The following is a 71,038-nucleotide window of genomic DNA, read 5'->3' as shown; positions in this document are numbered from 1 at the left end:
CCACAAGATTTAGTGTGGAGCAGGAGGGGAGGTAATAAATGTGGTACTCTTCTTGCCTCCAATTAATGCTGCTGGGGGTGGGGGCAGGTGCGGAAGAAGGGGCCGCCTCTGGGTGTGAAGCCCCCAGGAGGAGGGAAACGCTAAAACCACAGAGGTGGGGGAAATACCCCGAGGTGGGGGCGATGGTTGCTTTTGGCTTTTATCCCCTCCCTGGGCCCCTTTCCTGGTGACCCGGAGAAAAAGAATCAGTCCGAACTGTGCTAATCAAGCCAGAAAACAGAAATCAGAATTTACATTCTCCCTGGTCTCGCTTTACAAACAACTCCAGAACTCTCCCCTCCCCCAAACTCCACCCATATTTCCTGGGACGAAGATTCCCCACCCACCAAACAGATCTTTATTTAATTTTATTTTATTTCATGCTCTGTTGGTGCAAGGCAGTTTTCCCTCCTCTCCCCACCCTCCCTCTTTCCTTCCTCTATTTATTTTTTCTGCGCCCCCCCAACCCCGCCCAATCTCTAATATCATTTTCATCCACCCACAGCGACGCTGCGTGTTTGTAATTTTCTTCTGACCCTAATGGCTCCGGTTTCCCCTCAGTATTTAAGCGGAACAAGACAGAGGTAAGTGGCAAATAAACAGCGGTTCCTATTTACGCTGCCAATTTCGGTTGATGGTGGAGAGGCTGCCTTGAAATTAACTCTGCTGTCTGCTGCGGAAGAATGTCTACCAGGCTCCCAGAGAGCCGGCTCCCTGCCGCTCATTACAGCCCCTCCCGGTTATCCGCTAGGGTTACACGGGAGGGGTGGGTAGCTGCGGAGGGCTGGTGCCCAAAATCTTTCTTTCTTTCCTTTTTTTTTTTTTTTTTTTAAACAGAACCCTCCCCTCTTCTTGGCCTTGGCCTTTCACCTCTGTAGACCAATCGTTCTCCCAGTGTGGTCCCCTAGCCAGCAGCATCAGCATCAACAGGGTACTTGGTGGAAACTCACATTCTCCAGCCATCCCAGGCCTATGAATCAGAAACTCTGGGGGTAGGATGCAGCAAAATGTGTGATTTTTTTTTTTTTTTTGGCATCTGAGCTAACAATGTTGCCAATCTTTTTTTTTTTTCTGCTTTTTCTCCCCAAATCCCCCCAGTATATGGTTGTATGTTTTATTTAGTTGTGAGTCCTTCTAGTTGTGGCATGTGGGACACCACCTCAATGTGGACTGATGAGTGGTGGCTTGTCTGTGGCCAGGATCCGAACCCGTGAAACCCTGGGCCCCCGAAGCCGAGCACAGGAACTTAACCACTCAGCCATGGGGCTGGCCCCAAAAAATGTGTTTTTAAAAAACAACTTTATTGAGGTATAATTCATATACCATAAAATTCACCCTTTTAAAATACACTATTCAATGAGCTTTTGGTAAATTTATTGAGTTGTGCAACCATCACCACAACCCAGTTATAGAACATTTCTATCATCCCAATAAGATCCCTAGTATCTGTTTACAGATAATCCTCTCCCCACCCCCCAGCTCTAGGCCACCTCGAATCTACTTTCTGTCTCTATACATTTGCCTATTCTGGATGATCTTTTGAGTCTGGCTTCTTTTACTTAGCATAATGTTTTGTTAACAGCTTTATTGAGGTATAATTCATGTACCATACAATTCATCCATATGAAGTGTACAAGTCAATGGCTTTTATTTACAGAGTTGTGCAACCATCACTACAATCAATTTTAGAACATCTTCATTACCCCCAGAAGAAATCCCTCACCCCTTAGTTGTTACCGCCAAATTCCCCTATGCCCCCAACCCAAGGCAAGCACCAATCTACTTTCTGTCTCTAACAGATTTCCCTATTCTGGACATTTCATATAAATGGAATCATATCATATGTGGTCCTTTTGTGACTGGCTTCTTTCACTTAGATGATGTTTTCAAGGTTCGTCCATGTTGAAGCAGGTGTCAGTACTTCATTCCTTTTTATTGCTCAGTAATATTCCACTGTATAGATATGCCACCTTTGCTTACCCATTCACCATTTGGTAGACATTTGGGTTGTTTCCACTTTTTGGCTATCGTGAATAATGCTATAAAAATTCTGTACATAAAATTCTGTATGAATGAACATAAGAAATCTGTATTTTAATCTGATTTTACTAAAGTTGAAAAACTGCCCTAGGCCTCATCCCCCATCTTCCTTCTAGATCTTTCCTTCACTCTCCCATCTTCCCACATCAAGTGCCCTCCATCCAGTCTCTCTTCTTTTCATCCCTTGAAACAAACCTTAATGCAGCACTTACTGTGTGCAGCAGGTCCAGGTGAGGTGGGCACCCAAGCTAACTAGAGATCAGAGTATTGTGCTGCTCACCCTCACTCCCATCCTCCTGAAGAGCAGGCCTCAGACGCTCCTGGCAGTCCCTTGGTGAGAAGCCGCTCCTGGGCCCCAGCTGCATTCAGCCACCCAGACTCCCTGGGGATCTACCCCTTTCATAGCACCCCAGATAAACCGAGCAGGCCTGCAGGCCCACGCACTTTGGAGTCTCACACATCCAGGCTAACCTACTTGCTGGAGCGTGACTGTGGACATCTTAACCTCAGTTTTCTCAGCTGGCAAAGTGGGTGCAATCTTGTGACCTTCAGGGATGCCTGGAGCATCACTGGATGGCCCACAGATTCCACCGGCTCTGCCCTCCACCCCTCCGACTTTTCCACTGAAGTAGTTTCTGGCACCCAGTAGTTCTCTCGGTCGACTTAACTCCCCCCCTTTTCTACATCCTGTCTTGTCACCTGACCCCTGTCCTTGGCCCCAGCCTGCCTTCCTTCCCTGGACCCCATTGCCATCTCCTCCCCTCTGCAGCCTGCCTCCTACACCACCCTGTCCCGGGCCAGCGCCCCAGAGCACCCCTGGCTTTCCTTCTCACCCTTCCCAGGGGTAGGGCCAGGCCTGGGGCGTCCTTGGCTGTGGGTTATCCGCAAAAATCTTTGAAAATGCAAGGTCTTTTGGAGCCACGGGTCCAACCGGGCTGGGTCCGGGGCGTATCCACGCCGACAGCATCCCAACCTGAGGTGGGGCCTGTGTACCCCGGCTCACCGGTGTTTCAGGAGCTCCTGCTCCATGTCCAGCCCCTCTCCCCGAACTTGAGTGTCCCGTTCTTTCTGCCAGCGTGAAACCAGCCCTCGTATCCCCCTGCCGGTCACGAGGTCCCTTGAGGGGCCCCCTAGACACCCTCCATCAACGCCCTCCGCTGCCGGGGAGTCTCGGCCCTCGAGCCTCGCCCCTTGGTCTCCTTTGCTTCCCCTCTCCCTCTCCTCTTGCCCCCTCTCTAGGATCGCTCCTTTTCCTCCCCAGCCCCACTTCCTCTCCCTCCCGGGCCGCCAGAGTAGCGCTCCGGCCCGCCCCACCCGCGCCGCCCGCCCCGCATTAAAGCTGCTCATTAGCGTGTTTGTTTTTATTGGACTCACAATAACCGTAATGGGCGCCGGGCGAGCTCTCTAATTACAGCTATGAATATTCATAGCGCGGGGGTGGCTCTCGGCTGGGGGACGCCCGGGGGAAGACGCTCCCGGGGGAGTGGGCGTCGGGGGAGGCATGGGGGAGACTGGGTGCGCCGGTCTCGGGCGACCCCGGCCACCTCGCTGGCTTTCGAGGAGGGCCGAGCCGGGAGGATGGGTGAGATCGCAGCCCCCTACCCACCCCGAACGGAGCCCACCAACCAAAACAGCAGCTACAAACTTCCCTCCTGTGCTGTTTCTTTCTTCCTTTTCATCTCCTTTCACCTTGGCTGCTTCGCAAAGTATCTAGTGGGTGATTTGGGTCTAGAGACGGCGCGACCGCACAGTGCGGACGCCGCAGCGCTTCCTACCTTCCAGGCCTCCACCCAGGTCTTCCTGGCCACCTCCCTCGGTTCTCTCTCTCTCTCCATCATTTTGGTCTCTTTCTTTGTCTCCCCACTCACCGTTCCCTGCCACGGAAAGTTCCTGTTACGCAAACTCCTGGCAGGGAAGACGGGGTTGGGCACTGTAAAGGGAGCGTGTGCCTTGTGAATTAAGAGATTTAGTCACTTGTGGAATGACTTTATTTTATAGCGACTTCCTCCCCGACTGAGTGATGTTGCGTGCATTGGTTGTATTTATAACTTAATAGCTTTTCTCAATTTTATTATACTTTTTATGATACTTGTGGCTTTATGGGACTTCATAATTTTTCTCAGATTCATTAAATCCAGCTGAGGGTGGAGCTAATGACAAGAGCAGGTACCAGATTCCAAGATGGCAGGTGAGCAGGTAGGGTGCCACCCTCCCCATCTCCTGCCCCCCTCAGGCACTGGGGCTTTTACTGCCAGTGGCGGTGGTCTTGATGGGTCTGTAGGGTCATCTTGGCTGAGTTTTGGGGCCTAGGATTTCCAAAGAGAACCTGCCTGAGAGACTCCTGGCTATTTCCCAGCAGGACCCCATCCAAACTCATCCCACCCTTGGTCGTGGACTGTGTCTGAACTGGATTTGTCCTGGGCCCTCTCTCATTCTTTCCAACACTAATTCCTAGAACCAGAGACTCTTCCAGCCCAGATGTCCAACCTCCTCATTGTACAGATGGGGACACTGAGGCTCAAAGAGAGGCCATTACAGAATTAGGGATAGGCAGATCCCAGTCTCCCTCCTCCCAGTCCAGGCCTCTTGCAATTGCTCTCTGCTGACTCCCAGCATCAGCTTCCTACTCTTTAGCTTTGTCCCCAATTTCCCCCCGTCCCCAAAGTTTATGTCCTGTAGAGCCTCAGAGGGAGAGCATAATCATAATAGTTAACATTTACAGAACACATGCATTATGTGCTTTATCTTCACAACAGCCCTGCTAGGGTAGCTACTACTATTTAGCTCCATTTCACAGGTGAAGCAACAGAGGCACCATGAGACTAAACCATTTGCTCAGGGTGGTACAGTGAGTGGCCGTGCTGGGGTAGAGAGACTCAAGTCTCCTGAACTTTGCAATGACGGCATCTATGCAGTCAGAGCTGAGTGGATTACTTGCACGTTCTCCCTGGGCCTTCTCTCTCCAGGGATTCTGTTTTTGTTGGGAGGCTGTGGTAGGAAGAGCAAGTATTCTGGAGACTATATCAATCAGAGCAGGGGCTCTTAATTCCAGAGCTATGATCTTGGTTGAGGGAGGAGGTGAGAAGGCAGAGGAAGAGGTGGGTCAGCTGTGAGTGGAGAGGATGGTGGGTGCCAATGCCCTCCCCCCAGTGTCTCTGTCACCCCTGGAACCTCTGGCATCCAGGAGGGTAGCGGCTACTGTTAGATGGATGCCTTTAATCGAGGGCTGTTCCTTTGCCCTGCTCAGACTCTGCCAGGGACCCGAAGGCCTCTTCTGTTTCTGAGGCTCCAATACATTTAAAAATGAAGAAATGCCAAATAGAGTTGCAGAAGTGTCATCTGATTTACATTCCACAAGTTAAAACTTTTAACTCATAAAAGACTGCCTATAATTGTGCGGCTCGCAAACTCATTTCAAGACTGAGAACCTTATGAATTAAGATAAGCTCCTTGACAGCAGGCTTTCTCATCCCGTTTTGTTCTTCGCTGTAGCCCCAGCATCTCGAGCAGTGCTTGGCACCCAGAGGACTTCCTCTGTCTTCGCTGCTCCTCTGATGAGTGAGGGGTGCACTCCAGGCAGTACGGCCAGGTGAGACTCCAGTTTAAACCTGTAGGAGAAGCACCTTCTCCTTTCAACCCTGTTGGAGTGTCCCTGTGGCTGTCAACATAATGCCATTTGGAGATCATGACAAAAGCGTAAATTGGGGACTTTGGTGGCATTGGGGCCAGAGTACTGTAGTCATTCTGCTCTCCTCCCTCCCAACTCTTTCCCCACACGCACCTTGGTGCTGCCACACTGCTTCCCTTCCCAGCCCTTCCCAGGATCCACTTCCCTCAGGGAGTCTTCCTGGGCTGACCTTGCCAACCCATAACCAACCTCCTGACCCTTCTGCTCAAAGGCCCCATCTCAGTTAGAGGCTCCTGGACTCTTGGCCTGTGGACCCTGGTCAGGGAAGGAGCCCTGGAGTTCTTGCGAGGGGGTCTCCTGATCCCCAGGTGTGGCAGTTGACCATTGTCCCAACAGAGGCTCTGTCTTGTTTTCGTCTGCGTTTTAATTTTTTTCCCAAGAATATGTTGATGAGTAAAATTAAAATTCCTTTAAAAGTGTGCCTGGATTTATTGTAGCTTTGGGTCATTAGGCACTTTCTCAATTTATAGATATTTAAAAGTAGGACCACTAGTGTGCTTGTGAGTGCGTGTCAGGTGGGGTGTCAGGTAACTTTGGATGCTAAAAAAGGTCTTTGAAATCTGTAGAGTTGGACACTCCCACTTCAGAGGATGCTGTCTCGGTTTGTTCACAGCCTATCAGATTCGCCATGCATCAGGCATGGCGGCGATGTGATGTGTATGTGTCAGAAAGTGTGTTCATTTTCTCAGATGAGACTGGCAGAAGTAAGCCTCTTGAGGGCCGTGGTGGAGTCAGGGGGGACCGGGTTCGAATCCTTGCTCTACTTGTTAACCAGCGAGTCATCTTGAGCCAAATCACAGCCTTTCCAAGGCTCAATTTCCTCACCTGTAAAATGAGGGGAGTAAAACCCAGCTCCCTCAAGGGGTGGTGATGACCAGGAAAATCCTCATAAAGTACCAAATCAGTTGTTATGGTGGTAACCATCACCCTTTGAATCCTTTACGGGCATGCAGCGGGCACTCTGAAAGTCTATTGAATGAAATAGGAGACACAGAGTGACCAGCCAAATGGAAAAGAAAATGGTCCTCTGGCTCCCACCTTGAGGCTGCCCTGGCTTGAGTGAGGGCTGTGCTCCAGGCTCACCCTACTTGGTGCCTCCATTACAGACCTCGGGTACAGGGCCCTCAAGATGCATTTGTAATTTTTATTGTTATATCTTTTAATTTTATTTTGCTCTCTCTGCTGTCTTGAGCAGAGGAGATAGGGAGCTGGTATTTATGGCTGCTCCTGCGACCTACCTCTTGGAATGTATGTATCAGTTAATTTAATCTCCCCTGGTTTTATTTAAACTGTTTTTCCTGATCCACTCTCTTCATTCTCCATCTCCATCCCCCCCTCCTCTCTTGTCCCTTTCTCTTTTCTGTGTCCGTTTCTGGGCTCTGTCCCTTTTCTCCTTCTCCCGCTTCCTCTTCCTCCTGCTCCTCCCCTCCCCTGTCTTTCTCCCCCACCTCCATCCTTCTCTTCCCCTCCTGCCTTGCCTCTGGCCTGGGCCTTCCCATTCCTGGGTTCTGGGAGGATGAAGAGGCCTCTTACACTAAGATTGCTACAGTATTTTCCTGGTTTCTCTCTCTCTCTGCCCGGTTGCCTGATTGACATTTACAAATTACCCAGCTGAAAGTGTTCAATCCTTGACCCGCCTATTTCTGTTCAGCAATGAGTGAGATTTGCAAGCATTTTGTCATATAATTACTGCAAATCCCTTGAAAATTTCCACAACAAGGCCAGATGAATGGTAATTTGGGGGCCTCCAGCCCCTAGTCGCCTCACCAGTCCACGATGTCTGAGGCCAGAAATGCAAACCAGCCCCCACGTCCTTCGTATTTATTTATTTATTGGGGGGAGCGGGGGTTGGAGGGGCTCACTGGTCGTTTTGTTTGTTTCCCCTAGAGATTTCTGGGAAAAACTTGAACGGCGCAGACACACACATTTCTCCACCTTCCTCCTTGTGGTGCGCCTGCTGTAAAATATTTGGATTGGGAGATTTATTTGCTTTACACGGGTGTATTTGTGCTGATTTTATTGTATTGACTGGGCGCATTTTTTCTGCACTCCACTACAGTTTTATTGTGTGCCAGTCTCGGGCATACATCACCTGCATTGTTTTCTGCAAAAATTACACCCCGTTTCATTGTGCCTTGATAGGACTTACTACATTAATACCTAAGTGGGTAGATTTGCTGCTGCCATCGCTGCCCAGCTGCCTGGGCTGGAGACATGGGCACCTGGGTTTCTGGGGCCACCCTGTGGCCCCTAGACCTGGGGACGGGGATGGGTGATGGAGGAGGCAATTGGAGTTGGCCATGGGGTAAAGGTCAGTGCTCATGGGGTTGAGAGTGGAAGAGGCCACAGCTGAGTGCTAGGTTGAGAAGGGGATGGGGTCCCCAAAGAGGGATGCCCTGTTAAGTTGTCTGCTTCCTGCCAGCATTTGCTGGATTCATCCCTGAGGAGCGTTCATGAGCCTTTCAGGGTCTCCCCTGGGGACTAACAAACATGGTCGAGACCATGAGTTCCATACTTACCATGGGCAGAGGGTTTGGCTGATATCTTATGGCATAGTTGTTCTCTCCATTTACAGATGGGGAAATAGTGGCATAGAGAGATGTGATCACTTGCCCTGGGTCACATACTTAGCAAGTGTTGGGTGACAATTGGAGCCCATGACTGCTTGATGCCAGGGTGTGCTTCTTACCCCTCGGGAAAGCCCAGGACGGAGGAGGCATGTACTGGGGATGCTGGAAAGGGTCTTAGACACCATCTACTTCACTTCCCTGAAAGATGGGGAAACTGAGGCCTGGGAAGGTCAGCAACTTGCCCAAAGCCGAACAGTCTGTTGATGGTCAAGTGGAGGAGCCTTATTTTCATTCTTCTACTGGGACCATTTATAGGGTGGGGGGTTCTGACTTTTGGGTATCTGTCTGGCCTGCCTGGCCACTCCATGGTGTGTGTGTGCGAGGTGAATGTGTGTGTGTGAGTGTGCATCTATACGTATGTGTGCATGTCAGGCAGAGGGCAGTAGGAGTGTGCCTGAGTCGGTGTGTGAGACGGGTCTCCAGAGGGAGGCCTGGGTCCCCGCTGTCCCCAAGGTGGTGGTGGACTTGGACTGTGGCCTCCCCTCCGGTTTTCCTGCCCAGTGCTTCCCAAAGCCACCTCCTCTGTGACAGTGTTTTATGGGGGACTTGAGGATAGATTTGGGTCTGACCTGTTCCCAGGACTTGCACAGTTGCCTTTTTGTTTGCACCCATGCGCTGGGGGTCAGGGAATACACAGGAAATGCAAAGGATTGCTTTCACTGTCTCAGCACCCCCAACTCCATACTACTTTTTTTGCAAAACACCCAAAGATTATATAATTAAATTAAAAGAAAATGTGTCTTCTAATAAACTGTATTTCCTCATGGTAAAGTCCCATTTTTGAGGCGAGGTTGTACCATCGTATCTAGAAATGTTTTCCTTTGGGTATTAGCCATCTCTTCCAGTTAATTGTTTCTACCATCATATCAGGAGCTTGTCAGAGCAGCACCACCTCCAGAGGGTCCTCTGGATGGAAGCTGCTGAATGGTAGAGGCTGGGGCGTGTTTGAGGGTGGGGGTCAGCCAGCAGGTTCAGCTGGTTCCTGGGGACACCCCGAGAGATGTCCCCAGCTGGACACAGGGACCCCTGCAGGTGGGGCCAGGGAGGCATTTGCTCCTCAACCCACAGGCAGTGGCATGTGACCCGCCCGCCTGCACGCATGTGCCTACACATGTGACCCAACCCCATGTGCACAGATGTGCTCACACCCACAAACATGTTGGCAGACAAATGGCCACATTCAGACACTGACTCAATTGTGTGAACAAATGCACGCAGGCTCTTGTACATGGTGGGAACTGCTTGCACTCACGGGTGTGCAAACTGTATCTGTATATAACTCTTCCTATCAAACTGAAGTCACCTTGTGGCTTCAGAGTCAACAGACCAGATTCCAGCCTTCTCCTCCCAGCTGTGACTCTGTGTGGCCTTAGGCAACTCCTTTCCCTCTCTGGGCCCAGTTCTCTCCCAGTAGAGGATTTACCAGCCCCAGCTCTCTGTGAGTCCTACCTTCTCTCATTGTAGTTGTTTTCTTCTCTCTCACTCAAGGTTTCTCAGGAGGCACAAGAGTTCTCTCCCCCTTCCTCACCTCCAGCTCCTCTCTGTCTCATGGCACTCAAGGTCCCTAACTTCCTCTGGCCACCCTTAGTCCCAGAGGCCCTTCCTGCCAATGCCTGGAGCCCTGTGGTATCCAGAGGAGAGCCCAGGGAGGCCACAGCATGGGAAAGTAGGCAGTGGGTGAACTGACCATGGCTCTTCTCTCTTCTCGACAGCTGCTGAGGCCGTGACCAGACAAGCCTGAAATTTGGGTTTGGCTGGGAAGCTTTAAGGGGTCTCCTGGGTGCCCCACCCCAATCCTGAGCCTCCTTTCCCTATACAGTGTAATGATCTCCATACAGTGTAATGGCAAAGACGGCTCATCCCAGTCAACTTGGAGCAACAATGGTGCAGGACCAGCGGAGGCTGGAGGGCTGCGGAAGGAGAGAAGGAGGAAGGGGGAGTGAGGCTGCCAAGGAGGCAGGGTCGGGAGGGAATGCCAGGGACTCTCAACCCCATGGTCATCTCTTCTTGCCCTGCGATGAGGCTCTTGACTCAGTTTCCCTGACAAAGCCAGAAATGGAAGTATAAAATCAAGTTTTGGGACAGGTGTTTGTATCTGTGTTCTAGATGGATTTACATAGCATCTCCTTTACTCCCCCTAAATTAACACCATCGATGGTGGTGGGGGAGGAAGAGGGGAGAGCAGGGTGGTAACCAGGGGCAACCCACCTCTCCCTCCCTCATCCTGAGTTAATGCCACTGAAGAGCTCTCCAGGGCCAGCGAGTCACCCACATAATTATCCCTGGAGGTAATGGGCTTGGAGAGGCGGCGTGGGGGTGGGCTGGGCTCGGGGGAGAGAGCTCAGGATGAGGGGTTTCTTGAGGCTAGGAGAACAGAGGGGTCTCCTCTTCCATGGGAGGTGGACAGGGACAGGATGTGGGTGCAGGGCAGGTGTAGGTCCCAGCTGCCAACCCACAACTACCTATTCCATGTCTGCTTTTCCCACAAGAATGGGATTTGAGGACCAGGTTTGTCTTCTATGGTCGAGTTTGAAGTCTGCTCTGTGTGTGTGTGTGTGCGTGTGTGTATGATTCAAGGGTTTTCCAGTTTGCGGGGGGGCAGGAGAAATAGAGGAATCGGCCAAAACTAGGTGCAAGCTTTTCAGGTTCTGCTCCTCTTTTTCAAGCTGAAGTTCTGTCCTTGGAGGAAGGTGTGAGCAGGAGGGGTCCACCCCCTCCCTTCCTGGATTTAGGGGGAACACTGTAATCTAGGCCTACAGCTTGCCACCCTCACTCCCATGACACACATTTCTATTTAGAGCTTAGGGGGAGTGTGTGCATGTTTGAGAGAGACAGACAGACAGGCAGATAGACCGACAGACACAAAGAGAGACGGAGAGGTGGTGAGGGGTAAGTTGGACAGGGCTTTCCTGGGAGGTGGGGAGGGGGAGATCTTTGAGGATGGGGCTAACTTCTGGGCGCAGGGTCTCAGATTAAAAGGCGAGATTGGGAAGCAGGGTCCAATGGCTGGTCTGTGTCAGCGTCTGGATGCTTCTCTGCCTCCCGCCAACCCATCCCAGCTCCAGCACAAATTTGCATTTAAATAGAGATTTTTTTTTTTTTAATGAGAAGGACCCAAGGGAGCCCCCAGACTATTAAGTTTTCTTCTGGGGGTTGTGCGGAGCCTTCTTCATTTGCCCCTCCACCCTAGCCTCCCACCCCTCCTCCCCCAACCGTCATATTATTCTGCAGCCATATATTCTGAGGGCCAGATGAGGCCTGGCTCTGACAATCTGAGGGCACTTGTGGGGACAATGGGGACGGTGCTCCTGGGAAGATAGAGGAGGCAGAGTGCTCAACCCCCAATCGTCCTTCCTCTTTGTCTGCTGAGGCCTGAGCACCCCACCCTCGACTCTTTAATCTCTCTCTGCTGGTCCTGGGGAGTGAAGGAGCCTGGACTGGGACTCCTGCTGCCAGAATCCGTGTTATCATCATATTGGGCAAAGGGTGTTAATTGAGAGGCAGGAGACTCGGTTTGAGTCCTGGCTCTGCCTTTCCCATGCTGTGTAACCTTGGGCAAGTCGCTCAACTTCTCTGAGCCTCAATTTCCTCATCTGTTGAATGGGGATAATAATAGAATCCTCATGGTTGGATGAGATAAGGTGGTGACTTGTTTAGCACAGTGCCTGGCACACGGTATACCCTCAGTTATCCAATTGGGAGGCATGGGTTGAGTGAGACTTCCAGAAAAGAGCCTGAGGCTGTAGTGGAAAGAGCAAGATTTGAAGTCAAGAGACTGGGGTTTCTTTTCCTGCAACCCTAGCTATAAACTGTGAGGCTTTCCTGTCTATGGCTGGAGATTTCTTCATCTGTAAATTGGAGATTCTGAGTTAAAACTCACTTCAAAGGGTTCTTGTGAGCATCCAGTGATATGGCCAGGGCTCCAGGTCCCTGGCACGCAGTAGGTACTCATTAAAGGTTAGCTCTCTTCCACTTTCCCTTCCATGGGGTGGGCAAGCCAGAAGGGTGTTCCAGGGGTTTGGAGAATGTTTGGGAGGACTGGGGTCAGGGAGCCCTCGGGGATCTGAAACTCAAGGGGAGAGGCCGTGGGTGGGCTTTGGGGACGCTGTCTCGGGGAGCTTGGGGGTTGAAAGCCCTCGATAAGAAAGGAGGCCCACTCTGCCCTTGCTCCGCTCCTCCCAGGGACAGCCCCTGCTGGATGGGGACACATCTTGGTGTGTGTTGGGGGATCATGGAAGATGAGGGTATCAGCACACCTGTGGTTGATGGCTGAGGAGCTTGGAGGGGAAATTGAAGCAGAAAAGGTCAGCTCAGGTGCCGCCCCCCTGCCTCTCCCCCAACTCCCATGACTCCTGGGAGAAGGATGTGAGATCTGACAGGTCCCTGGCCTCTTGGGATGGGCTGAGAAAGGAGACACGGTGGGCGTGGGAGGTGCGTGGGAGTGTGTGTGTGTATCAGAGAGAGAGGGAGAATGTGTCACCTGTTAATCTCGATTCACCCCCACCCCCTGCCCCGGATGCTGGCGGGTGCAGGTCAGTCCTGGCATCTCGACTAGCAGAGTGACAGTGACGAGTTCTTTGATTAGAAAAGCCTCTGTGGTTTGATGCCCTCCCCCGCCAACTCCTCCTCTCCCTCTTCCTCCCCTTGTTCGTTCTCTTTCCTTCTCTTTCTTTCTCTTCCTCTTCTTCCTTCTCCTCTGTCTCAATTTCTATTTCCTTTCCTCTCTTTCTTTTCTTTTCTTGTTTTTAAGGAAACAATGTCTCACAGACATAGCTGAAGAGCTCCTAAGGCGCCTCTGTAAGAAGTAGGAAAAGCTGACCCCTTTGGGGGGACCTGGCCCTGTGGGTGCAGGGCACGGCTGGTTGAGGGTGCTTTCCGTGGACAATAAAAGGCAGGCTTGGGGCTGGCCCCGAGGCTGAGTGGTTAAGTTCGCACGCTCCGCTGCAGGCGGCCCAGTGTTTTGTTGGTTTGAATCCTGGGCGCGGACATGGCACTGCTCATCAAACCACGCTGAGGCGACGTCCCACATGCCACAACTAGAAGGACCCACAAAAAAGAATATACAACTATGTACCGGGGGGCTTTGGGGAGAAAAAGGAAAAAAAATAAAATCTTAAAAAAATAAAATAAAATAAAATAAAAGGCATCCTTCCTCCTGGTGGACACAGCCTTGTACAAGGGCATGGCTTGGCTAGTCGAGTGAAGGCTGGACTTTAGCCCTTCCTTGCCTCCTTGGGCAGTGAACAACCTGCACACCCATATGGGGCTGTCCTCCACCCCTAGCGCCACCCCTCCTTTCCACCTGGGGACAACCTCTATCCTGAGCAGTTGTGTGTCCTCCACATCCATTTTTTTAAAATATTTCTTTCCTTTTCTTAGTTCCTTCAATTCCTATCTCTTCTTTCTCCTCCTTCTCCTTCTCTTCCCACAACAAGTCTCACAAACAATTTTTTTTTTGCATGTCTGCATGTGTCTTTGTGTAGCAAAGTGTAGTATGTGTGTACATCATTATGTCTTCATGGGATGTGTGCCTTTGTGTCTTCCTCTTAGGGCCTGGCACATAGTAGGTGCTCAAAATTGTGTGACCAGGTTGTGTGTGTCCATGTATGTCTCTCGATGAGTCTCTGCCCTTTGGAGCCCCTCAGCCATTCCCTCACCTGAGCTTAGAAGGAGAGGGAATTGGAAGGGAAACCCCACAAGGTTGGGGTGCTCTTCCTGCCAGTCCCCTCTCAGCCCCTTCCTGGCCCATCGCCTCTTCCCCCATGATACCCAGTCTTCCACAGAGCACCCGAGAAGGGCAAACTGAGGGCCACTCTTTCCCTGTCTGCACTGGCCTCGAGGGGTCCCCCCTCTACGGCCCTCCCCAGGCCTTCAAGACCAGAGCTGGTAGGGCAGGGGCGGGGGAGGGAGTCAACAGGGGGAGGCGAGGGAGGCGAGGGAGCCGAGGAAGCTGGGCAGGGGCTGGCGGCCCCGGGGACCCCTTTCCACAAGGACAGAGGCGGCACCAGCTGCTCCACAGAAGAAATATTCCCCAAAGTCAGAGTGGTCGTCTCGTATTTTAAGTGGCCCTTATTTATCACCGTCCTCCTGGGCTCCCTTTTGTGGCAAATGATGATAAAAGACAGCAGTGAGGGGGGCGCGGGGGCTGTTCCCGGCTGGCCCTGCAGCTGTCGGAGGTGGCAGCACCAGGGGAGGCACAGACACACAGCAACACATGGGCACAGCGACACGCACACACAGACACACCAACACACATGCACAATGATGTGCACACACAGACATAGACACAGACACACGGTACCAGACATGCCAACAGCTTCACTCACACAATCACTCACAGTGACGTATACACACAGATTCAGCAACAACAATGACCTCCCCACAAAGGCTGAACACACACATGTGCTCAGTGACACCCACAGCTATGAATATACGCACAGTCTGATACATGCCCAGGAACACACATATACCAACTCACGCGTACAGTGATGGACACAGACACGTGCCAGCACATACTCTTGTGACACACACATGCACACTCACCAAAACAAGCATGCATTGTATGTCTGTGCTGGGTACTCACCCACTTCTCATGCCCACTATGCACACGTATCCTCGACCTTCTACATGTGTCTGCCTTAGACGGCTTCTGCACGTGTGCCCCCAGATTTCTCTGCGTGGCTGCCAGCGCATGTGTGTGTACGCCTCTCCACGCACATGTATTCACACACGTGGGTGTGCACGTGCACTCATAGGCCAACTGAACAAAAATGAACATCAACCCTTACCTCACACCATACAGAGAAGTTAACTCAAAATGGATCAGAGACCTAAATGCAAGATGTAAAACAGTAAACACGAGAGACCTTTGCGACCTTGAGGCAGGCAGAGATTTCTCAGGTGGAACACAGTCATAGGCTGGAGTTGCAGAGCTTTAAGCACAGGCTTTGAAATCAGAAGACCTCTCTGATTCCTATTTTATTACTTATCTGGCTGCATTGACCTTGGGTAAGTTATTTGCTTTCCCTGAGTCACATGTCTATTGTACACTGAAAGTATAGTACTACCTACCTCTCTGGATGCCATGAAGTCCAGAGAACGAACGCATGTGAAACACCCTTTAAAAGCTGGAATGCACCGTACAAAGATCAGCTAAACAGAAAAAAATCAGTTTTGGGTGTTGTAATTATTCACGCACACATACCTGGGCACACCTTCGAAGCAGCAGTCATAACCTGCACACCTCCCTGCCTTCTCACTCAGGGGAGCCCGGGGTCAGGGGGCACACTGCCCTTCCCTTACCCAGGAAAGCCTCCTCCCACCCTAATCCCACACCCTTTTCCACATTAGCTGCCCAGTTGCCAATCAACCTCCCTCCCCAGCCTCAGCCCATTAGTACGGCTCCCTGGGGGAATCTATTTTTTAAAGGTTATTAGCAGATTATTGGTTCTTTATCAACCTCAGGCCCCAATCTCCAATCTCCCGATGAAGCCATTGTCGCCTAATAAGATGCACTTGATAATCTTGGCATGAAGGTAGCAGAGGGCCTGGTGGGGGTGGGGGCAGCTGGAAGGAGGGAAGGGTTAACAGCACCGCCCCAGCCCCCACCCCCTCGGTCCTCAAATAGCTGAACTACTGTATGTTGTAGTTTTCAACTGCAAATCATCTTTAATAGCAGACATCACGGGATGGCTCATTACATTAAGCTATTTTTCATGCTATCTCCTGTAATATCCTCTAATCCAATGCGTTTCAAATCACCTCGGGCTAAAATAAGAGACATAGCGATGTAATAGCCTAGTGTATTAGTGGGTTAATTGCCCTGTTGTACTCTTTCTAGTAGCTATCTCTGGAATGACTTCTATATTAATTGTAAATTGCTTAATACATTTAACTCCTTGCCACCGCCCCATCCCCTAACGAAGGAGGCCACTACCCAGTTGCTTGACGGGAGGGTGTGTGTGTGTTTTGTGGGCACTGCTTTCCAACTCTGGTTCCCCTCTGTCTTCTCAGCCAGAGCTGGCAGAGCATGCTGGAACATTCTTTTCAGACTAACGAGGGGAAAGGAATGAGACAGCAGGTACCGGACACCTGCTATCTGCCAGGCTCCTTCATCACATGCCATCTCCTTGGAGCCTCACAAGACCCTGAGTAGTGGCACTATTCTCCCCAGAGGTCATGTGATTTGGTCAAGGTCACAAAACTAAGACATGATGAAGCTGGATTTGCACCCAGACTTGAGGGCTCCTAGAACCACAGTGCCTGACAGTGGGACAGGACCCCACTAGGGCTTTGAACACTAGGTCAGCTGTGGTCAGAAGGGTCCTGAGGGGAGAGACACAGCCCAGGGCTTGGGGAGTCCTCAGTCCGATGGGGGAGACAGAATCCTCTACTCTGCAGAGCCCCCAGTCTGAAAGCGGGACAGAGCCTCTGCCAAGGGGAAGTTCCCAGGCAAATGGGGGACACAGCCCCTGTTCTGGGGAGCACCCAATCTGACGACAGGGATACAATCTCTGACCTGGGGAGCTCTCCAGTCCAATGAAGAAAACACCATTTCTGTCCTGGGTGAACTCTCAGTAAGATGGGGGGGGGTACACCAATCCCACTGATCCACATGGAAGAAACAGAAATAAGGTACAAATGAATGAGATTCAAGACAGAGTGAATGGACACTGCAAGTAGTGTGCTGGGAGGCTGAAGGCAGAACACAGACCCCTGGCATGCACAGTATCTCATGCCCAGATTGGGGAGGGGGCCTAACCACAGCCGATGGCCGGGGGGGAGGTGTGCGTCTCTAGTCAGTGCCTACTCTGGCTTCCCAGGCGAAGTTCTCTCATTTCCCTCGCAGGTGACCCGTCCAGTGGCTGGCAGGTGGGGGCACGCAGGCTAGGGCAGGGATCAAGACCTCCTCCTCTCCATGGTTCTTGTTCTCTGTGCCAACAGCCCCACTCCGCTCCCCCTTTTCCACAGAGAACCCCAACGTCCTGTGTGATCAGGACCTGGGGTCTCTCCTGGATCCCCCTTCCTTGCTCTCTCTTTCGTCCTCCCTGGACGGATGACAAGTGGAGATCCTCCAGGGAGAGGAAAGAGAAAGATCAGGGAGGGAAAAGGATGTGAAAGAAGGGAACAGGGCTAATGAAGCCACGTCAAAACAGAGTCACAGAGATGGTTAAATGTTTGCCTTACACAGATTAGCACTTTTAACACACGCACACTCTCCATGCATTATGAGTGACATTCACAAGATAGTTACTGGATCAAAAACTGTGAGCATTCAGTGTGCTCCAGGCGTGGAGTTGGGCAGAGGGACCCAAGTTTAAAGCAGCAGTTGCATAATGAATGCCTTCTTCATTCCTGCTCGTTGTCATTATGACCTCATTCTGGGATAGATTCCTCAATTTGAGGCTCTTGCTGAGTTTGAACCGGGGCACTGTGGTCGCCTGGTACCCGAGATAGGTCCTCAGGACAAAAAAACAGAGAGAAAGAAGGAAAAAGGAGGAAGAGGAAGGGAGGGGAGGTGGGAGGAAGGCCGAGAGGCGCAGCAGAGGAGGCCGCAGGACGTCCCTTTGCGGGTCTTCGCGGTGGAGGGGGCTCGGCGGCGCCCCGGGTCCCAGGCGGCGGCGGCGGCTTTGTTGGCGGCCGGCTCGGGAGCAACCTTGAGCGCGGGCGCGGAGACAGTGATTTAGGTGCCGGCAGTGGAGCGTGAAGGTAAATGGCCACATTTCACCGTCAGAAGGTGAGCCGGAGGTGCCTGCCCCTTCCTTCGCCCAAGGCCCCGGAGCGGGTGCTGGCGGGGGCCCTTGCAGACACCTCCCTGGACCCCGGCCCCTGAGTCCCGGAATCCCCAATCCCACGGCTGGGAGGCGGCGCCCTCGGAGCGAGAGCATCCTAGCCGCCCAGCTTTCCCTTTCCCGACCCGGTCCTATTAGGGGAAGCTTAGTGGTGGGGGGGCCGCCCAGGATGGCTCCCGTCGCCCTCACCTCCTTTTAGAGCGGCTTCAGGAGAGAAGTTGAGTGGAAGGCTGACAGCCAGCACTTGAGGGGCCTTTCTGCTTCCCTCAGAAGGGGGTGGGCGGGAGGCACCTCCTGTGTGCTGGTTGATACCCATCTCCTTAGCTCCTCACAAGGCTCCGGAGGCAGGGCCTACCTTATACCTGTGGTGCAGATGGGGAAACTGAGGCTCAGGAGGTTAAGTGACCTGCTGAAGGCCACATACTGGGCAGGGGTGAGGAGGCTGGGGACACAGGTCTGTGGGACTCCCTGGCACCTGCTCCCAATACATTGCCTCCAAGAGCTCTGGGATCTGGGTACGGTGGGGGGAGCTGGCGATGCAGGAAATGTCGGCATCTAGCAAACCTCTGCTGCTTTGGTGTGTGGTTATGCAAATAATAAAAATAATACATGCTCTTCATATTTCAAAAGTACAGAAATGTGGGCGTGATTAGATAAGCCGTGATGTTGACCACTCTACCCGGTCCTTCCTTGGGTCAAAACTTCCTTCCTGGAGCCCCCTGCCCTGTCCCCCGCACTGCTGGGACCCTGGGGCCCTCCCAGTGCTGAGTCAAACACATGCTGGTGGAAGGCTGAGATGAGTAACTGGCTTCATTTTATTTTGTTGAGAAAGAGAGGGAGAAAGATAGAGGGCAAGGCTGGGCCGTGTGTGGAGTGTGTGTTGCTTCTCAGGGGCATAACGGGGCAGGAAGGCCCCACCCCATCGCTTTGCAGTGCACTTTGCCCTGGAGAGAGTGGCAGGGGAGGGAGGAGGTGCTGAAAGAGTAAGCCCGGGGTGCAAGGTCCTGGCCCAGAAGCCTCCAGCCCCTGCCTGTCTGCACAGAGGCCTCCGACGGGTGGAAGGGAAACAGCCCTGGCTCCACTCAGGCAGCTTTGGTCATTTTTATTCATAATAGCTGCTTTTTGTGTGTTAGGTATACCTTTAATTATGCCAGCAACCTGTGAAGTATATGTTGTTGTCCCCATTTTATAGATAAGAACACTGAGGCGAGGCCCCTGGTCTGAGACTCTGTTGCTGAGGGGTGGTGGAGCTGGGATTGACCTGAGTTCCGTTGACCCCAAAGAGATTCTTCTCCCTGCACCCACTGCCTCTTTACCCCATTGTCTCTGTCCTGGGGGAGGGGAGCCCGCTCAGAGCTTGATGGGAAGGTTTCCCTGGGCCAGTTCTCCTAAGGAGTCTGGGTGGGACCCCAGGTCAGGGCAGGGAGTAGTCACGAGAGATGAGTGGAGGTCTGCGTTCTCAGCTGCTCTGTGGGCTCCTGGCTGAGGTTTACCTCAACCCTGGGCAGACAGGAGGCAAAGGGAGATGGAAGACGGTCACTGTGTGGGCTGGGACCTTGGAGGGCTGGGGGTTCTGAGGGTCCCAGAGGAGGGTGCCCTGATTGGGGCCTGGGGTGGGAGAGAGATCACTTTTCGTGGTCTGAAGCACTCCTGGAGGGACCAAAGAAACCAAGTAGAGACATTTCAGGGGGTGGGAGGGAGCTCTAGACATCCCATGGAGTCCATCCTCCCCAGGACGGGGCCGGGTGGGGGCCAAACCAGCCCCCAGGTGCACAGCGGGCTGCGGTGGTAGGGGAGGGAAGCCCAATGAGCGGAAAGCCCTAGTTCCTCAGACCCCAGTTACTAGGACAACTTCTAATGGCTGCTGTTTATTGAACACCTACCATGTGCCCCAGTCGGTGTTCAGCCTCCCTTAATCCTGACAGCCACCTATGCAGTAGGCACTATTATCAATCCTGACAGAGGAGTAACAGAGGCCCAGGCTCCCCTCAGCTGAGACTCACTCCCGGGCCTGCTTCCTACCCCCTTGGGGTGGGGCAGGAGGGCACAGAATGTAGAGAGGGGTTTTCAGACCCTTTTAATCTCAGCACAGGGCCTGGCTCTGGGAAGCCTCAGCAGCTCTTGGAATTATCCTCGGCTTTCAGCGGGTGGAGGCATCAGCTGGGGCCACCTTGCTTCTCAGTCCGTTATCTCTGTGCTCAGTTCTGGGAGCCAGGGGTCCTGTCCTCCTACCTGGGGTCTAGGGGACACCTCTCCCTCCCAACATGATAGGGAGTGGGTGGCTTCCGAGATGCCTCTTGTCCTGTGAAGGAGAAGGCCAGGTGGAGTGCGGGGAAGGGTCGGACCCTAGGTCCAGGATTCTCCCAGCCTCCACCAGAGCGAGGAGTGTCAGGACCCCCACCCCCACCCACCGTTTCTGAGCTGGGACACATAGATGGAGGTGGGCTGCATCAGGCTGACCTCTTTTCCCTTCATCTATCTTCACACTGGTGACAAGACCAGGGGTCAGTCCTTTTTCAAGGTCCTCAGCCCTCTGCTGTCCCCACCCTGGTTTTAGAATCGTTGAGTCACCCGGTTCCACACTTGGCAGGGATCCCAGATTCCAGCTCGTCCAACCCCTTCTTTTGACAGATAGAGACAGGGAGGCACAGAGAAGGAGAGTGACTTGCACAAGGTCACACAGCGAGTTAATGGCAGGGCTACCATCTCCGGATGATACTGGGGAAGGCAGCCAGATGAGAATCTCATAGGGGCCCCAGTTTGGAGGGGCCCTGAGAAGCGAGAGGTGCTCCCTCCTTCCTCTTTCCTGGGGTGTTGTCAGCTTGAGCACTGGCCACCCCCTCCCCATCCCTATGCACCAGGTGGAATTGTCTTAATGCAGCAAATTGTTCATACACATGTAAGCAAATATCTCCTCAAATTATCTCTTATCACCAAACAGGCTGCGATGCTCGCCGGCTGGAGGGCTGAGGTTGTCTTTCAATCCACTGATGATGGGGAGGGCGCACGGAGGGGGGTGCCGGCTGACACCAAAAATAAAGCGGCGGAGCGGGGATGGTTGTCGCAAGGGGCAGAGCGAAGTTGTCAGGCGGCGAGAGCGTGTGAGGCGGCAGGACGATAATGTGGCATGACACTTCTGAAATGAGCGGCCCGTTGCCATGGTGAGCAGCCAGGAGGGACCGGCTCTCCCGAGGCTGAAATAAAACACGCTTTAAATGATGTTTGATTAGAATTTAGATCATGTAACCGAATACCTCAGTCCTCCTCTTCCCTGTGCTTTTCTGCTTTTCTTCTCAATTCTCCCTTTCTTCCTTCCACCCACTCCTCTCCCTACCCCAGGGCAGACAGACACACACTCATGCACACACACTCACATAGGCACCCACCCGCAGCAGGTGCATTCTCACACATGGCATGCACACGTACATACACACATATGCCCGCACATACCCTTCTCCTTTCTCCAGTTGTTCCATGCCTTGGTTGGACCTTGTTTCAGGAAATCCAGCTCAGAGAAGATGCTGGGGACCCTTGTGGGGTCACAGCACTGGTCTCGGGCTCACTGGTTTAAGTGTCTGCTCTTCTGCTGTAATGACAATGGTACTAAAACAATGCAAGTGGTCTAAGCCTTTTGTTTGTACAGCCCTTTATCCTTCGCAAAGCTCTTCCAGTTGCAAGCTCGTATTTGTTCTCACTGCAGCCCTTTGCCTGGGTGCCATCATACCCATTTTCTAGATGAGGAAGCTGAGGCTCGAAGAGGCCTAACGTCTAGTCCAAGGTCACGCAGCTGGTGGGACGTGAACCCAGGGCTTCCATAGGCTGTCCTTTGGGCTCTTGGGAGAAGCCCCTTCCGAAGGAAGGGAGTGCAGCCAGCTCTCCATCCTCTGGGCCCTCAGACCTTTACTTGTCTGATGCGTTTTGAACACCTACCTTGCTCTTGGTTCTGGCCTGTGCGAACCATCCAAAGGATGGGCAGAGAGGTTCCGACCCACTTCTAGAGGGCTTGGGGACCCACTTTGTGATTTTCTGGCTACTTTTTTGTTTGGTAATGGATTTATGTTGCGTTTGTGGTGGTTTTCCAGGGCACGCCTCCCAGGTGGGGAAGACAGCTAATCCAGGGATGGAGGGCACTGCCGCTGATTATCTAGAGTGGGGACAGAGGCAGGCTGGCAGGTGTGGACAGGGAAGCAGAGGTGCTCCCGGAGTCTCCATTCCCGTTGGTGCCCTGGACCTTCTTGGAGGACATGGGGTGGAACCATCATCCTATTTCTGTGTCAGAGAGACATGGCTTGACCCCCTGTCCGTCTTCCCTAACAGCCCAGTGTCTCCAGATCGTCTCTCTCATTATCAGCCAATCCATCCATCCATCCATCCATCCATCCATCCATCCATCCATCCAAGCACTTAGCCATCACAAGCTCATTCAGCACCAGCTGTGGGCAGGACTCTTACTACAGAAGCAGGCCTAGTGTCTACCTTCACAAATGTGGGGGTTTGTGGGCCAGGGGCGGGTGACCTGGAGACAGACACCCAAACACACGCACACACATGCACACATAGAATCTTCATCAGGGTAGAGTGTGAAATGCTCTGATGGAGGAGGGAGCAAAGTGCTCTGGGAACATCAAAGATACCAGCCCCATTGTGTCTGGTGGGGATCAAGGAAGGCTTCTCAGAGGAGGTGATGTTTGAAGAAAGAGTAGCAAATCTTCAGGTGGTCAGACCAGAAGGGGCAGCCCAGAGGAGAGACCTCGATGCGCAGAGGCCCACCCTTCCCTTGCAGCTGGAAGCTCCCTGGAGGGGAGTGTATCTCTCCCATTAGACTCTAAGCTTTTGAAAGGCAGAGACTGGCCCTGCCCCGTGCATCTCCCCACAGACTGGGGGTTCCCTGAGGGGGTAGTGTCTTCTATTTCTTTTGTCTTTTGCTGGAAGTCAAAGCCATTTATTTCTTTGCACATCCTGTTAGCTCTGTGAAAGCAGGGACCCTGCCTTATATGTATAAGTGTCTGGCACAGGACCTGTTACATAAAAATGAGTCAACATTTGTTGAGTTCTTACTGTGTGCCTGGCATCGTGCTGAATGCTTTACCTGTTATTGACTCCTTCAGTCCTTACAACAGCCCTTTGAGGTCAGTACCACCATCGTCCCCATTTTACAGATGGGGACACTGAGAGTCTGGGAGGTTAATTAACTTGTCCATGGTCACACAACTGGTAGGTGGCAGAGTCAGGATCCAGACGTAGGCAGTCTGACTCCAAAGCTCATGCTCCACCCTTGAATGTTGCAAACAGACTTTATTTACCTGTGAGTTCAGGGAGCTCGGCATCCCTGTGTGAGCTGGAGGGGCAGCACCTGACCAGCAGCAACAACTCCTGGTGTTTCAAGGGCAGGAAAGAGCAGGTGGGGTATTGGTGAGGAGACAAGCCACAGACTGGTGTGGGGTCCCCAAAGGGAAGGATGGAGGTGGGAGGAACACATAAGTCTAGATGATTTAGCCAGTCCAGGCTGGGCAAGGGCAGAGGAAGTAGGACCACTGACATTGACTGGGGTGGGCGTGGGCAGGGGCAGGGAGAGACGCGGGCTGGGAGGCAGCTGTCACCTCGGACCAGGCCCCTCTTGTCCTCCTTTGACCCTATCTGGTCACTGCCAACACTTGCAGCCACCCCTGGACCTCTGTAGCCTTTCTCAGCTCCCCACCCCAGGCTCTCCTTCCCTCTCCTTCCTTCCCTGGCCACCAGTTAGCTTCCTATAACTTAGATTTGATTGCTTCTTTCCTGTGCTCCAAAACCTCCCGTGACTCCGCATGACTGAGGGGCCCAAGCCCAGAGCTCCCACACTGCTCTCAAGCCCCAGCATGATCAGGTCACAGCCTGCCTTCCTGGCCTTGCCTCTCGCACCTTCTCCTCTTGCACATTGGCCAGTTCTTGGTGCCCTTTCCCACTTGTGCTCACTCATAGTGCCCTCTCCAGGAATGCCCTTGCACATCCCTCCTCAAAGGCTTATTCTTTCTTTCTCTCGTGGGCTCAGCTGAAGTCTTTCCTACTCTGGAACACTTTCCTTGACCACTCCTTCCAGAAGGTGTGTATCTTAGTCAGCTCAAGCTACTGGAACAAAATACCATAGACTGGGCGGCTTAAACAACAGGAATTGATTTCTCACAGTTCTGGGAAGTCCAAGGTCAAGGCACTGGCTGATTCTGTTCCCTGGGGAGGTCCCAATTCCTGACTTGCAGGTGGCTGCCTTCTCTCTGTGTCCTCACATGGTGGAGAGAGGGGAGAGAGTTCCAGTCTTTCTTCTTACAAGGCGCTGATCCCATCGTGGGGGCCTCACCCTCATGACCTCATTTAACCTAATTCCCTCCCAAAGGCCCCACCTCCGAATACCATCACACTGGGGTTAGGGCTTCAGCAGAGGAACTGGGTGGGGGGCGGGGGGGGCGGGGCACAAACATTCAGTCCCTAACAGCACGTCTGGCATATGCAGTTCAGAGTCTCCTGCTGTCTAACTGTTTCAGGTTGTTTCCTCAGTTTGACTATAAGCTCCTCGAGTCCTCGAGGAGCAAATTGTGGATGGCAATAATTGTGTGCTGATGTACCTGATAATAACAACTACCTATTACAGGACCAAAAACATTTACACCCAGGGATCCCTAGCCTTTACCCTTCCTCCACCCCCAAGGAAGTTTCTAGAAGTTTCTGTGTTTGGCCCTCTTTGAGTCCCAGTTGCTCTGAGGGGGTTGGTGTGTCAGAGGAAAATTGAAAGAAGACCAGAAATCTCGGATTAATTTCCTTTGGAAAAAGCAGAGCCTGGTGAAAGGCTAGAAGAGGATAAAGGCCGAAGGGTGAGCCGGGCACCTGCAGGGGCTGGTTATGAGGATCGAGGGGAGCCCCAGGCACTGGCCGAGCTGAGGGAGGGAGCAGGAGATGGACAAAGAGGAAGCTAGGAAGTGTTTACTTTGTCTTAGGAATGTAAATGCCCTCTGAGATGCTTGGTAAGAACTGGAACAGAATTTTTCTGTGGTTTAGGGTGGACTGACGTTTTCTCGGAATGCAGCCCCACAGGGTGGCACAGATTAGGTGGGTTGTGCTGTCATTTGGGGACCACTGGCTCTGGGGCCAGCAGCTACCTTTACCTGTATTGTTTTGAGTCTCAGTAACACAGCAGGGTCGGTGCTAGGAATGGTTTTACTAAGCTTTAGAGAATTCAGGAACAGTGAGGGGAGAGGAGGAGAGGGAAAGGGGTGAATCTGGCCCTCACTCAGGCCTTTAACCCTTGACCTCTAACCCCAGAGTTCTATATTAGGATGGGGCCACCATGGCCATTAAGCTCCGAGTTATCGGAGATGTAGGAGGCTCATTAGGCTAGAAAATGATGATATCAGCTCAGCTCTACCCACGGGGCCAGAGGTGGAGCAGGCCCAGGCCTCTGCTGCCATCAGAGCCCAGAGGAAGATGTGATTCGTTAGCGGGAAAGTCCTCCTGTGAAGCCCGAAATGGGAGGGAATGGTGGGGAGGGGGTGTTCTGGGAGATGGGCATAGGCAGGGCCCAGGCAACTGGATTACTGATCATAAGGCCTGAGGCCAAGGACAGTCTTGATTGCGTGGCTCACCAGCGTGTCAGTGGGCTTCACCTGTTAGTACATGGGGCCTCTTGAGTCAGGGTACAACCTTACAACTAAGAGTACCTTTATTTGGGGGTGACAGGTAGGGCTTGCTCCAGCACCATACAGGAAGAACAGCCAGGGCTTGGAGGTCAGGAAATCTAGGTTCTAGGCCCCCAAATTTGGCTTTAGGGGAGTCCATTAATTTTGCTGCGTGCCTCACTTTCTTCACTGATAAGTTGTGGATGCAAGAGCCCATGTTGATCATCTCAGAGGGTGCCATAAAAGTGACGGTGGGGGCCGGCCCAGTGGCGCAGCAGTTAAGTGCGCACGTTCCGCTTTGGCGGCCCGGGGTTTACTGGTTTGGATCTCGGCTGTGGACATGGCACCACTTGGCACACCATGCTGTGGCAGATGTCCCACATATAAAGTAGGGGAAGGTGGGCACGGATGTTAGCTCAGGGCCAGTCTTCCTCAACAAAAAGAGGAGGATTGGCAGCAGTTAGCTCAAGGCTAATCATCCTCAAAAAAAAAATAAAGTGACAGTGATTTGAGAGGTCAAGTCCACTATTTCTGTGTGAGCTGGGGGTGAGGGTGGGGTCACCATAACTCTTTTAGTGAGCAGAAGCCTGAGGACCGGCCCATCACAGGCTCACCCCTGGCATCGGCAGCCCCATCAGGGTGGGTACCATTAGTGAGATCTCTGCAGGGACAGGAGGGGGCCCAGGCCTGGCTGGAATCTGCAGAAAGACAGAGCTGAAAGAGGGGGTCCTGGCAGACAGGAACTGTCATCCCTGCTTTTTAGGGCCCCTTGGGAGAGATAATTCTTTGTCCTCTCCCCTTACCCTCCATTCTGCCAACTGACTTGGAGCCCAGCAATGAACAGTCATAGTAGTAAAAACAATAGCTCACATGCTAACACTCAGGAGAAGTCCCCTGCTCCCCCAAACAAAGACCTAGACTTGGGCACCCCCACAGTGGCTGCTCACTGCTTATGTGTTCTTGAGCAAGTTAGTTCATCTGTAAAATGGGCAAACATTTATTGAGCATCTATTATGTGCCACATTTAATTTAAACCTCACCACAACCTTTTGAAATTGGCATTATTTTCTCTGATTAACAGCTGGGGAAGCTGAGGCACAGAGGGGTTAAGCAAATTACCCAAGCCAAATGAAACAGGCTGAAACTGAACTTAGCCTGTCTCAGTCTGGAATTTATGCTCTTTCTATTTCTCCTCATTCCTCAGAGCATAATCCACAAAGCCTCAATTCCCTCAGTGTTAATAAGTGTTGTGTGGAAAAAAAAAAAAAGGGTTCTGTGGTCAGGTCTGTTTAGGGAAGGCTATTTTTCCAAAAGCTAAATAAGTTTTTTGCTGCAGGACTTCTCAGAGCCTTTATTATGCTGGTGAATTGGGTAGTTCTGAGAGAAGAGCAGAGTTAGTATTAATTTCTTTGCTGTGATAAGTTTGTTGAGGGGAATCTTGTGGGGGACGCATTCCTTGGAACTCGCTTTGGGAAAAGCTGTGCTTCACCCTGCTACTTCCCTGATTAACAACAATAGTGATGGCAACAGCAGTAATGGTAACACCGTGAAAGGGATCATCACTATCATGTTAGCTTTGTCTCGATTGCAATGATATTTTTTGGAGCTTTTTCAGAAAATCACCCTTTCCATCCTCCGCTGATCTAAGCATCCTAATCTCTTTCTTGAGCTCAGGGCAGTTCCAGCCTGTAGCACTCACAGTTCCTTCTGCCTGGAGCTTCTCTCTTCTCCCCTCCAAGCCTTTGCTTGGGCTGTGCCCCTCCGATTGTCCCCCTCTTCCTCTCCGCCCCCTCCCCTTGCTCCTGAGGAGGAAGGGACGTGGCCAGGGTGTGTGGTGGGATGTCACCCTGAGTCTCCTCCCCATCCCCCAGCTCACCTCCACAGGACACCGTCCCAGGAAATTCATTGCAGGGCCACCCACAGGCCACTCTGGGGCTCTCTCAGTCCTATGGCACCTCGTTTACGTTATACACTGCGCAAGGCGAGTGTACCGTATTTATTTTTTTAAAAATAGTTTCATTGAGGTATAATTTTATATACCCTAAAATTCACCCATTATAATATTCATTTTAAAATTGTTTATTATATTAATTTTTTCCATAAGGAAAAGAGCACAAATCAGTACATAGAGTGTTGAATTTTTACAAAGTGAAAAGCTCTGTGTGCTCAGTAGCCACATGAGAAGCAGCCACTCTCCAGCGCCGCAGAGCCTCCCGGGGCGTCCTCCCAGGCACCCCCATGGTTAAACGAGCTCCTGACTCCTAACCCCACAGAGGGCTGTTTGAAAGTATACTCGCCAGCCTTTTGCTTTCCTTTTTTTCTTTGTTTTCCTCTTCCTTCCCGCCTTCTTTCCCTCCCTCCCTCCCTCCTCTCGGTCTCTCTCTCTCTCCCTCCCTCTGTCTCTCCCTTTCCTCCCTCTCTCCCCGCTGCCTCTCCCTCTCCTCTCTCTCCCCCGCTCTCTCCTTCCTCTACCCCCTCACTCCCTCCTTCCTTTCCTACTGCCTCTGCTTCCAAATAGTTTCTTTGAGGGTCTAGTAAGAGGCCCAGCAAGAGAGGATGGAAAGCCTTCAGCACAGTGCTCCGGGAGGCAGTGCGAGGTGGGGGTCAGGAGCTGCAAGACCTGGATCCCAGACTGGCCACTGCTGGCTGTGAGGCCTGGGGCTTCTGACTGAACCTCTCGGTGCCTCAGTTTCCTCATCTGTGAAATGGGAATAACAACATGACTGACTGCAGAGGGTGTCGGGAAGACTGAATAAGGTATTTTCACCTTATGCCTGCAAAGTGTTCACCACGCACCTGTGCTGGGAAGCCTCCGGAAAGGTCGCCAGATAACGGTTTGTTATAAGACGAGACTTGGGGACGTGAGATGAGAATCGCTGCCGTTTTTGAGCACTGACTCCGTGTTAGGGCTTTACCTCTCCTCCACACGGTGATCCTGCAAGGAGAGATTGTCATCTCCACCTTACAGCAGAGGAAATGAGGCCCCCAGAGGCAAGGCCTGAAGACATAGGTTGGTAAGTGCTGGAGCTGGAGCTTGAACCCAAGGGGTCTGGCCCGAGCGCCCACGATCCTGACCACTAGGCTCGCCTTATATTAATATGTCCTGGGCCACGGCCTTTCCAGGCCCCATAGGGTCTGGCTGTAGCTGTGAGCTGAGCACTGTCCTCTGCGGTGGACGCCCTTTGCCATGGTCCCGTCCTCCCAGTGACAGGACGAGTCACAGGGCTGCCCCCCTTGATGGGCTCAGGATGTCCTCCTGGGGGTTGGGTTCTGGGAGGGGATGAGTTGCCCACGGCAGAGCATGGAGGGAACTGCCTGGCGGTAGAGGGTTCAGACCGCCCTGGCTATGCGCAGTGCCTGGGCCTCCTGGAAGCACAACCTTCAGCCCAGAGAAGAGCCGAGCCCTAGCCAGGGGTGGCTACAGGTCAGCACTCAGGGTGTCGGAGAGGAGCAGCCACACCCTGCAGTTCTCCTTGTGGGGCCCAGTCCTGCCAGGCGGGCCTCATGGCATGGGGGGGTGCAGAGCAGGGCCAGGCAGGTCAGGCAGAGGGTGCTGGTGGCTTCTCTAGCTGGGATGGGGCCGAGGTGGTGTGATTTGTCCCCCACCCCTGCTGAGCGCTCAGTAAACACTGGGTCATAGACTGCCAAGTCATCTCCAACGGAGGGAGGGGTCACAAGGCAGGGGCTGTGTCCTCTCCATCAGACTAGCTCCCTAGACTAGTCTGGGGCCCTGAGGCCTCCTTTCTGCCCGGCTTCCAGAACTAATGGCTCTTGGTGTGGCCTCAGGGTGGAGGGCGATGAGGGCATCCCCACCTGGTGCCTCAGCCAACCCCTCACTTCTCGGTGGGCTTGGCAGGAGCGCTGACTCCACCTGCCCTCTTGCTGGCCTCAGCTGTCCCTGCCCTGACCTCTGGGTTCCCTGGGGCCAGCCCGGACATCTGTATCCATCTTGCCCCAAACTCTGGAGATTCTGACAAATTTCCTTTCATTGCTTCCAGCCATGTTATTTAAAGTAATTAACCTTAATTTATAAATTTTTATATCAAACTGCCTTTTAACTTTTAGAACTGGCAGGAGCAGCCTTATCCCTGGGCTCCTAATAGTTCTCCATTTAATCAAAATTCATCCATCAGGTTCCAGTGTTAAATCATCTTTTAATTGGGAGTTACATTCTGGTTAATAGTTTTATAATTCGCCTCCTCTAATAGTTTTTACCACAGGGATCTCTACTCCATTTTTCCTCACTCTATTATTGCCGAGTGGGGTTCTGCGGGGACAGACGGCTTAGGTGGGCCCCGCCTCTCTGGCCTCTGCCGGTCGCCTCTTTTGTTCTTGGTGGTCTCATTAATTCCGAGAAGAGTTCTCTTCCCTCCTTGTTACTAGGGCAGACCTACTCTCCTCGTGAGGGACAGCTGTCTCGTTTCCACAGCCTTCAGAGCTGTGGCCAGGGCATGACTCCCTCCAAGAGAAAGCAGAGAAACAGAAAGAGAGAGAGAGAAGGACACAGAAAGAGAGAGAGAGATGGAGAGGAAGGAAGCTTCTGGAGGCCGGCAGGTCAGGCCACCGCTGTGGGGCAGTTACTGGGGAGAGAGAAGCAGAGGAGTTTGGAAACGGACATGGCCCCAGCCTTGGGTCTTTCCTGGCTCCTGCCTGCCACCCCTCGGCCACAGCCCCTCCCACCTGGGAGTCGATGATGTAGGAAGGAGAATGGACCTGAGACCCCAGAGCGGCTGGGCATGGGGAAATCCTGGAGGTCGGCAGGGAAGTCCAGGACCACTCCTCATTCACTCTGGGCTGCTTCTGCGCTTGCTGCTCCATCAGAATATTCACAGAGGAGTCACTGGCGGCGAGACGGAGAGGGCAGAGAGGGTGTGGAGACCACAGGATCAGGAAGCGGGGAGGAAGAGAAAGAGGTGAGAGAAAGGGAATGGAAGGAAGGCAGACAGACGGAGGACGGGTGCGGAGGAGACACTCTAGGGTCCTTCTGTCCGAGAGCCCTGGACTGCGAGCAGACAAGCCTTGTGGGCACATGCACATCCACGTGTGCACACACGTGCGCTTGTGAATCCACACACTTGCACAGGCCTGAAACCAGACCTACGAGTAGCTAGCATAGGGGTGATGCTGGATTGGGGGCCAGGCCTGGAGCCTGCGGGTAGGGTCTCTGAGAAGGCCTCAGGGAGGTGGGCTGGAAGGGGTGAGGGAGGGGCCAGGGAGGGATGGAAGCTGGGTCCCCAGGGCCTGGGCTGAGGCCACAGATGTGGACGTCCCTGGGGCAGGGGGACTTGGGGGCTGGCCTCAGCCCCCTCCAGCTGGTGACTTTCCATCCCAGTGGGTCTCAGCCCTGACTGCGTGTTGGAGTCAACTGGGGAGTGTTTAAAGGCCCAGTGCCCTGGCCCTCCTTCACACACTGCAGTGGTTTTAAAGTATATCCATACATTCTTTGACACCTCTCCCTTCTAAAGGTGGAATCAAATTTCCTTCCCCTGGAATGTGGGCTCCTTCTAACAAATAAACAAAAACAGGCAGAAGTGACAGTGTGAGGTTTAGGAGGTTAGGGCATAAAAGGCACTGCGGCTCCCACTTTGCACTCTTGGATCACTCACTCGGGGGGAAGCCAAGTCACAAGGACACTTAAGCAGCCCTATGGGGAGGCCCATGTGGCAAGAAATTGAAGCCTCCCACTGACAGCCAGCAAGCAGTAGAGACTTCCTGCCGATAGCCATGTGATGAGTCATCTCGGAAATCAAGCCCCAGTCTAGCCTTCAGATGACTGCAGCCCTGGCAGCCATCTAACTACAACCTCACCAGAGATCCTGAGTCAGGACCACCTGGCTAGCTGCTCCTGGATCCCTGACCATCAGAAACCAGGTGAGGGAAGAAATGTTATGTTTTGGGGGGTAATTTGTTATGCAGATAACTAAGACGCATTCATTCCGTCAGCATCCCTGGGGTGGGGCTGGACACAGGTATGTTTAAAAGCTCCCTAGGTGACACCGGTGTGCATCCAGTGTTGAGAACCACTGCCCTTAGGCCTGTGTGTGCTCATGAGTGTGTGTGCATGTGTACTGGGGTGTGTGCACCTGCCATGTCCATGCATATAGGGGGAGGCACGTGTCACATGCCTTTGCCAGGAAGCATAAGTAGGAGCACCCCCTCGTGTGAGTCCTGAGTGAGTCAGAGCATTCGCCCCAGGTACCTGTGTCAGGGCCTGGCTCAGGAAGGTCTGGGGTGTGGAAAGAGTCTTGCAGGTTTTGTGGCCAGACCAGCCACAGGCCAGAAAGCAAGCAAATGTGAGGCCGTCTCTGCAGGACCTGACCTGAAGGGGGTCTGTCCTGGGGGACGTCCCCAGGGGGAGGGGAGGACAAGGTCAGTCACGACTGGGTTAGAGTTTGGGATTTAAGGTCAGTAGTCTTGACCTAAATGCCGGCTGGTTCAGATTGGCAGGACGAGGAGTTGGTCATCACAAGCTAGAGAGTGAGGATGTCCCTTCTGAACCAGGAAGCAGAACAGTTGACTTCCTTTTAGCTGAGGTAGGCTGGTGGTTCCAGCTGACTGTAGATTCCTCCCCCCTGCATGTCCTTGGCTGAGCCTCTTAGCCTTGCTAGACATCAGTTTCTTCATCTATGAAGTGGAGGAACAAATGATCTCCCACCTCATACATGTGACATACCACGTCTCCCCACCAGAGCCCCCGGCAGGCTGCTGGGGTAGACTGGGAGGTTGGGGGAGGGGGGATTCTGGGCTCGGGAAGTCCCCCTGAGTCTCCAACAACCTGCAGACAGAACTGATTCCTCACCCTGGCTCTTACTTGCTGTGTGACCTTAGGCATGCCACTGCCCCTCTCTGGGTCTTGGTCATCATCTGTAGGTAATAATGCCTGCCTCATGGGGGTGTGGAGAAGATGGAATAAGATGCTGCATGGGGCATGCCCTGCAAAGTGCCTGGCGTCCAATAAAGGACAAACTCGCTTGTCGCAAGCCCCAGCCAAACTTCTTCATGGGTAATTGGAAAACACCTAGATGTTTCGTTTTCTGCGGAAAATGGTTTCTTATTTCCATGGGCAGGGGGAGGAGGGAGGAGGAGGAAGAGGAAAAGCAGTGTTTGTTGTGAGCCTGCCATATGTCCCAGGAGCACTACGCTCAGACTTCCAGCCAGGTGGCATCTAAACCTTACGACAATAAGGATGATTGACCCCATTTTACAGATGAGGAAACTAAGGCTCAGCAAGGTTAAAGAACTTCTTCGCTCAGTGTCACATGGCTAAAGGGTGCATAACCAGGCTGGGACCCAGGTCCCAAGACTGCAAAGCCTGGGCTTTTCTGTGGGCACTTGAGGGCTGGGAGAGGTCCAGGCCATGAGCCCCTCCTGTCCCCAGTGGGGCCGTTGACCTCATTTCTTGCTCCCTTCAGAGGCTATCACCAGGTTAGGGGCAGGTGGGTGGAAATGATGGTGGAAAGGTCAGCGAGAGGTGCCCAGGACTAGAAGGATTTAGGTAAGATTGTGGGCAGGGTCCTGATGCCCAGTGGCGGATGCAGGGAGCCCGTGGGGACTTCTTCCCTGGGATGCTCAGGGACTGTGAGGAGCTCAGGCTCCCCCCACATGCCGTCAGCCTGAAGTTGGGAAGAGGGCAAGGGTTGGTCCTTTGGGGAGGCAGGGGCTTGTCAGGTTGACCTTGGCAGGGACCCACTAGCCTGTATTTGGATGGACAGGTCACCTATGATTTTGCTGTCGCAACTAGTTGGTTTGGTATCAGAGCTTATATTCTGACCCCCTCCTGTGAGCACAGTGACCTTGGACAAGCCACCGAGCTCCCTGTACCTCAGTTTCCTTGTCTGTAAAATGGAGAGCAGAAGAAAACCTGTCATAGATGCTGCGAGCATTAAATGAGATAAACGCTCCATAGTGTTTAGTCAGGTGCTTGGCACATGGAGATCCCCCAGGACGTGGTAATGACACTAGGAATTGTCTGAGAAGGCAGGAGGAGGCAGCATCCTCCCTGAGTCGAGAGTCCTGCCTCTCCCTTTCTGTGATATCTTGAAAACATCCACCAAACCTCTCTGGGCTCTTTCTTTAATTGGCAGGTGTGACCCAAGTCCCCACCCTCCTCTGGGGACAGAGAGACATCAATGGCTAGAAATGTGTTGTAGATGCTCTGGGCATGAGCAGACAGAGCCCACCCCTCACCCTGTTCACATAGGGTCCCGCATGGAGTCCCCCATAATAATCTTTGTCTTTACTCCCTCATAATAAATTGAAAAAACATCTATTGAACCCCTCTCTTGTGCCAGGCTCTGTGCCCATGCCACAGAAGTTACCAGCAGCGGTTTTTGGGTGCCAGGTCTGTGTTCTAAATGCACCAACCATCTGTAATCTGCACACCCCTTGAGGGAGGGGGATGGTCACCCCACGGTTCAGACAAGGATGGTGCAGCTTTGAGCTCTTAGGTCACACAGGAAGACAGTCATCCAGCTGCGATTCGAACCCACCTCTTTCTGCTCCAAACCCCATCTCTCACTCCCTCCATCCTATCGCTTCCTGTTGACTCCTGGGAGCTCAGGATTATTGTCATTTCCACAAGTGAGCAACTGAGATTCCCAGAGGTTAATTGCTTTGTCCAATGCCCTTCCCCTGGCAGGTGGCCAATCCACCTCCCAGCTCAGGTTCCTCTGACCTGGGATCCCTGCTCCCTCCTGCCCCAGTGACCCCTCACCCCCATGGGACAGAGATGCCTTTGGTCCTAGTCTCTGTTTTCCTGTTTTTGTGACCTTCTGTGTCCTTGAGTCAGCCTCTGATCTCCAGTGACTCTGCCAGCTGGAGAGCTGTGTAACTTGTAGGGTCACTGTGGGAAGAGTCCTTACTTGGGCCGCAGTCCTGGGGACTGAGCTCTGTGCGATGGTATCTGAGGATTGTTAAAGGAGGAGCCACAGCCCTCACGGCACATTATCCAAGGCTGGCCCTTACCTCTGACAGGAAAACTCTCATTGAGCCCATTTCACGGATGAGACGGCTGATGCTCAGAGAGCCTGAGTTGGATCCTGTCGTCAAGGAGTTGGAGCCGCTGAGACTTGGCTGACTCAGCCCAACGGACCTGGCTGGCTCTGGTCTCTGGCAGAAGGAGAGGTGAGTGAGGGGACAGAGAAAGAGGGAGGGGAGGGAGGGGAGGAAGCAAAGCTCAATGCAGAGCTGGCCCCTTGGGGCTGAGGAGCCCGTGTTTGTTTGCGGGGGTCTGAAGAGGGGGTCGGAGAGATTGACTGGCACTTCTAGTGCCCTCAGTTGCTGGAGCCAGGCTGACGTTCACCTGCAATGCCAGCAGGTGGATGTCCAGCTCTGGGTGGGCCGCTGATCAGCCTCCTGCCTCACTTTGCTACCTTCACAATAGGACTGTCACTGAGCCTAGGGGTGATGGAACAGCTGAGGGGACCAAGGGGGGGACCTGGCAGCAGAAAGGGGAGCAGGGGAGAGGGTTTGTTCCCTTGAAATCTCAGGGCTTTTAGCGCTGCCAGTCGGGGTGGGGAGGCGTCAGAACCCCTCCAGCCTTGTAGAATGAAGTGTTTCTTTTCCCCAGTGGGTGAAGCGGGTGGTGGGGGGAAGGAATAGAAGAGTGGTGGAGGATAGGAAATGCACTGGAGAAGCAGTGAGAGAAGAAGGAAAGAGACAGGGAGACCCAGCGGCAGCCTGAGCCGCAGCTGCAGATCCTGACCCCATAGGAGAGGCCAAGCTTGCATCTTTGGAGTGGTGGCAAGGCTCCAGGATCTCCGTTTCCATGGGGAAGAATTTGGACTCTGCTGCGTGGGGAGAAGGCCCAGCTTCCTCTGGAGTCCCTTTTGGGCATGCAAGGGGCCAGCAGGGCTTCTCCAGGCCAGGGTTCCTCCCCCTCAGCTTAGATTTGCATGGATGAGGCTGGGCTCACCTCCTTCAGCCACAGTTCACAGTAGTGGCACAGCCCAGGGTCCACTGATGCCCAAGTCCTGCCTGGGTTTTGGCTTCCTGATTATCCTGGGAGGAGGGGTACCTAACCAGGCCCCTTTTTCACCCCCACCACCACATGGCTGGCTTTCTGGAGGGAAGTGAGTGAGGCTGAGAGGCGATGGGGTTGGAGGAAGGGCAGGAAGCATTTCTCGGGAGCCTCCCGGGGAGGGGCATTTTATGTACCTGCCCTTTTGACTCAGCACCATCTGTGGGGCAGAAATTATTACTCCCATTTTACATGTGAGGAAAGCCAGACTCAGAAAGGTTAATTAAATTGCCCAAGGTCACCCAGCCAGGTAGTGGTAGAAACCTGGATTTGAATCCAGGTCTGGCCCCAGAGTCTGGGCTCCTTCCATGCTGCTGCGTGCATGGGATTAGGAGTAGAAATGGAGGGAGAGCAGCTGCTGTCCAGTTAGGCCAGGAATGGAGGGACCGCCGGAGTGCAGTGGGGCAGGGTGAGCAGGCTGCCTGTGTCCTCAGACTCGGAGAATCGCAGGTAGAATCCTGGCTTTGCCACTCTCCACCTGAGTGAGGTTTGGCCAGGCCTCTCTCCTCTCTGAGCCACGTATGGATGGAGGGGCTGTGAGGGTCTCCTGGATGTTTATGAGTGATGGATGAGAAAGCAAGTGAAGATGTGAGGAGGAAGCCCACCTATTCTAACTCGCTGGAGTGCCAACTTGGACTTGGGTCAGAGTCCCTGCGGGGACCCAGTTGCTGAATCTCTGCCCTTCTACGCCCACCTAAATGAGGTCCCCCAGCCTTCCCCACACACCACGTGGATGCCAAGAGAACCAGCTGATAGGCGGTGTTGGGGGGGGTGCACATACTGGTGGCCCTGATTCTGGTAGCTGCCTGTCGCACGATGGCATCCCCTCCCCTGTGAGGTCACCCTGAGATCTCTCTTTCCAGGTTGGGTTAGTTGCTGTTAATTAAACCAATTGTTGGACTTAATGCTCATCCCATTAACATGTCTCCTAGACCTATTAATCACAGACAGTAAAGGAAGGAGACGGGAGGTTTGAGGGGTTTGGGGGGTGTGTGGAGGGTCCTGAAAACCAAGCCAAGCTGCCTCATGAAGAAGAGAAGGGGCCTGAGACACCTGAGCCTACCCCTTGGGAGTCTCGGAAACTTCCATTCCAGCCTCAGAATTCCGGGAAGCCCACTGCACCTGCATCCCCTGAGGTCCAGCTGAGGCCTTTTGGCTGCCGTGAGCTTTGGGACTTCTTTCCCACTCAGCTTCCCTGGAGCCTCTGGAGCAGAACCAGCGAGAGAGTAGAGGTGACGGCATGGGTTTGAGCTGGGGGTCAAGAGCTCATCCGTGAGGTCAGAGAGGAAGGTGAGGAGGTTCAGTAGGAAGGAGTGAGGGTTCCAGTAGGAGAGCCAGGGTTACCCCTGCTCCACCTATGCACCCCTGTCCCAGTGCTGTTTCCTCTACAGCTCCTTGGGGCCAGGTGGGACTCCCCAAATACCCCACTTCTCTGCTCAGGCCTTCGTGGGGGCGGGTGGACCCAGAGGCATATGTTGGGCTCAGGCAGGGGTGCTCAGACATCCGTGGGCCTCCCCCTCGGGCCTTCTTCCTCCCTCCTTCTCTCCCTGCTGGACCCAGCCCCCTCCCTCCAGTGTCAGGGGCCAGCTGGGGCAGGGAGGGAGCTAAGGTGGGGCCAGCAGAAGGTGCATAAATCATTATCGGCGAAGACCTCAGCCCTGAGCCGCTGGGTGGAGGCTGCTGCTCATGGTTCAGGCCAGGGCATAAATCATAATTCCCCTACAATAGATCCTTTTGCAGCCGCCATCAGGAAAACTGTGTTGGTTTTATCGATTTTTTGACATGGGGGCCTAGGCAGCGGGCGGCTCCTGAATCATTATGAAATGAAACTGATTAGGAATTCATGGAATACTAAATAAACTTTACGAGCCCGTTGTAAGTTTTTTGATGCATGGGGAGCGGAAAATGAAAACTAATGATATAAAAATTACACAGCGTGCTGAGTATTATTATACCGCTATTGATTTGTTTCAAACTGTACATCAAAATCGAAGAGGGCTGGGGCAGCTCCTGCAGCGATGCTGGGATGTTTGGGCTCACCAGGGCTGGAAGACATTTTTTCCTCCTATTTTTATTTGTTTTCTCTTTCTCTTTCCTTTAGCCTCCCTGCTCTGTAATCGGACTCCTTACTCCCCATCCCCACTCTTCCAGGGGAGGCCCCAGGGGGCCACCTAGCCACCCACCCACAGGGCAGCCTCCTCCTCAGCTTGGAACCTGGACCCTGGCTCAACTTGAATTCCGGGCCTCCACTGGTCTTTCTCTCAGGAGCTGCATTTTCACTCTGTGAGTTTCTCTCTTCTCTTCTGCTTTCCCCCTGTTTCTCTGAGGAAGGACAGTATGCTTCAGGGAAAAGAGTGAAGATCTGTTTCCTGATTAGCACCTTGCTGTGTGACCTTGGGCACGGCACTGTGCCTCTCTGAATATCAAAAAGATTGGACTTATTAGATCAAGGTTTCTCAAAGTGTGGTCTGTTGACAGCCCATATGTCATCTTCAGAGCTTGTCAAAAAACGAATCTGTGGGCCCCCCCTTGATGAACTGGCTCCAAATCTCAGGAGGGGGATCTGGGAATCTGCATTTCACTAAGTATCCCATGTGACTCCTGTTCATGTTCAATGGAAGCCACTATACCCTTTGATTTGAAGCAACGTGGGGAGCCACTTACCCCATTGGGTTGTCAGAAGTGGCCTTAAAGCTGTGCACGTTGCCCTCTGTAGTAGTTAGCTTTTGCTAACTAATTGTTTGCAGTAACAATCTATCCCCAAATCTCAGTGGCTTACACCAACAAAAGTTGACTTTTTGCTCATGGTACATATCTGCTGTGGGCCGTTGGTGGCTCAGCTCTATAAATCTTCATTCTGGGGTTCAGAGTGAAAAAGCAGGCCTGATCCAAGATATGTTATTCTGGGGGCAGAGGGAAAAGATCAAGAAAGATGGTGGAAACATGTGACACTCCTAAAGTTTTTGCTTGGATGTCACTTCTGTTCCTCTTCCGTTCACCAAAAGGAGCCATATCATCAAGTCCGGTGTCAATGGAGTGGAGAGTACATCCTCCCACAGGGATGGGCACAGGGAGAAGCCCTGTAGGGATGAGTCAGGAGAGAGGGCAGTGATGCTGTAAGAGGCTGTACCATACCCCTTGGGCTTGGGCTTGGGCTTGGGTCTAGGCTGCCCCAGGATTTGGGGTCCAGGGTCTTGTCTGGATGGACCAGGGGGTTTGGTCTGGTGCAATTAAGAATGGAGCGGCTACTTTACACAGATGTACCCACCTTACACAATCATGTGTCTCCTTGACAGTTGCCCACTGACTTCTTCCTCTGCCCACTCTGAGATCCTGGCCTTCCTCTCCGGGGTCCTCAGTGGGCATGGCTTCAGCCCTTTGTCTCCAAGTGTCTTTGTTTTCATCTTTCTGCCTGCCTGCTGGGGAGGCCTGTAAACTCCCACCCTGGCCTCTCAATGTCATTCCCAGAACCAGATAACCTCCCAGCTCTGGGCATGCCAGAGTGGCATTCTTTGGAAGCCCATTTATACTTGATGTCAGGGATCCCTTGAGGACAACCACTGTGTTAACTTGGGCCTGGGAGATGTCAGGGATGTCAGCGGCACAAGCCTGGCCCTTGAGGACCTTAGTGTCTCTCTGAGGACACAGAAACACATCCATGCTATGTACACACACTGCATGCAAACCTTTTCAGAACTAAACAAATGGATCACACGATGGTCCAGAATGGACTCAGGATGAAGTCTTCAGGTTTGAGTTGGAATCTCAGTTCTGCCCCTTACTGGTTCTGTGGCTTTGGATGTTACTTTGTTTTTCTAAATCTGGGATTCAGTTTCCTCCACTGTCAAAGATGGATTTGGATTCAATTCATCTCAGATTCCTTCCAGGGGATTAGAGTGGGCAGCGGTTAACACATTGGCACAATTCCTACAAGATGTTGATGCCTAAATTAGTCCCAACTCTTTTCACTTTGGGGAAAGAGCCAGATAGAAACTTGAACTCAAGCTGGCTTGAGCAGAAGGGAGGTTACTGACTATTGAAGAGGGGAAGGGCGTCTTTAGGGGCAGTGTGATCCGGAAGTTCAGAAAACATTATCAAAGATCCGTCTTCACCTCTCAGCTCTTCTTGGCTTCTTCTAGGCTGGGCTCTTTCTCAGACTTGCTCTCTCCCTGTGATCACAAGACGGCTGCCCAGAGCACTAGGCCCACATCCTACTGGTTCAACAAAGGGAGCATCTCCTTCTCAGTAGTAACAGTAAAATTCTCAAGACTGAGTGTCACTGGCCCAGGTTAGGTCACATGTCCTCCCATGAACCAGTCACTGTGGCCAAGGGGGGGGGGGGGAGGATTTCAGGCCCATAGCCAACCCTGGAGCTTGGGAGTGGGCTCTGCCCCTGAGGGCCACATGGACTCATAGTGGGAGGGGGATGCAGGCACCAAAGGAAATTTGAGGTAGTTTCAAAAGAGATAGATGCCAGGCAGATAAAAGCCACAGGTGTCCCCTGAAGTCCCTGAGGTCGGGGGCAGGAGCAGTGGGCAGGATGAGGGCAGAGCCAGTGAGGATCTTCTGGCCCTAAGTCATGTCTGCAACTTTGGCGACAGCTGGGATAAAGCCCAAGGCTGGAGGTGAGGGGTCCTTCCGCTGTCGGGGGAGTGTCGAGACAGAAACGCAGCGCTGAGGCTGCCTGGGGCAAGGGGACAGAGAGTGCCCGTCTTCATTTCTACATCAGCATGGCTGGTGAGCCCTGAGCAATGCTGATCTATAAAGTTACACACCTGGGGGCGCATCCGGCTTTACCTCCTCCCAGCTGTGTGACCCTGAGCCAGTCCCCTACCCTCTGAGCCGAGTTTCTGAGGACTGAGTGGGAAAATGTATGTGCTGGTCCCACTCTGGCTCCCAGAAGCTGCTCAGGTAGGACTCCTCTGCCCCCTGGCCCTTGCACGTGGAGAATCCATCCTGGGTTCTGAACTGATAGGTCTGCGGAGTCCTCCCCTCTGGTCTTTGATGGAGGGCAGGACCACATCACATTCGGGGTTGTTCCCAGCTTTGGCACCATGCTGGTGCATGGTCTGCAGTCCATGGATGGCTGTGGAAAGGAGTAATTGATCGGGCAATCCTCCACATGCGGGACCTGAATGCAGGTCAGCCTCTGCTCTACCCCCACGCTCACTCTGTAGCACGTATCACATATATATCCAATTCCCAAAGTGTGGGTGGGCAGAGTGGATTTTACTGAAGTTTCCATGGTAAGACAGGGGAACAGATGACATCACACAGCACACTCCAAACTAGTTACACCACTCGCTGGGCTTCTCTCGCTGGGCTTCTCTCTTCTCTTCTTCCAGACAGCACTTATTCCCTCCTCTCCAATCCCAGTTTCTTTAAAAAAAAAAAACAACTCAAAACCTCATTTTGTGTCCATGCAGCAAAATAAAAGCCTGATGGGACACAGACCACCTGGCCTAGGCCCCCACGAGGACCCCATTTGACTTGCTTCATCCCCATCTTTGCACTGCGGCTAACCACTTAATCCCCACGAGCCCTCTGTGCCCCTGGATGCCCAACAACCCCCTCAAACTGCCCCCTATATTGATACCCTGAGGCTCAGAGAGGGGATGTGACTTGCCCCGTGTCACCCAGCCCCAATGCAGGGCTCCTCCCATGGTGCCCTGGCTGTGCTGAGGGGGTCTATGTTTGGCCCCCTCCCCATGTCCATTTGCCCCCGCGGGTGGGAGATGTGGAGTGGGGCAGGATTGCTCCTGGCTGGCTGGCTCCCCTCACGGAGTTTGGGGTGCTACACACGTTGCATTTGAATGTGGCTCTGAGCAAGCCGTTCATCCGTTCTTGACCATATCGACTGCGGAATTGAGTGCTACAAGTAAGAAGGAGTTTAGCTATTATTCTCCTACTGATTTGATTTAATGTTTGATTTATTCCTGTCCCTCTCCCCCCTCCTCATCAGTTTGACATTTGCATAGTGTTTCCCTGCAGTTTTGTCGAACACACGGTTTTTCTGGTAACTCCCTGCTATGGTTTTATTCGGAGGAGGTTTTTTGTTTTGTTTTGTTTTTTTGAGGCAGATTAGCCCTGAGCTAACATCCGCAGCCAATCCTCCTCTTTTTCCTGGGGTAGACTGGCCCTGAGCTAACATCCCTGCCCATCTTCCTCCACTTTATATGTGGGACGCCTACCACAGCGTGGCTTGCCAAGCAGTGTGTAAGTCCGCATCCGGGATCCGAACTGGAGAACCCCGGGTCGCCGAAGCAGAACGTGCAAAATTAACCACTGCGCCACCAGGCTGGCCCCCATTCGGGGCAGTTTTGAGCCCGCTGAGGCATCTTCTTCCTTCCCTACTCTGAACTTTTTCTCCCCAGTTGCTGTGGGGAGGGGCACGTGAAAAACCAGATTTCCCTGTTCTTGCCCCTTTGTGAGCCTGTATGAGTCCTGCTGCCTGGCAGCCTTCAGGTGTTCCTGTGTGTCCTGGGCGCTGGGGGTCTCAGCGTGCTCAGGAATAAGTCTGCCCCCTACCGCTGGGTAACCTCTGCCAACGCCTCAGAACACTTAGGGTGCTGGAGCTGCCCATTGGTGAGGTGGCGTGTTCTGTCCCCTCTGTCTCTTGTGCTGCCTTTTGTCAGAGGGACCCCAACAGGGTGCTCAGGCCTCAGGGTTTACAGAATACCTGGTGGCCTTAGTTTGATGTCGCCCAGAAGCAGACTTCTAAACAAGGATTCAGTGGAAATGGTTTATCTGGGACGTGAAAGAAAGTCTGGGAAGGGATGGGACATAGGACAGGGAGGGGTACCCCCTGGGCTAGTTGAGCTCCATCCCGTCCCAGCTCCCCAGGTTGCCCAATATGCCTGAGCCCCCAGGGTGAGCATGCCAGGGATAGGAGGGGCTCTAGTTGGGAGCCCTCCTCCCCACGAGAAGGCTATCGAGCCCACTGGGAAAGGGTCCAGTCAGGACAGGGAGGCCTTTAGCAGAAATCTGCAGGCTCCTGTCCCAACTCCTGTGTCTGGACCCCTTTCTCCAGCTGGCCCTAGAGCAGAGCTAGAACCAGTGGGATGAGGTCGCAGGAAGGCAGCCAGAATCTCAAAAGGAAGCCGACACGTAGGCAAATGCATCAACAACTCAAGGGTAAAAAGCGATCAAGCAGAGGTTGAGTGATCACCTGCCCAGGGATGCCGTCAGCAGAAGGCAGGGAGTCAGCACATATTAAACACCAACTATGTGCCGGCCCTGGATACGTGGGACTAGGATGCAAGATCATTAAAGGCTGGGGCCCGTGTTTTATTTTCCCTTGGGGCCTAGCACTGTGCTTGGGTCCTGGTAGGTGAAACCTAGAATAACAGGAAATAACAGGAAAAATAGTCATTGACAGTCACCTACTAGGCACTAAGTGCCTTATATTCATTGTAATGAGTCCTTATGACTCATTACATTCATGGTAGGAACTATTATCCTCATTTTATAGATGAGGAAACTGAGGCTCAGTGGGGTTAAATGACTTGACATCTAAGTGACAAAGCCAGGATTTGAACACAGGTCTGTCTGCCTTCTCTAGTCCCTGATTTTCCCCCTCCCTTGTGGCGTGTCCCTGCCCTGCAAGGAAGATTGGACTACAGATGTCCTTGGAAGGCCCTCCAACTTCCAAGGGTCTGTCTTGTTAGCCAGTGCCCCCCCTTCCCCCTGCTGACCGCAAAGAAAAGGAGAAGTCCTTCCTCCTCCTCAGGTGGCTCATGGCGGATTACTTAGCGCTTGACACGGCGTGTCTCTGTGTCTCTGTTCCCAGGCGGAATTAAATCAGGACAGGAAAATATTAATTTGGAGTTGGGGATGAGGCCGCTCCTTTCCAATTACTCTCCACCCCGTCAGGCTTATCCTGGCGCGAACAAGGAAAGAGGCTGGATTAATTGCTTTGGACTCTGCCCCACTCCAGTCCCAATTACTGGGCCGGCTTGGCTCCCAGCATTATGAAGTGCACTGCTGTGCAGGAAATTGTGGGAAATTTTAACGGATTTTCAGACGCAATAATAGAGCACAGGATTCGGGGCCAGCATTTGCCGGGCGGCTGGACCCTCTGTGCCTCAGCTGAGGTTAAGCTGTTTGGGGTTTCTTTGTGTATTAAAGGATCATCTGATTAACTCCAAACCCAGGGCCCCCAGAATGGTCCAGACCCTGACCCTGCAGAGGCAGGGTGGGCTCCTGGAGGTCAAGGAAGCCCATTGCCTTGGTAATAATGACACCATTTTCTGAGCTTCCACACGTGCCAGGTGCTTACCTACTACATCTGGAAGCCCCATCCTTTGAGCTTCTTATTTTTTTTCCATCTTAGAGAGGAAGAAAAGGGGACACAGGTGTTAAGTAATGTGCACGAGGTTACCTGGTTACTTAGTGGGGAAGCCGGGATGGGAACCCAGGTCTGTCTCTAAAACTACCCTCTTTTCTGGCATCGCTCTGCCTCCCCCCTCATCTTCTATTCCTCCTTCTTAAGGAAGCATTATGAATGTGTCTCTCTCACCACACTGGAGCTTCCAGGGTACGAGGTCCTTTCTTGTTCCGTCTCTACATCTTCAGCCACTGTCAGGGCACCTGGCACACAACAGGCACCCACCAGAGGTTTGTTGAGCTGCAGTGAATTTGATGCAGCTCCTGGACTCCAGGATTTACTAATGGAATGAAGGGGATGGGCTAGTGCAGCCCAGAGACATCTCTGGATCCAAGAGAACCAGCCCCACTGGAGCCCGTCTGGAACCCAGAGGAGGAAGGAGAGAGGGGAACCTAGCCCCGCCCTAGTGTGTAACAAGCGCTGCTTAAGTGCGTCCTGTGTAGAGTTTCTGCTCCTCCTCACCATGACTGTCAGAGATAGGTGGCATCACCCACACCTGAGAACAACGGAAATGAGGCTCAGAGAGGTAAGGCCTGGGGTGTGGGTTTCCAGCTCCAGGGTTTCCACATCTCTTAAAGCCGTGGCATCTGTGGTTAAATGGTAACATTCTACCCAGAAGTTTAATATGTCAAGCTGGTAAAGTGGAAAGGCTCCGGTGAAAGAGGGACATTGGGACCCTGTATGGCTGCAGAGGAGTTGGGGGACCAGGACAGAGCTGGCAAGAGTGGTGACTGACTTGGAGAAGGGGACAGTGGTAAGGAGCTTGGGGCAGTAAGTGCTATGTAGTTCACAAACCTCAGACTCTCTTGGGGCCACCTCACGGAGAGACAATGAGGCTCGTGTGGTAGAGATGACGGGGGAGGTGGAGGAATGGGGTGGAGCCTGCGTGATCATCATTAGCTGTCCAATTCTCGCCTGCCCCGTTTAGCAAAAGGAGAATTAATTATGTGCAAGGGATGCCCCCTTAATGGCCATCATTTAGTTTAATTTAAGAAACAGGTCTCTCCGCACACCCTCTTAGCCGGCAGCCCCACCACTGGCAGCCGCCTTGATTAATGGCCTCCTCCTGGGGACAGGAGAGCAGTGGTTCTCAAACTGGAGCATGCCTCAGAATCTCCTGGAGGGCTCATTAAAACATGGTTTGCTCAGCCCCACCCCTGGGTGGTGTCCGATAATTTGCATTTCTTACAAGTTCCCAGGTAATGCTGCTGTTACTGTCTGGGGAACACACTGGAAATCACTGTAGTGGAGACAGGGTTTCATGCAGCGCCATCATAGCACTTGAGAACTCGGTCCCTCATCCCCCAGGGGTCCTCTAATCTAATGGGGCAGAGGCATAGCCATCTCTGCCATTTTACTACCCCGCAAGGGTATGTGTCCCTCCAGTGAAAGATAAGTGCATTTTCTCAGCATCTCAGTGGCCCCTCCCCTGGGCATTTCTGTTCAGAGAGGCCTGGAGGAACGCCAAGGGCCTGGTTCCTTGACCACTCCACTGAGATGCAGCCCCTCCTAAGCTGGGTTCTGGGGACACCCACTTACTTCATCCTCAGCCTCAAAACCCGAGAGGCCCAAGGGAAGCTGCACCCTGTTCTGCAGGCCCTCTGCTCCTATCCATCAGGCGAGAGGTCAGGCAGCCAGCGTCTCTGGAGGCCTGGCAGTGGCAGGAGGACACCTACAATTAGAGGCCTAATTGTGGGCCACAGGCAGCCTCCCACCCCCATGGACTCGGCTCTGCAGGCTTTTGCCAGAACTACCATCCAGAGAGCCTGTTTGCACCTGTGTCAAGGAGAGCTCAGGAAACCTAATTAGCTAGTTTGGTGTTTTATAATTAGATCCTTTAAAATAATTCATAGGTGGTGATAATAAGCCCATTTAGAAATCTATTAAGCTTTGGGGGAAGTTGAAGGGAAACCTTGTAACTATGTGCATGCGTGCTTTCTCTTTCCCCTCAGTGTCTCTTCCCTCCACTTCTCTCTACTTCTCCTCCTGCCCGCTGTCCCCATCCTCATCCTCACTTCCTCTGACTCCTCCACCATGCTAAGTGCTGAGGCCCTTTGATTGCCACTGTTGGTCAGGCAGTGGTGCGCACTGGTTCAGTTAATCCCCCCCACAACCCGGAGTGGGGTACTAGCATTATCCCCGTCTTACAGACCAGGGGACTGGAGTGCAAAGAGGTTAAACATCCCCGCCGAAGCTACACACCCTTAAGTAGCTGAGCCAGAAAAGCTGAGTCTGGATGGTCTAGTTCTTAATTCCTCACTTTCCTCAGCCTGCGTCACCCTGTCCACCCACAGCCCTGGTCCTCCTTGCTCCAGTGCTCCCACCAAGCCGGCTGAGCTGAAATTTTACAAATCACACTCCTATTTTCTCAAAGAATTGGTGCCAGGGCTTCAGCGCTAACTTCAGATGGGTCCGTAATGGACAATGGCTTCGAATACATTTTGCTTCCCCAGCAACTCTTCCCACTTGGATTTCTGCCAAGGTAGTTCGGTAGAAGGAGCAGGTTGAACGCTTCCCTCCCTCCCTCCTTCCTCTCTTTCTTCCATCCTTCTTTCCTTCCTTCCCTCACTCCTTTCCTTCCTTTCTCCTTTCTTCCCTCTCTCCCCTCACCTCCTCCTTTCCCTGTGCTGGGGCTGAGGAGCCAGAGATGGAGTCAGCCAGTTTCTAGCTGAGGAGCCCAAGGGGTCCCCTAATGCCTCCCTATCTTCATTAGACACCCCACCTCTCTCTTACCACCCTATGTGTTTCCCTCACGGCACCTATCATCACACGACATTCCCTCGAAGATCTGCTCGCTTATTCATTTACTCGTTTATTGCCTATCTCTCCCCATTGGAACGCAAACATCTAGAGGGGCAAAGACGGGTCTGTGTGTCTCTGATTTCCTGGGGCCTGCATTGCTTCCTAGCACAGAGCATGATTCAATAAATAGTGTTGAATGAGTGAGTGTGTCGAACCTGATCTTCAGTTTCCTTATCTACAAAATGGGGAAAAATTTCTCCTCTGCAGGGTAGTAAAGTGCCTGGTCCACAGCAGGCGATCCATGAATGTTGGTGCCCTTCCTCCACGCTCCCGTCCCGTCTGCCGTGCCCAGGGAAGTTCTGGTACTTTAAAAACCCTGTGATGACTGCTCTTTTTTATAGTGCAAGGACTTTTTTTGCAAAGCAAATGAGCCCTCCCAGATTTATCTACTTTGGAAACTGGGTGTTTTTGTTTGTATTGGACTTTCTTAAAGTGAGCCAACTGAGTGTGTATAACTATAGAAATGTATAAATGTATATTTTAATACCTTGTTGCAATAGTTCATGATTATGCAGATTCCGAGAGAGTAGGTTCAAATTACGCCTCCTTGAAGCATACCTACGACTGCAGAGACACAAACTTCAGAGGCAGGGCTGCCGCAGCTCAGCATGGCTGGCGGAGAGCTTGCCCTGGTCACGGCTGGGTTTGCATCAAGGAGCCTCCACTTACCAGTTGCTTGACCAGTGGGCAAGCTACTGACCCTCTCTAGGACTAAGTTTTCTCTTCTGTAAAAGGTGGGGGGAGGGCCGGTTAATATTTGTATCCATCTTGTAGCATAACGATCCTGTTAAATGACGCCATGCACTCATTCATTCCATGAAAGCTTATTGAACACTTCCTATGTGTCAAGCACTGTTCTGAGCTCTGGTGATTCAGCAGTAAGACATACACTGCCTCATGGGGCTTACATTCTAGTGGGGAGAGAATGTACATGGAGCTCTTGAAACAGTGCTCAATGAGTGCTGGCCAGGAGGACGACTGTGTGTACAGGGTGGCTCTACAGTGACATCGTTTATGGATATAGGTCCGTGTCTCCGTAGCTTCTTCTCTGGGAGAAGATGTACATGTGGCTGGACATATCTCCATGGAACTGACCTATGACAGGAGTTGGAACTGCTCCTTTTTTTCATAAGCCTGGGATTCTTTGTGTGTGTGTGTGGGGGGGGGGTATTTTGGGACTGGTGGGTGTGGGAGGATGTGTAGCATTCTGTGGACAGGTCTCAATTTCATCTTTCCTTGCCCCCCTTCGTGTACGACTTATTGCCTTCTCTCACATGCACACTCCTCCTTCCACACTCTGCTTTGGCTCACCCTGTTCCCTGCTCCTGAACTGCTTGCTTCCTGTCCCTGCAAACACCACCTGTCCTTCCAGGTCCTCCTTCATGAAGCTGTCCCTGCCCGCTCAGCTGGAAGAAATCCCTCCCTTGACTCTCCGTCTTCCTCCTCTCTCACGGCTTGTGTCCCTTTCCTTCCCAGTGTCCCTTGGCCTGTTTCTGTTCCCCTGCTGGGCCATGAACTCCTTCAGGGATAGACTCTGTTCTATTCATCTCTGTGTCCTCTGCACCACCTTGTTTTACTTGAAATAGATTCCCAACAAACATTTCTTAGGCAATTACACAAATGTATGGCTTAGCAGATTTATTTAGAATCATCAGACTTTATACTTTTTCTGGGTGTGGGAGATCCGAAGCAGGCGCCTTGTGTGGAGCAATAATGGCCTTTTTTGCCTGTGTGCAGAAGCTCCTGCGTGGATGCTGCAACCCAGGCCTGTGTACTTTCACACGCATCCGCGAGGCCCTGGCGGTTGTCTTGGGTGTGTACGTGGGGGGATATGGTGGCAGCCCAGTGCCCAGTGATGGATGAGGGGGGTGGAGGTGACTTTCCCAAGGGAAGATTAGCGCCTGGCAGCTATGATTTGTCTCGTGCCCTCCTGTCCTTTTGCTGGGCCCCACTGCAGAGCCATTCATTACAGAGGCTGCTGTCACAGGGCTGGGGGCAGGGACTGAGCAATGTGTGTTGGGGAGGTGGTGGGCTGGACCCCTTCCTCGGAGAGACTCTCGTGCTAGAGACCAGAGCCCACTCTGCGGCCATGTAGCATCCTCCAGAGTTGTGAAGAAGAGGACCGAGTTGCAATTCACCTTCTAGGACATACCCCCGTGCTCAGGGGAGGGGTGTCCATTCCTCCATTCACTCACTTGACAAACAATTTCCCTAAGTGCCCACCAGACCTGTTCTCTTGCTTCAAGGAACTCACCCTCACTGGAGGAAGGTGGGCATGTAATCAGACAGTGCAAGGAGGGTGGCAGGCTCGTGAGTCAGGCGCCCTCCAGCCTGGGGCACCTGAGGGCAAGCAAGAAGCCACAGAGGATGGTGGAAAGAGCACTGAACTTGGAGGCTGAAAACTTAGGCTAGAGTCTTGGTTTTATTACTTACTAGTGTTGTGGCTGTGGACAAATCACTTCAGACCTGCTTAGCTAAGCCTTAGTGCTTTTTCAATTGGAAGGTGCTGTACAGGTGTGTGGGATCATTGCTTCCTCCATTCTGCTGCAGGGAGGGGTGTGGGCGCAGGGAAGCTAGATGAAATTCCAAGAAAAAAATAATACCCCCCCCCTTGTATTTATACAGCCATCTACAGTTTACAACACAGTTTTACGCTCTTTATATTTCTTGATCCTTACAGCAACGTTGCAAGCTAGGTCAAGGCAGGCATTATTAACTCCCATTTTGCGGGGCAGGAAGAAGCTCAAAGAGGACAAATGTCTTGCCCAAGGTCACTCAGTTAGTAGGTGGATGAGCTAGGACCGGAATCTCGTTCTTTCTGATACTCAGGCCTGTGTACTCTTTTCCTATTTTCTACACACCGGAGTTCCTCCTCTTTGATAAGACCCTCCATTCATCTCTGCTCCAGACTGGATGATATTACCCCCACCCCTTGAGACCCCCATCTCATGAATGGACGCAGTACTTTCCCCATTCCAACCTTCACTGTGCCAACTCATGGCCACTTTTGGACACAATGGTGTCAGGGGGTGGGGGATGAGCAAAGAGGGATCTTAGAGGGAGAAAAGAGGGCAAGCGGAGATTTTCCAAAAGCCCTCACCCAAATCTGGCATGCCAACTGTTAAGTTAGGGGAGAACGAGAAGAAAATGCAAGAAAGAAAGAAAAAGAGAGAGAAATGTCAATTGGGATGGAGAGTGTGAAGAGGGAATGGGGAAGAGGAAATACAAGTGAATGGGGGATGAGACAGGAACAAATCTGGGAGAAGTGAGGAAAGAAGGAGAGAAAGGGGGAATGAGGGAGGCATAAGAGGCTGGGGAGGGCATTAGGGGAGGACTCTGGCAAGGGGTGGGAGATTGAAGGCTGAATCGCAGCAGGCTGTGGAGGAGAGGAATAAGTCATAAACGCTGTGGGAGCAAAGGTCAAATATAGACTGATGGCTCCATTGTTTCCCAGCCTGTGAAGAGGACCCTGTTGGGGGTTGCTGAGATGCTTAACCCTTCCCTGCCCAGGTTTTTGATGGTGAGGCCGGCATGGGGATGCAGAGTGAGAAAAGCTCCTGTGTGTCGGGGGTGAGGATTGGGAGGTTGGGATTAGGGTTGAACAGGAACCCCACAGGCTTAGGACTGAGTCTTGGGTGAAGGGACTCAAGGATCCTCTCCACTTCAATTCATAAGAGGTAAATAAAATAAAAGCAAACCACCTCTGTCTTTTTTTTTTTTTACTGGTTGTAGTCCTCTTTTGCATCCTTGTGGGGAGAGATTTCCTAGGGGAGAAGGAAGTTTCTGGGAAATTGTTCTTGAGTAACACCTACAAAAACAACAACAATAAATAATAGTAGAACTATAAAATAAATATTTATTAAATAATAAAAACAAAATTAGTATCAATTAATGTTTATCATGAACACATTAATATATTATTATATGTGGAGTGTTTATGGTTTGTAAATAACTTTAACAAACGTAACATCATTTAAATCTGACAACCCTGTGTGATTGGCATTATCAGCACCATTTTCCACTGAAGAAACTGATGCTCAGACTTATTCCAGATTGTGCCATTTAGCAGCTTTTCTAGTCCTAATCCACAGATCTTTCTGCTACTCCACAACTTTCCTTGGGCAGTATCATACCCACTATAGAGGGAAAAAATAGGGATTTTCAGGAAATATTTGGTTATGAAATGACTCTTGCCAGTTGAGAAAGCCAACTATCATTGGTTAGTTAAGGGGAGAGAGGATAATGTCCGTCTCTGGGACAGGATTTCAGCACCACGGACAGTCCCCGGACTCCAGCACCCTCGTCCCTCTTGCTGGTCAGCTCTGCATAACCCGCCGTCTCGCAGGGAGGGGTCCGTCACAAGACCTCTAGGGCCCTCCCCAGAAGGAAGCTAGGGGCCTGGATGTCGACTCCTCAAGCGCTGTAACCACCCTTTCATCCCCCCACCCCCGCACCAATGATGTATAGACTGACAAAAGACTTAATGCTGTGAATACATAAAGCGGCCGAGGCCTGGGCGGTGGAGGGTGACAGCTGCCCTTTAATGCTTGGCTTTTTAAAGATCATGGTAGAGTTCAGAAAGTATAGTCATGAGGTTTAATGATTTAATGGGGACGACTGGGGAGCAAAAATAGTTACTGCGCCCTGGGGAAAAGTGACTCCTCATACATATTACTTTAGCCTAATGGCCTATAACGCCCTCCCCCCGCGCCCATGGGGGGAGTCACGCTACATAGCCGCTGTAATACCGAATGGCCTGATTAAATGCATATTAAACAATACTAAATTGGGGGAAAAAAAGGTGGAGGCAGTGCTAAATGTATTTATTCAGTTCTGTAGGGGGAAGATGTGACTCTGACGTTGGGTGGAAGAGCTCCTCCTTCCTAAGCTGCTCCCCAAAAGATGTGGTACCCCAATGGGATCTGGAGGGAGTCGGAACCTCAGTTCTCTGGTAGGAGTTTACGGAGGGAAGCATCTTCAAAAAATGAGGGGAGATACTAGGCATTAGGGTCTGGAATGCCAGGAGAAAGAAGAGTGAGCCAGATCCACTGTCCCAAGAGACCCCATGTGGTTACCAGCTTGGAGACTTGTCCATAGACACGTGGTTTCATTCTCATCAGTCACTTTTGAGAGGCTGCCTTTATGTAAGTTCTGGGGCTACTCTGGAACTCTTGGGTCCACTGGCATGGTCTTTCTACCCGTAAATCACTTCCCCACAACCCTACAACCATGGCCCTTGTCACCAGTTTCTAAGATCTCTGATTAGGCTAGCATGAGAGTGCAGCCTCCATTCTTCAATGCACCTGGGTTCTATAGACCATAAGGCACATTAGAATCACCAGGGGAGGTTTTTAAACTGCCAATATCATGTGGTTGTATCTCAAGAGACTCTGATTCAATTGGCCTGAGGTGTGGCCCAAGTGTTGGTATTTTTAAAAAGTTACCCAGGTGATTTGAATGTGCATCCAAAGTTGAGAATCACTTCAGTGGAGTGTCATAACTGGGAGAAATTTTGGAAAGCACCTGGTTTAAGTTCTTCATTTCACACATGAGGAATTGAGGTTCAGAGAGGTCATGATTTCTCCAAATTCCATAGGGATGGACCAGGCTCTTGACTCCCAACTCACTGCTCTTCCCATTGCATCCCTTCGTTTTTCACGGTAGCATGAACAGGGCCATCTGAGGACCAGTGACAACGAAGAGTCAGTATCTTGGCTCTGCAACTCTCTGTCCCAGACAGGCTAAAGCCAAACATGGACCCAGGGGACCTAAGACAGCATCTCCTTCCCTGGACTTGGGGAAAGGAATTCTTTGTTTGGTCACGTGGCCCTGTCTGAGATGCTAACACGTGGGTTTTCTGATCCCAAGAACTTTCCAGACTACTTTCCTGGCCCCAAGTCACCTAGGCCCGGGCTAACTTATTGGCATTAAGAGCATGGACTCTGGAGACTAGCCGCTTGGATTTAAATCCTGGACCTGCCACTTATTACAGGTGTACCTTTGGACAAGCTAACCTCTTTGTGCTTCAGTTTTCTCATCTACAAAATGAGGATAGTAGCAGTACTAACCTCATAAGGCTGATGTAAGGATTAAATGAACTAATATATGTGAAAGTACTTAGAACAGTATCTGGCATATAGTAATTGTTATGTAAGTGATAGCTCTTGTTGATTTGACATTTTAAATGTGCCTCCCTCGAGGCCCCTATCATAGACTGCAATGCATCAAGTTGTTTGTGTATTTATATCTGCTATTCAAGTTCCTTAAGGATAGATTCTGAATGGGTCTGAATGGCCTTAGGTCCTACTCAGGATCCAGGTAAGTTCAGATATTGCCTTCCACAAAGAGAAGGAGAAAAAAAGCCTTCTGAAGCTTGGATGAGGATGGAGTAAGGAGAACAGGAACATAGGCATGTAGAAACCCAGTTCCAGGCAGGATGCTAGGATGAAGGCTCTGCCTGTCCCCTTGGGATGTTTGAAACACTTGAGAGTACCTAAGTAGGTGGTGATGGGTGCTGGACTCAAAAAAGCCCACTGGCAAGCAAATATTAGATAGAGCCCTGCTCTGGTTTCCTGGTGGGAATAGTGGGTGTGCACGAGTGAACATTCATCTTTTTCTTGCCTAGAGCCTAACTTTGTTGAGGTACAATCTTCTTTCCAACCAGGCTACTGGTTTGCCTAGCCACTGACTGGGATGCAGTGGTATGGGACCAGAAACCATCCAGGGTATGGACTGCAGTCCACAGTGCTCTCCCCCTTCTCCCTGCGAGTCCCTGCCCTTGTGTGTTGGGGAGAATGCAGTAGGAATATGGACCGCAGGAATGGTACCATCTTCTCAGACTAGCTTCAGTACTTTTGGATGCCTGACATTCAGGACTCTTTGAGAGTGGCCTTCCCAACCTCATTGCTAATGACGACCCTTTCCAGGCCTCCTGTCCTGGACAACAGCCTACTGTCCCTCATTCCTGTTTCCCTTAGATACCTCTAGTCTTGGTTTATCCTGCTCCCTTCATCTGAATTGCCTTTCTCCATTATTTCATGTCCATGTTGTGCCCACCCTTCGAAGCCTAAGTTAAATGCCACCACCTCTAGCAAATGTCCTCTAATGGAATGGAGTCTGTCTTGAACACTCTACAGCTTTCATATTTCCCTCCCTCATTGCCCTTATTACAAACTGCATTGTGCTACAGTTACCTGGGCTCCTCCTGGCTCAACCAATAGACTGTAAGTTCTAGAGGGTATGAGGCCTTGACTAACCAATCAGTGTGTGCCCTGCTCTCTAAAATCTAGCCCAAATCTATGGTTTATCCCAGAATTGGCATGTATTGTTGAAATAGGTGGATGGAGCATTGAGTGAATGAGTAAGTGTTCTTATCTACCAAACCTCACATTAAGTAAGAATGCATGAGTTACCTTTACCTAGACCTGGTCAGAAAGACTTGGAAGGGGGTGAAAATCATCCCACTGGGGGAGTAAGTGGCAGAAAGCCCTCAGCTCCGACCCTAGTACATCCCCTTGGGGGAGGAAAGGGGGAAGGAAAACTGGGATTGATTCTTCCTTCCTGTTCCACGAGACTCTCCTCCATACACTCACACACAGACTTTACTACCTGCCCTCCTACACTCCTCCTCCCTCAACTGCATTTTAAATAAATGCCCATTAAAAAAAATCCTCCTCTTCCCATCGCTACACGGGCCAGATCCTCCACCCCCAGGTCCCTGACGCTCTTAGATTTTCCTGCTGCCACGTTCCACCCTGAGCCATGTCTTCTAGTATTTTGCTTTCAAATTGTGTCTCCTGCCATTTGTGCCACATTTAAAATGCTAACAGTACAGAATGTCATTTACAGAACCGGGGCGTTTGCTCCGGAAAATTAATTTGACTTATTCCTTCTGCCTGTTCCTATCTCCAGGCCAATATTATGCTACTCATTCTACAAGAGTAATACTTAATGAATAGGACTATTAATAATGTCAAGGTCCGCGGGGGCCTGGCGGCTAACGGATAGGCGTAGACGGAAGGAACCCATCACCTGACTCCTGGTTTAATGTCCCATGAAAATATCAGGCACTGCAGTGTAATTATGGAGCAGGGAGAGGCGAGTGGATGACGACCCAGAGTTTCTTAAATATTTTTCAAATTAGTTGATGCTTTTCCTTTTGGGGAGGAGGATGCTTTATCCCCCCTCCTTTCTATTTTTAGTTCTGGTCTAGAACAAGAGCTGGACTGTTTTTATGACACACACACATGCGCACACACAGACTCTCACACACACAGAAAACAATGTATAATACAGAGATACTAATAGCTGCTGTCACTCCAACATCTTGAGACACTGTTGAGTATGAGAAAGAGGAGGAGGGCTTAGGTTTTCATTTAGGAAAAAAGAGGAAAAGTGGAATCAGAATATCTGATTTACAAAGAGTACCCCAGTGGCCCTCCTTTCCTCCATTCACCTCCCCCTTTCCCAGTGCATGTAGAATTACAGAGCTAACAGGGGCTTCTAGAGAGAATATGAGTCCTCTGGTTACTTGTAGGCCCGGCCCCCCCCCCCACCCCCTCACTGCCCAGAGTCCTGAATACTCAAGGAGAGGGAAGAATGTCCCTTAATGTACAGCTTCTTTTTTGCTTGAAGCCTGATTTCTTTCAAGCCATGAGATTATGGCCCTGAGTTGGTCCACATGGCTGCTTTTATAGGAATAGATCAGCAGGGTTTGGCAGGAGCATGGAAGAGGGGAGGGAAGGAGGAGGCCAGTACTGGGGGTGAGGGAGTTGGTTCTGGACTCCTGGGTGTCATTCTCATCTCATGTGTGGAAAGGGGATAAGGATATCTGCCATGCAGGATGGTGGTGAGGCCATGAGATAATGGGTGCGAAGGGCCTGGGGCCATGGCTGGCACATGGAGGGGGCTGATAATGTTAGTCTCTTTTGTCCAGTTCACAGATGGTGCAGTCAGTCTCAACCATAGCAGGAACCATAGTATCCTTGGTGCAGGGTTGAACAAAGGATACACACCTCTGGCCCTGGGGAAGTCTGATGTGTGGAAGCTTCCAGTGTAATGGGGGAACTTCTGCCCTTGAGGGGCCCCCGGTCTTAGGGAAGAATTACAGCGCCTTTTGTGGGGGCTCCCCAGTCTTATGAGAGTTCCAGCCCCTGATCCGGGAAGTAGTCCAGTCCAGTGGGAAAAACCCAGCTTCTGGTCAGGATGGAGGGCTTCTAATCTGGTTGGGGAAACTGAGCCCCTACCCTTGAGGAAACCCTAGTCTGGTAGAGGAGACACAGCCTCTATGCTGGTGGGGGGGCGGGGGCGGTGCTCCTAGTGTGATGGTGGAGACAATTCTTGCTCCAGGGAAGCTCTAAATTTGGTGAGAGATGTATAACCCTGGCATAGTAAAATCCCGGTCGAATGGGGTAGACAAAGGATGTACTGGAGGGATTTCAGCCTGGTGAGAGTAACAGCCTAAAGAAGGCGCCTCTGATGGGAGATACCAGAAACTGTCCTCAGGGAGCCCCCCAGACTGCTGGGGGAGGCAGACCCTTTGGCCTCGTGGAGTGACAGTATGATCTGGGGAGGCCTTTTCTGTAGTGACAGATCCCCCAGTCTTATTGAAGAGACATAGTACCCATTCTGAGGCAGCTTCGACCCTGACAGGGATGGCAGGGCGAATAAAGGCAGGCAAACTGCAGAAACCCCAAAGAAAGGGAGACACACACTGTTCAGTCTTGCTGGGGAGAAATCAACCCAAGCCCATCAAAGTGGCAGATGCCCGGAGAGGCTGGGCGTGCTACGCTAGATGTGTAAGGTCAGTTTGGAAGGCCGGCCGGCCCCTTTTCCTCAGTTCCCGGAAATCTCCCTTTTCAGCACCACGGTCAGCGGCCACACAGCGGGCGCGCGCCGCCCGGCCCTTCTGCGTGTCTCTCCGTCCACAGGGACTGCGGGTTTGAGGGACAGACGGCCAGGGTGTGTGAAAGGCGATGGGCCGCCTCCCTCGCGCGTCTCTGAGCGAGTATCTGTCTCCCCCATGCGTCCGCAGCTCCTCGCAGAGGCGTCGGGAGTGCGCATCAGCATCTCCATCCTGTGCTGCCGCTGGGCCCGCGCCTGATCCCGCGAAAAAGGGGGACGCTTCCTCTATGTCCTCTTCCACTCCAGAGTTAGGAAGGGGGTCAAGCCTTCCTCCTGGGGTCAGCAGGAGTGGGACAAGTCTCTCTGAAAGCCTAGGGGTGTGCGTGGGGGGGGGGTTGTTGCTGCAAAGAGGTCAACTTACTATTGATGTCTTGGGACACTGGAGGGCTGACTAGGAGACGAACAGCCTCTTTCTGAGCTCTGGCTGCCCTGCTCACAGTGTCAGGGTCAGCTTTGGGTCTGTATCTGATCTCAAATGCTCCCCTCCCCCAGTCTGGAACTGCCTGCATCAGTCTTATGAGAGTCTTGTGCAGGAACACCTGGTTTCTGCCAGGGACCCTGAGGGGTTCATCCCATTCCAACTTCAGGTCAGGAGATCGGGACACGACAGTTACTCTGTGCCAGCTCTTCCTCTTTCCTCTCTCTCCACTGCCTGGTTCGGGCTCTTAACATCTCCCACAAAAGACATGTTCACGGCCCCTGCTTCTTTCTGAACCTGAACCTTAACAGATTGACATGGTCCAACAAGCTCCCCATCATTTCACTCCTCATACCCAAACTCCTCAGAGGACAAATAAAGAGGTTGAGGGATGCGGACCCAGAGAGATACCCCATCTCCATACCTGCCTCCATCCTCATTAAAGGCAAATATGGAATCAGCAAAAAGAAAAAAAAAAACAAATAAAAAGTGCTAAAGTCATCCAATTAATAATTATTCTGACGGACTCATCAGAATTCACAGCCAGGCCAAGGAAAGGGTGGAAGAAGGGGGTCAGAGAGGACAAATGTGGGGGGCGCCTTCTTGTCCCTCACCCTCAGGTGAGAGGAAAAGAGCCTCCTGCCAAGTTCTCGTTTTCTCGCTTGCTCCTTTTTTTTTTTTATGGGGCATCCTGAGTGTAAAAAATATGACTTGCCTTTATGGTGCTCCAACAGGAATGAAGCTATAAAATTATGAACAGTTTTTATGACGGCTATTCGGGGGATGCTTTTATATTGATGGTATACAGCCTGAATCTGTCTTTTTTGCATCCCACCCCCTTTCCCTGGGTGGGGAGGGGAAGTCTGTGTAACTATTTTTCATGCATTTAATATATTAATTATCCGGTAAATGCTCCCCAGGCTGTGCTCGGGACATTGGAGAGTGACAGGTTCTCAGCGAGCCTCCAAAGGCAGCGCATCAGCCTGCAGTGTATTATGTCGGCGAGGTCAGGGTGGGGTTAATGTAACTTTTTATTTGCTGATTTTTCATAGGCGGGAGCAAAGCTAGGAGGGAGGGAGGGAGAGAGGGAGAGTGGGAGAGGGAAGGATAGAGGGAGGAGGGGAGGGAGGAGAAGGTGCCACGAGAGCAGAGATAATGGTGAGGCACATCTCTCCACCCCCAATTCACCTCTGTCAATGCCAGGAGGTTTGATTAGGTGGGAAAGGAGCATGTGGCCTCTCCTGGCTTGCTTGGTTGCCCAACAGCACACACGTGTGGTGACTCTTCTGAGCTCTCTTTTGCTGCATCTTGCACACTTGAATGTGGGCACAGTTTCACCATTTGACTCCTTCTCACTCTCTGAAACCAAAACCCAGAATCTCAGGCCTGGAAAAACCTGTAAGGTTACGTGAGGAATGGCTGGCCAGCTTTACTTTGCAGCTGTCAGATGAGCGCTTGTACACAGACACTTGCACACTGCCATGTGGCCTTGTGCACACATGTGGGCTGGCTTTGTCACCTGGTTCCACATTGTCCCTCCTGCTCTCACATATCAAATGCTCACGTAGAGCCCTTGCCCAATCACAAAGCATAGCTTCTGGCGATTAAATAAGGGGAGTGAGGAATGGGTCCCTCTGGCCACGGTTTCTCATCTCTGTCATGATACCAACTGTCCTCATGTCTAGAGCTGAGACCCTGTCCATCCTGAAAGAAAGGAAAAACATCAGACAACCAGACAGCCCATCACTGCCTGGGTGATGTGTGGTCCAGGTTGCCCAATGCCAAGATGCTCCTTGGACCTTTTTGTGCTCCAGGTCTTAAGATGGTGAAGGTTGCTGCTTAGCCCTTTCTGTCCCTGGCCTTCTGCCCTTGCCCCGCCATCTGCCGGCCCCAAGAGGGCAGCACAGCTGGGTCTTCTCTGCTTTTACTAATTGTGATCCTGAACACCTGACTCCCGGCTCCCCAAGCCTCTGGAGCTTTTATTTACTTATTTATTTTGGTGGGTTTTTTTTTTTTTTACTGTAAAAATGTTTAATCATTCAGAAAAGTATAGACATTATTATTATTACTATATTTTATTATTGATGTAGGCACTTTTGTGTGTTTGAGGCAGAATAAGGACTACTCCTTTTGAACTAGGAGCCCAGACGCTGGGGTTCAGGGCCTCAGCTCTGCCTAGCTGTGCTGTTCAATGCCCCTTTTCCTCCACCAAAGAAGACAAAGAGAGGGTGAATACTTCTGAGACTAGGCAGATGCACCCGTCCTTGTCCACAGGTGGCACTGAAGCCAGAGTGTGAGAGTGTGTGTGCATGTATGTGTGTGCACGCACAAACACGCCCTATCTACCTCCAAGGGGACAAGTTAAGAGTTGGAATCCTAGTAACAGAGGGGCCTGGGTTCAGGTCCTTGCTTTGCCGCTTCCTGCTCTGTGACCTTGGGAGAGTTTCTTCACCACTTTCAGACTCAGTTTCTGCATCTGTGAATTGAAGGTAATTATATTGGGAGTGAAACCTTCTAGGAATGTTGTAAAGAATAAAGAAGTTAATACCTGTAAGGTGCTTAGCTCAGTGCCCAGTACTATTGCTATTGTTATCATTATTAATTATTTAGATTCCACCCACTCCCACCCATCCATGTTTGTACAACTAATCTCTACGAAGTTACTACCCCTCCACAGGTTTGCAAATTCTGCATTCCAGGTGGCTGTTTCCTCTTAGGCACTTGGTCTGAGTTGCGGCACACTGTGAATAGGTGTGCAGTAGTGTCTAATTATGGCCCAAACACCCGAGCAGACTTAGCATGCATTTGCCTTTGTCGTCCCTATGAAGCCAGCATAGGGAGTAGCATTAAAGAGTCAATGTTACTGGGCTCCTCTTGAGGGCTGTGGGTGTCCTATGCATTCCCTGCTTTATTTTTCTCAATGGCCTTATGAGGTATACACTATTATTAAACCATCTCACTGGGGAGGAGCCTGAGGGTCAGGGAGACACAGTCAATGACAGGCCAGCCTGAGGTCACCAGGCAAGAACCAGGATTGGGATTCAAGGCCACCCTGCTCTGAAGCTGGTGTTCCTCCCATTCCCTCAGGCTGCCTCTCACTCTGTTTTTAAAATGATACATCAGACTAAAGCCGTGATGATAGCAATCTTGCCGAAATGTAAGTGCCTACTCTCTATCAGGCACTGGGGAGGGTCTCACAAGGATGAGATGTCGTTGCTGCCCTGGAGGAGTCTGGAGGCTGCATGGGGGAGATCAGACATAGAGAAACAGTAGCAGTTGAGGTACCAGCACTACTCCTGAGCTTCTAACAATACTGTCAGTAACAACCACCAGGAGAGTTAATGCTTACTCTGTGTCAGACACTTTTCCAAGAACATTATCCCAAATAAACTTGTTTTATCCTCATAAGACAGGTACTGTTATTACCCAATGGTCCACAGGTAAGAAACTGAGGGGCAGAGAGTTGAAGGTGCAGAGGACTTGCACACCCTGCAAGTGGAAGCTTCTGGATTGGAACCAGGATGGGCTGACTCGAGAGGTGAAGCTCATAACCTGCTGTGTGCCAGCTGCCTGCATTCCCACAGCTCCCTCGCCAGTTTGGATCCTCAGTCTCCTTTAGGTGTGTATAAATTTGTTGGCCATATTAAAATTTTTATCTTTGCCAAGTATTTAACGAAAGTATCATCAGTGCCATGTTTCTCATCATAATGGTTCTAAGAATGGTAGCTCTCATTTGAGACCCTACTACATGCCAGGCACGAGGTAAGTACTTTATCTACATCACCACATTTCGTTTTCTCAACAACCTCGTGAGTGGATACCATGATGGTCCCCACTTTACAGATGAGGAAACTGAGGTTTTGAGGAGGTTAAGTAACTTGCCCAAAGTCACACAATAAGTGGTGGGACCAGCATGTAAGCCCAGGCAGCATGTCTCCAGAGCTTGAGCTGTTAACCCAAAACTCAATAATGGGAGAGGAGCCTGTGGAATCAAAGGGAGAAGCCCCCTGTTGCCTCCCTCCATCCCAGTCACACACCCTCTCACCCTCTTCCTCTCTGCCCCTCACAGAGCTGCAACGTAGAATTTCCCCAGAACCATATATATGTACATATCTGTATGGATTTTTTCCATGAATGTGATCATTCTCTTGTATTTTCTGTAGCTTGCTTTTCTTTCTCATTTGTTGTCAGTATATGGAGATCTATTTCATTCTTTTAACCTCTACCTAATATTGCACAGAATGGATTCACCATAATGCTCCCAATGATGGACATGTGGGTTGTTTCCAATTTTTTGATACTGATGCAATGAGCAATGCTTCCCTGAACATGCTAATACAGGGCTTTATGCACATGTGCTCAATACTTAGAAGTGAGATTGCTGAATGAAAGAGAATATGCCTTTAAAATGTTACAGCAGTTGCCAAACTGTCCTCCAAAAAGGCTCATGCTCTCCCCGGGCACATGAGAGGACCCCCATTACCCTGTATCCTTGCCATTAATGGCTATTGTACATCTTTTGTCCATTTTTGCTTAGCTGATATATGAAAAAAATATTTTTGTTGTTTTAATTTCCCTGATTACTACTAATATTGGGGACCTTTATATTTCTTTGCTGTCTTTTCTATCTTCTTTGACCGTTTTACATCTTATCTATGTATATGCTTTGCCCCCTTTTTTTTTTTTTGTAAGATTGGCCCTGAGCTAACATCTGTTGCCAATCTTCTTTTTTCTTCTTCTTCTTCTCCCCAAAGCCCCCCAGTACATAGTTATATATTCTAGTTGTGGGTCCTTCTGGCTCTGCTGTGTGGGATGCTGCCTCAGCATGGCCTGATGAGTAGTGCTAGGTCCACACCCGGGATCCAAACTGGGAAATCCCGGGCTGTTGAAGTGGAGCACACGTGCTTAACCACTTGGCCATGGGGCCGGCCCCGAGCTTTGCCCATTTTTTGATTGGGTTGAGGACTTAAGGTTTTTATTTTTTATTTTTATTTTTTTCCTAAGGATTGGCACCTGTGCTAACATCTGTTGCCAATCTTCTTTTTCTTTTTCCCCAAAGCCCCCCAGTATATAGTTGTATATTCTAGTTGTGCTATGTGGGACACCGCCTCAGCAGGGCCTGATGAGTGGTGCTAGGTCCGCGCTCAGGATCTGAACCAGCAAAACCCTGGGCTGCTGAAGCAGAGCGTGCAAACATAACCACTCAGCCACCGGGCTGGCCCAATCAGGGTTTTTATAATATTATTTTTCTGAATATGAAAGTAATATATTCTAAATGAAGAACATTGGAAAACAGACAATAATAAAGAAAATAGATGTCAGACATAATCCCTCCACCCTGAGATAATACTTGGCAACATATTGGCGCCACTTTTTTTCTATGCAAATATATGAGCTTCCTACCCCCACTCTTAGCAGAGCATGGAATACACAGTCTTATCCCCCTTTTCCCACTTGACATTCTATAGGGCACATTTCCCTGTGTTATTAAATATTTCAAACACAATGTTTACGTTTGCTCAGTATTGATGAAATTGCTATGTCAAAATTTATTTAACCATTATTTTAATTGCTGGATGTACAGGTTGCTTCCAATTTCTCACTATTATGAATAATGCTACAGTGAACATCTTTGTATGTAGATCTCTGTCCACATTTCTGATTATTTCCTTAGCACAGATTCCTCGAAGTGGAATTATTGGGTCAAAGGGTATAAATTTGTAAAGATTTTTGATCCATATTGGCAAATTGCTTTCTAGAAGGGTCATATTGATTTACATCCCTACTAAGCATGTGGGAGATGCACATTTAAGTGCACACTTTATAATTAAAAAAAAAACCTTTTCGATTGGGAGGTAAACGTACTCATTATTGTCTTAGTCATCACTCTCTCTTGCAATGGGGTTAAACATATTTTCTTCACCTCTTGGCCATTTGTATTCGGCCGTGAATTGTCCGTCCATGTTCACTGCCCGCTTTCTATTGGACTTATCTCCATTTTTGAGACAAAGAAACTGACACTTGGAGTAGTTAACTAACCTACCCACAGTTACTCACCTGGCAACAGGCAGTCGGGATCCAAACCTGTCTTACTCCAAATCTCAAGCTCTCGCATCACGCTGCTTCTCTTTTGTTCCAGAGCGAGAGTCTGCACACCACTGCTCAGCCTGCTGACTGTTTTCATATATGAAATTATTGGCGCCCAGCCACGCCCATTTATTTACTATCGTCTATGGCTACTTTTTCACTACAATGGCACAGTTGAGTAGTTGCGACAGAGACCATACGGCCCACAAAGCCTGAAGTATCTGCTATCTGGTTTTACAGAAATGTTTTACAGAAAACGTTTGCTGACCCCTGATCCAGAGCAGCCACATTCAGTAGTAGTCACATCTTAAAAGGTAAAAAGAAACAGGTGAAATTAATTTTGAGTATATTTTATTTAACTCACATAACCAAGATATTATCATGTCAACATGTAATAAACATAAAATTATTGAGGCATTTTATGTTTTTTGTCCTGTTTTTGGAATCTAATGTGTATTTTGCACTTAGAGCACATCTCAGTTTGGACTAGCCAAATTTCAAGTGTTCAGTACATATGGCTAGTGGCTTACCATATGGGACAGCGCAGCTCGAGATCCCCAATTATTTTCCAGTTGTGAAATAGGACAATGCTAATCCACTCACTTCACAGGGTTGTTGCAGGAATTGAATGAGAGGCTACATGTGCATGCGGTTTGTAAAGCATGACATACATGTGATGGGTTTTGATTATAATCATGGGGTGGGGGATTCAGGGATGCCTTGCCTTCCATGCTGAAGGATGGGTAGGAATGTGATAGGCAGAGGGTAGTTGGTGCAAAGGATAGTTCAAATGATCAAATACATACACACACACACACACTCCTACTCATACCACATTTTCATTTCTTCCTTTCACTGGTTCAGTGTCTCCTGAATAGTACTCAGGCTCCTGGAGGGCAAAAGTTATAATCACTCAGTTCGGAAGAGACTGTTCCATTAATTCCTTATTAATTCCTTAAATGTTCCATCATTTCCTATTGGCTGTGCCCGTGGCCACTGGAGGTATCTGCCTCTGAATCACCCTGCTTGGCCACCATCCAGAATTAAAATTTGGGTTTTTTTTACTACTTCATTCATTCATCAAACACTTATTGAATACCTATTGTCCACTGGCTTCTGAGATGGGAGTTCTTATTACATAAAGGATTTTCTCAGAAGATACACTTGCAACAAAGGTATTGAAATTAAAAAGGAAAAGCAATGAAGAGGTACATGTGTATAGGCTTAGAGCTGATGTAACATGAAATTATACTCCGAGCTTCTTGGCAACCAGGGCAAAAAGGGAAATAGATTGGATTACATCATTTCCACTATCTGGGAGAAAAATATACGCTACTTTTTTCAAGAGAGGCAAATTGTTCCCAGGCACTACATTCAAGCTGGCAGGCATTGCCAGAGGCATTGCTCAGGGGCTCGGAGCAGCATCATGGATCAGGCCTCCCACTGCATTTTACAGCAGGAGCAGCCTGGATTTCATGTGGCTGTTTCTTGTATCTGCCCTCAATAAAAGTTGAGGGCACAATGTGCAAGCTCAGGCTCAGGGAAGGCGATCCTGCAGGAGGCTAACCTAATGTGGTCCAGGTGTGGGGCTTTCTAGGGATTTAGCCGGAAGCAAGGCAAGGGTTTAGAATGCCCATGGGAGCGTCTGCCCCAGCGGTCTGTCAAACCCAGTCCAGCCTCTTCTTTCCCACTGCCACCACCTTAGGGTGGGGCTTCATCATTTTCCGTCTCCTTTCTCATCTGCCTCCTGACTCTTCTCCACCCAGCAGCCTGTGGTCTTTCTAATACACAGACCCCATCGCCACCCCCATGCTCCACAGGCTTAAAATCCATCAATGACCCAAGGGGTGGGATTTGGGGTGAATTTGTTTGCTCTCAGCTTGGAACTTTTCGTCATTGTTTGAATTCTTTATAACAAGGATGAATAATGCTTGCAAAAACAATAGAATAATCTTACTTTAGAAAAGAGAATGTGGATCAAGACACCCAGATGTGCCAAGATTCTAATAGTGGTTAATTCTGAGTGATGGGACTATTGCTGACTGTTTTCTTTTTTCTCTATAAAGTATATTTTTAAAGTAAAAAATATATATCATTGAATTTTCCATTTTGCTTTCATGTCACCTAGCACCCAACCACTTCTCTGAACTCTCACAGCTTCCTTTGCATAGACTACATTAATTCGGCACCTACTATGTGCCAAGCACGGTGCTAGGCACTTAAAAATATGTAAATATTACTGTATTTAAACCATGTGTTGAGTCCATTTTATGGATGAAGAAACTAAAGTTAGAGAGGCTATGGAACCTGCATGGGGTCACAGGGCATGAGTGACAGCCGTGACTAGAACCCAGGCAGGGTGAAGCAAGAGTCTGAGTTTTCTGCTACATCATAAGCTCCTACTTAGGACGTTAGGTCTTTTCTTTCTTCACCCTAGCACAGTACTTGGCATATTCTAGGTGTTCAATAAATGCTTACTGTTGAATAAAGGTACTTCCTAAATATCACTTCTGTGGTGGGATATTCTTGAGATGCTAATCGATTTTTTTCTCCCCTCATAACTTCCCCTCCCTCCACCCCTCAGTACCACGGCCTCAGTGGAGGGATGGGCAGGGGGAAAGTGGAAATCAGGAAGGTTTCTGGGCTTTGGTTTTCAAAGCCTTAGGCCCTCGGGAGAATGGACAGTGTTTCCAGCTTGAGAGTTTAGACTTTGCTGGACCTCAGAGGGTGAGGCTTGGGCCCAGGCAGACCCCTGAGAGCCAAGAGGACATGGCTGAGAGGTGAGTCCAGGCAGCTGGCATCTAGATAGCTTCATGGAGAATCCCAGGCCCCGATAAGCAGAATCACTAATATGCCTTCCCTCCTGGCCTGGAAGAGCACAGAACTGAAGATGCTACTTGGGCAAGCAAGAGGGTCCTCCCGGAGGGTGCCTGGGTGAACAGATAACACGGTGGATCACATGATACCCCTCAGCCTCAGCACTGCATCAGCTCCTGTATCTTAGAAGTAAGTCCAGGGAAAGGGCCAGAGCTGGAAAACCCAGCAATGCCCGAGACTGCATTTTTCCCACTGCCAGTGGAATGAGGACTCTGAATGGAAATTAAATTATATTAAAAGAAAATAAAGAAAGTTTTATCTTACACTTTGAGTCTTTGGACTGAGACTTTTACTCACCGCACTTAGCTGGGCATTTCCTCTGGGCTGGAGAAATACATTCTGAGGCTGCACCGTCCTCTGAGTATGCAGAAGGAAGCCTGGAATTTCAAATCACCCACTGAGGGCAGGAAGTCCTCAGAATTTGGAACCCAAAAGAGTGGCTGACATCGTAAGACAAAAGTTAAGGAGATTGATAGGTGTTCTCCTCACCTGGAAGGTCTCCCTGCCTATGTGTGCAGGTGGGCCGGAGGACCCCCCTTGTAGGCAAAGATGAGTCTTTCTGCACCCATCATGCTCACAGACAGGAACTTGCCTTAGACCCACAATTCCACACCATCGACCATGATAAGAATGATCTTGGCCTAAAAAACTTTCAGAGCAGATATGACTGGTTGCCCATATCCACTTCATTAGTGCCCTGGTGGACTGACTCCTTCTGAACGGCACTGTTCCCTGGGGGACCTTCAAGATGACTGAGCCATGAAATGGCCCCCCAGGGGATAAAAAAGAAGGAGGTCTGCTGAATGAAGTCACTTACCGGTGCCCCTTTGCATCTGAGCCTATGCCTGTTAAGGACGGTGAATTTGGCTTTGCCATGCTTGATGCTGTCAGATCTTGGGCTGCGGGGGAAGAAGGGACAAGACCAGTGGACCAGCAGGCTGGCTGCAGTGTAGTGAGAATGTCATTCAGTTGGAAGGTCGGGTTCAAGTTTCTCCCTCCCTCTCTCCCTTCCTCCCTTTCTCCCTTCCTTCCTTCCTTCCTTCCTCCCTCCCTCCCTCCCTCCCTTCCTTCCTTCCTTCCTTCCTTTCTCTCTCTCTCTTTCTTTCTTTCTTTCATTAGATAATCTGCTTTTCTTTTTCTTTAGGTCACATTGGTTTATAACATTATATAAATTTCAGGTGTACATCATTATATTTCAACGTTTGTTGAATATAACCTATTTACATTGTGTTCATTACCAAAGTCTAGTTGCCATCCATCACTGGTTCAACTTTCAACTCTGCTCTTACCTGCTAGGGCTGGCCACCCCACTCCCCTTTTTGAGGTTTGGTGCCCTCGTCTGTTAGAAACGCTGACGCACACGGCTGTGGGGGTGGGGGCACCTGGGAAGCTCTCCAGGCTTCCCCTAAGGATCCCTCATCCTATTGCACTAGCAGTAGCCTCATCCAGTCTTAGCTGCAACCCCATGTCACCCGTGGAAATCCCGTTATCCCATGAAAATGGTGTGATTCAATGCAGTTAGGATAAGGAGGGACTTGGGAGCAGCCGCTAGTGGTTACGCTGCTGCAGCTGGAAAGCAAGTAGCCTCTTTATTGCCAGAAAGCCCTGGGTATCTCCCAGCCTAGTGGGTCCGCAAGCTGGTGCTGGGTCTTCTGGCTGAACCTACACCTTCTATAAGCCAGATATCCCACGTTTCAAACACTTTTATTATGCTATTATTTTTTAAAATAAACACTTTTATTATTATGTGGGGAGGTTGGTGTTAGTTGTAGGGCCATTCAGAACAAATTAACTCTGAGTCTGGAATTCTTTTTGTTTTAGTTGAGATTTTCACAGCAAGAAAGCCCCTAGGGTGACAACCTTTCCTGTACATCATCTCATTCAATCCTCAGGATACGCTGGTGGGGCAAGCTAGGTGGCCATTATTTTACCTTTTAAATACCTCTCTATTCTATCCACATTTCTCCATCACCTCCGCCACCTTCCTAGTGTAAGCAACTGCCACTTCTTTTTCTTAAGCTTTTTGAGGTGTAACGTATTTAATAAAGTACGCAAACCCTAAGTGTACAGTTTGATGGATTTTTACACCAGTGTAGACACCATCCGGATGGGGATGCAGAACATTCCCGGATTTACGGCAGGTTCTCTTCTCCCTCACAGTCACTATCCCTCCCAGGATAACGATTATTCTGACAACTGTCCTTATAGATTTCTGTCACTTGTTTTTGAGTGTCATTCAAACAGAAACATACACTATGCCTTCTCTTCTGTTGTGAGATTTATCTGGGTGGTGTGTATCAGTAGATTGTTCATTTTCATTGCTGTATAATGTTCCATTGTGTGGATATACCACAATTTATTTGCCCATTCTGCTGTTGTTGAACATTTGGGTTGTTTCCAGCTTTTCGCTCTTCCAAATAAAGCTCATGTCTTTTGGTGGGCCTTCTGCTGGGTCATAGGGTATACTTATATTTAACTTTAATAGATATTATCAGATATTTCTTCCAAAGTGGTTGTACTAATTTACATACCCATCAGCAGTGTATGAAAGTTCCAGTTGCTTGACATCCTCCCTTACTCTTGGTATTGTCAGTGTTTTCAGTTTTAGCCATTCTGATGGGCTTGTAGGAGAATCTTTTGGTGGTTGTACTTTGTGTTTCTCTGATGACTAATGATGTTGAGCATCCTTTCATTTTTTTATTGCAAGCCACTGTTAACACTCTCACACACCACCGAGAAGGACTCCTAACTGACCTTCCTGTTTTTGCTTTGGGCCTCTCCAGTCCCGTCTTCCCAGTACATCTACAGTGAGCTGTGTTCCTAACACCTCAATGGGCTTTCTCTTGCCCTTTGGATCAAGGGCTAATCCTTGACCTGTCCCCACCTGCTCAGGACTCTTGCTCACCTCTCCAGCTTCATCTAGACCATTCTCCCCCTTGCACTCCAGCCACTCTGGCCTCCTCTGGGCATTTGGGTTGTTTCCAGTTTGGGGCTGTTACAAATAAGCTTATGTCTTTCTCCTTCATCACATTCTGTAATTATATACTGACGTGATTCTTTGACTGGTGTCTGTCTTTGCTACTAAACTGCAAGCTTCATGGGAGCAAGCCTGGCACTTGTCTTGCTCATTGTTGTATCTCCAGTGCCTAATGTAGTGCCCAACATATAGCAAGTCCTCAATAAACATTTATTGAATGAATAAATATGCCCTCAGTTTACAAATGAAGAACCTGAGGCTCAGAGAGGAAAGGTGCCTTCGGGTTGCAGACCTGGGGCTAGAAACCAGGATTCCCGACTACTCAGTGCTCATTCTACTGCCATACCCTACTGCCTCTGATGAGAAAAGGCACTTTTCCATCACTTTTGCACAATTCTAATGTAAAGATTACTATGTCATGATTATTGTTGTTGTTATCATCTCCCCACCAGAACGTCAGCTCCCGGAGGGCAGTGAGGGTGTCTGTTTAGTTCACCACTAGATCCCCAGTATTCAATATAGTACCTAGAATATCAGAGACTGTTAACATGGGTTGGGTTGATGGTTAACTACTGGCTGAATTGAAGCATTGTTAGTATCGACTAGTATAAGGAAAAATGTCAGCTCCAGCTGAAAGCAGATGCTATGGGACTGTCTACATGTTTTCATTTTGCTAGGATTTTATGGGACTGATTATTGCCCAAATTAGAAAGCTTGGTGACAGTTACCTGGAAATCTGTCACAGGCTAAACAGTGTTCACGCAAACCTCAATAATCTAAAACTCACTCTGGTGGCACCTAGGCAAGTCAACCTTCATTTTCCCTCTTGGGGAAAAAAAAAAGTTAGCTTGAACCACGGAGGATAGAAACAAGAGAACACTTCAAAGGCCACAAGGCAACTACCAAAGAGAATTAGGACTTTGCTCATTGTTGGCAAGCAAATTGATGCTGCTCATTGCAAATGGATCTTATTTGCTCACCATCAAGTCTTATCTGCTCATCGAGCAGGTCTCGCTGCCGTGCCGCTTGGCAGCAGCTGGGTTCCAGGGATGGCAGCTCCGTGGGAGTAATAAAGTGGCGTTTCGTTTCCAATTGTCTCTCATTGAGACCTCTCAGTAATTCGGATTGATTGTCCTGTAGCCCAGCGCAGGGGGTGACTGACGGAGGTTTGTCTGGGCCAGGATTTTTATTGCTGTCTCAGGAACTGAATGATACACACAGCAGGTTGGTCCCGAGCTACCCAGGGACACTGTCCTTTCCAGCTGGGGGCCAAGACCTGCATGTGAGTGAGGTGAGGAGGCACTTTCAGGCCTGGAGTCAGGCTTCTGGACTCCTATCCATCCCTAGGAACAGGCCTGTGATGGTTTCCATCTCTTGCCTCTGCCTTGACCATGGTACCTCTGAATGCCTGGGGGCTTCAGGCTTTGTCTTCAGTGGGAATGGCTCATCCATCCTCTACAACCCATCCATCTGGGAGTCCCAGGGTGCTTCCAGGGGTGTGGCTCCAACACTCCTCCTGTGGCCTGGCCTAAGCTCTGGGTTCTTGCCTCTGTCAGGCAGAGAAGGTGGGTGAGGGGGTAGGGAGAAACAATAGCCCCTTAGTCCTGAGCTGTTTATCAGTTTTGTTTTTAGGAACAGGGAGAGGTAGAGGTTCTGGGGTGCCGTGGGTGAAGCTGGCAGCATGCTGCACACTCCCTCACACCAATAGCTATGCCACCAGCCAGAGTCTCGGCTCAGCT

The 71,038-nt window shown here is 50.8% G+C and overlaps 1 long non-coding RNA gene across 3 annotated transcripts; it reads left to right on the top strand.

Moving 5' to 3' along the window:
* The first annotated feature begins 17,822 nt into the window (after positions 1–17,822).
* Positions 17,823–65,943, top strand: LOC139039972 (uncharacterized). Of its 3 annotated transcripts, none has more exons than XR_011493511.1 (5): positions 17,823–18,105; positions 34,805–34,954; positions 37,951–38,132; positions 60,799–60,977; positions 63,498–65,943. It is a non-coding gene; the product is annotated as an uncharacterized lncRNA (long non-coding RNA). The 3 variants fall into 3 exon arrangements; XR_011493512.1 differs by having other exon boundaries at positions 18,009–18,133; positions 63,498–63,861; XR_011493513.1 differs by lacking the exon at positions 17,823–18,105 and adding an exon at positions 31,527–31,702 and having other exon boundaries at positions 63,498–63,861.
* Positions 65,944–71,038: the final 5,095 nt, after the last annotated feature.

This window comes from Equus asinus, chromosome 13 (genome assembly GCF_041296235.1).
Source record: "Equus asinus isolate D_3611 breed Donkey chromosome 13, EquAss-T2T_v2, whole genome shotgun sequence".
In the NCBI taxonomy this organism is placed as follows: domain Eukaryota; kingdom Metazoa; phylum Chordata; class Mammalia; order Perissodactyla; family Equidae; genus Equus; species Equus asinus.
Note: the sequence above shows the minus strand (reverse complement) of the source record. Positions and strands in the feature narration are given on the sequence as shown.